A 60,948-nucleotide genomic window follows, 5' to 3' on the forward strand; every position below is an offset into this window, starting at 1 on the left:
CCTTTTTTGAATCACTCCATTTGGAGTTTTGTAACCCCAGATATGGTCCAAAAACCACAGCTGGCCGGATTGGAAAAACTGCAGAATTACCAAATCTACAGTACAATAAACAGTGAGTGTGACTGCCATTTGGGTTAGGTTCTGGTCATAATTTAGGGTAGGTTTCTTCATGAAAGTTGTTTTTCTATGTCTTAACTTGTTGCTGTAAAAATTTCAGGTCAATTGACCATATCTACAGTGAGTTATGACCAAATGAACAGTTACTGTTCATTTGGTCATTTCTGCAGGTGTTGTTGCAGGGTATCCGGATTGGGGCCAACTTTTGGTCCACTTGCTTTGGTCTTTTGGGCATGGTTTCTTCAGCAAAATTGTGCCATTATGAGTCTAGTTTCATGTCCAATTGGCCAAACACAAATTGGACCTACACAGCCAAAGTTATGGCTGTCTAAATGAGCTGGAATCACAGCCTCATTGCTGCTGTCTCTAGGCAGCCTGCACATTTCACTTTGCCATGCATTAGCTCACTTCAAATTATGATTCAAATGGTCACTAATTGACCATTAGAATGTCCTTTAATCATTTCATAAGCCAAATCAAATTTTCACTCCCAAAACCCTAACCCTAATTGACCAAGCCTCCAATTCATGCATCCCACTCCTAATTTGCTATACTAATCATATAATTTATAAGAGGGGCAGCAATATGTCACTTTAAACCAAAGATTTTTCCTAACCCTAACTCATGTCAAGGCTGCCAAAACTTCATGGAATATAACCATGCTTCATTAATTCAATTTTTGTCAAATTTTTAACTTAACTTAGCTCAAATTCAAGATTAGAAAGATGTAAAAGCAAAGGTTATGGCACTAACCTCTTGGATGAATTTTTACCCTTCACTTTCCTTCACTTTCTTCTCTTCTAATGGCTGCCCAAATTTAGCTCTAGTGATAAGGGAAATTTTTTGTGAAGAGAGGGTGAGGTTTTGGTGTAGTTGGCTAGGGAATCAAGCTCATTTGGAGCTTCAATGGTGGTCTTCCTCTTTTTGTTTTCTTTGGTGCGGGAATGAAATGAAGGAGCTGCTGGAATTGTTTCATTTTTATCTCTTGTTATTTCATTTTTTTTTCTTTAGTTAATTAGTTAAATGGTGATTGGTGGATAGGTTCTTAATGACATCATATGATATCATAATTAGGTATTTTCTTTCATTTTCTTTTCTTCTTTTCTCTACTCATTTTCAATTCAATTTTTAGCAATATTTATTCATATTTTAGATCATAATAATTATTTACTTAACTGGACAAGTCGGCCAAAAATCATCTCTGAAGGCGAAATGACCAAAATGCCCTCCGTTTGGCTTAACGGGTCAAAATTGTCTGTACCGATTGAAAAAATTTTCTAAATATTTTCTTGGCATTCTAATGCCATAGGAACCTCAATGACCCTTCTCTGGAGTCCCAAAAATTATTTTATGAATTTTTCCCCGGGTCTAGGGCTCCTCGTTGCGAGAACCGCAACTTCACTCTGGTTACCCATCGCTTGGGCACCGGCTCATTTAACTTGGTTGTATTTTATTTCAAAAATTTTTCCTAAATTTTTCTTATTAATATTTGAGTTAATTATGGTTCCTGACTTTAGTTTAAATATTTTTCCGGACGTTCTAGCTATACGGACCGACACCGGTCACCGAAACAGTAGAATGTACGGAGTTGCTACAGTGAGGGTGTTACACTTGTTCTTTCTTCTTATCGCCAAAATGAGATAAGGACACTATTTATATTCTTCTGACAAGTAACCCTAAAATAGTATGTTTGGGGAAAAGATTTACATGTGAAAATCTTTCTGCCAGCTCACTATGAAGAATTGCACAAGTTGTGCAAGCTTCCTATGCTGATTCTATGCAAATTTGGTGGTTTCAGGTGCTTCCCGTGATGTTACATAAGTTATGCAGGCTGATTGTGTAGATTTTTTAAGCTTTGGAGTCCTCCATGAAACTGCATAAGTTATGCAGCTGGTTGTGCAAATTTTTCAAGCTTTGGAGTCCTCCGTGAAATTGCATAAGTGGACTGCATAAGTTATGCAGCTGGTTATGCTACTTTCGGCAAGTTTGGGTGCTCTTTCTGTGATGCTGCATAAGTGGGAAGTGAAACTGCATAAGTTATGCAACAAGTCATGCAAGTTTTGGCCAAAGCAGTTGTTCTCTCCGTGAAGCTGCATAAGCAGGGCGTGAGACTGCATAAGTTATGCGACAAGTTATGCAAGTTTCCTTGAAGCTGCATAAGTAGGGCGTGAATATGCATAAGTCATGCAGTCTGTTATGTAGGTTTCGGCAGGCTCATAAATTACTTCTTCTCCCTGTGCAGAACTGCACAAGTTGTGCAACAAGTTATGCAGACTTTGACAATTTGCATTCTTCAATTTTCAAGCTTTATTTTGATATTTTTGGCTATGAGAATCACTTATCACTGGCACAATTACTTTTTAGTCCCTCAAAAATACCATTTTAACCCACAAAACAAAGCAAATTATAAATTAATCCAAAATTTGATAATTATGAAAAATTATCTAAATAACTAATAAAATTAGCTAAAAGTGACTAACAAATAAATGAAATGGCCATGAAATTTAACCTAAATGACTATGCAAAATACATGTATCAATTTTAAAAATTTAAAAAATTTCAAATAAAATTTCATAATATTTAATACAATAAAATATTATAATTTTCATATAAAATAATTATTTAAAAATTTAGGGTGTTACATTCTTACTCCTTTACAGAAAATTCGTTCTCCAATTTTATACAAGGCAGAATAAAAGTGCAGGATTACATATTAAACAAATAGGGGTACTTGCTGTACATATCCCTCTCTAACTCCCAGGTGCATTCTTTCACTGACTGACTCCTCCACAGAACCTTAACCATAAGGATCTACTTTGATCGAAGCTGTCTTATCTAGTAGTCCATTATGGCAATAGGCTGCTCCTCAAAGATCAAATTCTCATTTAACTTCACTATATCTAATTGCAGCACATGAGAAGGATCAGGAATATACTTTCTAAGCATGAAAATATGAAACACTGGATGGACATAAGAAAGGCTCGGTGGTAACTCCAACCGATAGGCAACTACTTTCACTCTGTCAGTGATCTCAAAAGGCCCTATGCAATGAGGTGTTAAATTACCTTTCTTCCCGAATCTCATAACCCCTTACATAATCTCTTGTCTGAGATTGTTTACATCTGGCATACATATCCTGGAGCCTTGCATAAGAGCACCATCTATATCAAACCCAAATTCACACTTTTCTCCCCGTTGTACCATTTCTACAAGTCTCATTAATTGCAAGTCTCTGTGTTGTGCAACTCTAATCTTGTCTCGTAAGTCTGGCCTTACTCTAAAATGTGCCAACAGTGCACCCTAATCTAATATGTCTAAAATCAGACCCTGATCTTTTAACTCATATATCTCTTGGATCTATGGTCTCCTTTTTATTGAGATATGTGCCAGGCTGCCAGAAGATTTTTTGCCCAAGGCATCTGCCACCACATTTGCCTTTCCTGGATAGTACTGGATGGTATAATCATAATCCTTTAAAAGCTCCATCCATCTCCTCTACCTTAGATTTAAATATCTCTACTAGAAGATGTACTTCAAACTTTTATGATCAGTGTAGATCTTGCATACTTCACCATACAGATAGTGCCTTTAAATCTTTAATGCGAAAACTATAGCCGCCATCTCTAGATCATGAGTAGGGTAGTTCTACTCGTGTCTCTTTAATTGCCTTAAAGACACACCCCAACCCAACTCTGCAGGCATCATAGCACACTGTTTATCCTTCTCCACTCATTGGTAATGTCAATACAGGAGCTATAGTTAAGCATTCCTTAAGCTTTTGGAAACTTTCCTCACACTTGTCTAACTAGAAGAACGAGACATTCTTTCGAGTTAACCTAGTCAGAGGAGCTGCTATTTTGTAGAAATTCTGCATAAAGTGCCTATAGTAGCTTGCTAAGCCTACAAAACTTTGCACTTTAGGGACTATTGTAGGCCTAAGCTAATCCGTTACTGCTTCAATTTTCTTAGGATCCACCTGAATACCTTCATTAAAAACCACATGTCCCAAGAATGAGATGCTATCTAGCTAGAACTCACACTTTGAAAATTTAGTACATAGTTGATGCTCCCTTAGAGTCTACAACACCATCCTTAGGTGCCAAACATGTTCTTCCTTGGTTCGGCAATACACCAAATGTTATTTATGAACACCCTGATAAAGTGATCTAAGAATAACCTAAACACCCTGTTCATTAAATCCATAAAGGCCGCTAGTGCATTACTAAGTCTAAAAGATATCACCAGGAACTCATAATGACTATACCTAGTCCTGAACGCTGTCTTTGGCACATTCTTACTCTTGATTCTAAATTGGTGATAACCTGATCGTAGGTCTATCTTTAAGAAAAATCTAGCCCCTTTGAGCTGATTAAACAAGTGATCAATCCGAGGAAGCGAATATTTGTTATTAACAGTCACTTTATTCAGCTGTCTATAATCAATACACAATCTTAAAGATCCATCTTTCTTCCTCACAAATAGAACAGGAGCACCCCAAGGTGAAGTACTTGGCCAGATGAAACTCTTGTCTAGAAGCTCTTGTAGCTACTCTTTTAGTTCCTTTAACTCTGCTGGTGCCATCCTATAAGGTGGCATAGAAATGAGGTTTGTATTCGGTACAATGTCTATGTAGAACTCTATCTCCCTATCTGCCAGCAACCCTAGAAGCTCCTCAGAAAATACATCCATAAATTCCCTAACAACAAGTACATATTCCACACTGACACCTTCAACAGTTGTATCCCTCACTAATGCTAAGTAACCCTGACATCCATGCCTGAATATCTTCCTGACGCTAATTGCTGACACTAGATTGTATGCAGCCACACTTCTATTACCATCGAAGCTAAACTCTTCTACTCCAGGTATAAGCAAATATACCTTTTTATTCTTGTAATCTAGGGTGGCATAATGAGTCAACAACCAATCAATACCCAAGATCACATCAAAATCCATCACTGGCAAAGAAACCAAATCTGCCAGGAGGATCCTTCCATCAACTACCACTGGGCTATTTGAAAAAACCATATCTACATTTATATTGTCAATAAGAGGGGTAGCTATAAATAAGGGGCACTCTAAAGCAGTAGGGTTTCTACCCAATCTCAAAGTAAAAAAAGGGAAAACAAATGAGTGTGTAGCACTCGAGTCTAGTAAAATACATGCCTCAAAAGAATAGACAGAAAGAATACCTGCCACCACTGCATTTAAAGCCTGTGCATCCTAGTGTGTCAGAGTAAAAACTCGAGCCTATTCTCTACTTTGAGATGCAGAACCCTGGAAATAGCTCCTACCACCAAATCTACCTCCAAAGCTATGTCCTCCCTGACTACAGCCCTGTTGGCCACTAAACTGGCTGCCTGCCATGGTGGAAGTACTAGGGTGTAACTGGCGGGGTACATTAGCAACATAACCTTGAGACCCCATCTGATACTCACTGAACATGGGGCATTTCCTAGCAAAGTGACCCTGCCAGTCACATCTAAAATATCTACTAGAGCTCATCAAACAAGGCCCTAAGTGGGCTCTCCCACATTGTGTATAAGGCGCCAAAGAAGACCTTAAGCCAGATCCAGAGCTGCTATAGCCTGAACTCTGTTCATTATCGGAACCATAGCCTAACTTGAACCCTCTGGCCCTGTGTTTAAGGCCCGCTTTCTTATTCCCTCCTACTTTTTCACTATGGAGACTCTGGCTGCCACCACCCATGGTACTCATATAGGGCATACCTAATAACCTTTCAGCTTTATTTTTCTTTACTCTGCCTCTATTATCTCCCATATAACTGATTTTTATCTACTTGGCCTGATCAATAACCACATCCAATGGCTGGTCCGACACCATGGCCAAGTTCGCATACCTCCTGTTTAGCCCCTTTAAAAATCTCTTTACCTTCATACGTTCTGTGACCACTGCCATAGGGGCATACCTGCTCAACTCTAAGAACTCAAAAGCATATTCATCCACTGATCTGCCATTCTGTCTTAAGGCCTCAAAGGCCTGCTACTTCTGATATTTGAAGCTCTCTGGTATAAATCAGTTTATGAATAGTTTGATAAACTGGGTCCAAGATAACCCCTCAATCCGAAAAAGCACATAGTTGGTTATCCATTATCTTGGCACAGGTCCCATCACATGTTGCACACACTCTATCAATTACAAGTCTATTAACTGTAGTTCCACTCTCTCATATTATCGACTTGTGTGGTTCTGCTCTATGAACTGGGGGCTGTTGCTATAGAGGGTGAACCATGTGTTGAGCCATAATGTCTACAGTCCTCTGTAGACTTACCAGGGTGGCAACCATGGATCCATAGGACTTTGGGCCATAAAAAACTGTTCCTATACTTCTGGTTACTGCTCTTCCACTTGAGCAGCTCTAGGTCTCCTACCCCATCTTCTTGGGGTGGGTGCTTCATCTTATGCTGATATTTCGTCCGGCACTTTCTGCTCTGGTGCCATGGCAGCTCTCCTACTTCTACGCATTTTCCTAAAATTCAGTAGTATTAGCTCATAAAATCTAAAACAAAATACTGTATATCTACAAACTCATATAGGCATGTAAGGTAGAAACTAGATGCAAAGAGGACAAAGCAAGGATGAATAGGAACCCTATACTGTGCATGTGACCCCCTACCAAGACTCTTTTTAAAATCCTAGACATGCACTTTCCATGAATTTAGAGCCTAAGCTTTGATACCAACTTTTTCATGATCCAAATTATGGGTCGAACCGACACTAGGACTTAGGTCAGCATAAGGCCCCCAAAGCCCGTAGTAAACCTACCTGATTTTAGCCCAACCATAAAGCTCATATCAAGAGCTCATTTTTAAGAAATCAATTAGATAGAGTCTAGTGATAAACTAGACTACCCAATGGGGAGTTTTAGCTTACTCTACCTGTGATCACAAAATATATAAATTTGGGGAGCTCTGCTCACCCTTACAATGCTCAACATAACAATTATATTAAATGGGAGCTCAGCTCCCTCATCCAAAGTATATATTCATCCCATTCAACCACACATGCATAAATATAGGTTTACAATTTCAAAACAAATCATCTTTTATAGTTTCACAGCAAATATAATATTCTTAGCACATACGAAGTTCTAAATTTTAAATCAAGAAAACGAAGTACAAGGAATGGCTGCTGATAAACTTGCGAGAAAGGAAGCAAGTTATTCTGAAAATGAAACCCTCCGATAGCTTAGAAAAATAGGGTGAACAAGAGTGAGCGTTAGACTTATAGAGTAAGATATTGATTTTAAATAAAATTTCTATAATTATCTAGGGCTAACGCATCCCTAAGGATGAAATGCAACATACATCATTAAAGTCAATCAAATTCAGACAATATTCACACAAGGAATAATTTGGAGCACTCACACACCCATGTGTCATATCAATCAAATATATATATATATATATGGGTGTTGATTGTAACACCCCCGTTTGCATAGCCTGGTAGATTTCACTGTTCCGGTGACCGGTGTCGGTCCGGATAATTAAGGGGATTAGAACCATACTTAAGACAACTAGAGAAACCATTAACACAAATAATTAGTGATTGCCAATTAGTTAAGTATAAATAAGAAAAATAGAACATAAAAAGTTAAACGAGCCGAGAGTCACAGCGATGGGTGACCTCCTCGGGAACGACTGCGAAATCATTTTAAACTCAAATTTTGAACCGTAAAATGTGACGCTGCGGTCCTTAGGACCCTTATGAACACAGTGGAAAAGAGAAAATCACAAAAAAGAACTGTTAAGCCAGTCAAATAATTAGGTCAGGGAGCCAGAAGAAATATGAAATTATTTACAAACTGGGATGAACTGGCGAGGGGCAATTTGGTCAATTGACCCCGAGAGTTGACTCCTGACCTAACTGTCAAATAAAATCGGAAAAAAGAAAATTTCGGAATCAAGAATTAAATTAAAGAATTAATAGAAAAATAGAAAAAAAAGAGGAAAATGTAAAAGTAAAAAGGTGATGACATCATGCAAGACCTCATGCATGATGTCATAAAAGAATTAATTAAATTATTTATTAAATTAAATTTTTATGGTCTTCCATAGCAAAATAAATAAAAGAAAAAAAAAAGAAAAAAAAACTAAAATCACTTCTTCTTCCATAAGCTTGCCGCCTCACTTCCTCTCTCAACTCTCCCTCCCCACAAACTCCATTAAAGCTCAATTTTGAGCTTGTATATTATAAGATTTCACCATAGAAAAGTAAGCCACCATAGTTAAAGCTTATCTAGGCAACTTGAGAAGAGGATTGAGCAAGAAAGAAAGAAGGAAAATTTGAAGAAAAGGAGGAAAAAAATTCTGCTCAAGGTTGGTAATACAAATCTCAATTTTTCTTTGTTTAATTAGTGTTTATATGGCATTAAGAGCTTGTAAATAACCTTAAAATGAAATAAAAATATGGGGGAAGGACCATTATTGAATTTTCGGCCAGCTTGAGAGGAGTATGATTTGCATGAAATTGATGGGTTTGAATGAGTTTAGGGACCTCCCTTAAGTTGAATGATTATGGTTGGAAACTTTGAAATTGCTAATGGTAATTAAGTAGTGAGATTAGGGTTTGGAGGCCTAGGGTTTTGAGGTAAATTTTGGAGAAATGCATAAATGATGACTTTGACCTGTTGTGAGGTGAAAAATGGTCAATAATGACCAAAGGAGATGTGTTTGAATTGTTGGAAGTGAAGCCAAATTCGGAGGTTGAATGGTCATGCTGCTGGCAGCATGACCAAACCAACTTTGAAGGACCAAAACTGAAATTTTACAAGTCTAATTGATATGCCACCAATTGGGGATGAAAACAGACATAAAATGGCACAATTTTCATTAAGGAACCATGCCCAAAAACTGACCACAACCTAGTGAACCAATTGACCAAATTTGGTTGAGAGCAGTCTGCCACTGTACAAACTGACCAAATGAACAATGTTTGTTCATTTGGTCATAACTCGAGCTAGGCAGGTCAAATTGACCTAAAATTTTACCAGTGGTTAGATCACATATAGACCTAAAACTTTCATGAAGAAAACAAGTCCAAATTCTGCCAGCAACCAAGCCATTTGGCCACCCCAAGTTGGTGACCCAAATCTGCCAGCATCAAAACTGCCCAGAAAATCTGGGTTATTTTCCATCCGGCAGCCCTGATTCAAAGGGCCATAACTTGAACTACAAAACTCCAATTGGAGTGATCCAAAAATGAGAATAAACTTAAGACATTAAGGAACATTTTTTATGAAGGAAGTTTTGCCAAATTCCAACAATAGATTTACCAATGGAACAGTGCAACTAGGAGCACCAAAACTGAAAATTTGATAATTTGGCCAAAAGGACTTAAGCTTTGAGAAAATGACCAAAACCAACAAATTTAATGACCAAAATGTGGTATGTGGGTGAAGTTGGAGTTCCCATACCTATTAAGCCTTAAAAAGTCAATAATTTAACTTGAATAGTGTAGTGAATAGTAACCCAAAACACAAAAACTTTGAGAACGTCGAAATTAGTACATTAAAGCTAGGTAAAAATGAAGTGAAATATATTTTTGGATTTATGCTAAGTTATGGTACTGAAACACTGTGAAATTGTGTGTTTCAGCTGAAAAAGACTTGGAAATTCGAAGAGACTGAGTCAAGGCTTCAAGGCGACTCAAGTCAGGTTTGTGCACAATAAGAATTGTTTAAATATTTTAATCTCAAAAATTTGACTTCTGTGATTATTTATGTACTGTGTTGCCATTTTATAATCGTAAATGTGACTTTGGAAATTGATCAAATTTCTCATAAATTGTTTGTATAAATTGTTTTGAATTGATTTTATGTTCACACTTAGCATGACAGTATCACATTATTCCTCCTCCATTTATGGGGTTGAGATCGTTTATTTTCCTCCCTCTCTGGCTTGCCAGTTGAGGTTGTAGATCGGATGAGTACTCATTAGCTAGTTAGCCACCTCCCTCATTGATTTCGATTAATGGGGTTGAGATTGCTTTGTCGTGGTGTACAACACGGCATTGATCGGAAATTTTGTGTCATGGCTTAAGTTGTGTATGACTTTGGCAACACTGTGATTACGAAATTGTTTTACTAAATTGTGTTTAATAGATTATTTGACAAAATGATGTTATTATGAACTTTAATATTTGTGAAATGTGATTGAGAAACATTTAAATTGTGTTTGGCAATGAATGATTTATTTATTGCATTTTAAATTTTTATTGTACACCACTGAGTATTTTTATACTCAGCGATAGCTTATTTTGCTGTCGCAGATAAGAGTAAGGAAAAAGCAACAGAATGAGCTGCTACTGAGTTGAAGATCACACCAATCTTTTGTACGGGTATCATTTTATAACCTTGTAGATAATTTTGATGTAAATATAGAAATGTTGTATGTATCAATGAAAGTTGAGCAGTTGTAAATAAATTGTAATAATATTTTTTTTGGATTTCCTTCTGTAAATTAATATTTGTACTTATGAATTTCTTACTTTATGCTTTGTGATTGGAGATATTAAATATTTTGAGATGATAAGTCTTGAATTGTATTGTGAAATTATTTTGAAGTGTGTTGAACTGAGTTGATTGAGTTATTGAAGGTTGGGAGTTGTGAAATATTTTTTGAAGTGCTTTTTTTTAGGTATTTGAAGAACTGTTTTCTCCAATTTCAAACGGAACTCTGTCAAAATTTTTATAAAATTTGCGGCAAAATTAAAATAGACAAAATTTTTACTAGTATTTAAACTTTGATTAAATGATTTTTAATTCTCACTAAAATGCTCACCACTTCCAAAATGTAAGAAAATCGTTTTAAAATCCCTTGTAGGGTACTTAATGAGTCATCGGTAGGTGAAGTTCGGTAGTTCATTAAGTACTCTACGGGATCATGTTATGCCTTACGGAGGGGTAAGGTGTGACATTGATCCCCTATATAGCTCTCTTAATTCCAACATTTGTCAGCGAGATCAACTCGAGCCAGACTTTCTCTTAATAATCCAAATACGGGGGTCAATGAGATCAACTCAGAGCTATAATCTTCCTGACTTATCACAAAAAGAATTGGGCCCCAAGTGAGACTAGCTCAAGCCGATCTGCCCGTCCTACCCATATCCAGTACCACACCTCACACACACCGAAACATGCACACAGCTCCAAATTATCCTAAGGTGATACCCACATCAATTTTATCAAATAATAATGCAACATAAAGCGTGCCTATAATAGCTATATATGTATAATTATAAGTGAATGTATGGGCATGCCTTGTATGTATAATAATATTGAAATTATAAATAAAATCAATATCTACTCACAGTACACCGGGGACTACTGGGGCAGCTGAGTGGAAGAAGATGGCTGTCTTTGCTCACCTAAACAATTATATTAATGAATTTATCAGCTCTAACATAAAATAAGAACTTAGAGAGTAAAAAGACACTCTAATTTATGCGAGAAATACAACAGAGTTATGCCTAGAACATAATCAACTTGTAAAGTGGTTCAAATCACACTTCTAAAATCACAAGTTCCATATCCACATCTCATCAACATCATATAGTCCCTCCTGAGCCCTCCAAACTAGGCAAAATTCACAAGATCAGAAAGTTCAATTATAGCCCCTAAAATTGGCATTCTACAAAAATATTCAAGCTAGCTCTAAAAATTCTAAAATTTTGCTCCACGGTCCTTAACAATGTTATAAAGCTATTGCAAAAGGAATTATAAATTTCTAACTACCCATGAATATTTTATAGATTTTTATTCTAAACCCGGCACTAGGTAAATAAAGGAACTTAGAGTTTGAGTTTACTTATGCAGATTCTAATGCTTAGAACGCATCCAAGGCATATGAAAATGGTGGCAGGGACTATAACTTTGACCCATTTCTGAAGTGACTCCAGCAGCTCATCTATCCGGTCCGAAAATTCAGATCCGGTTGCCGATGAAATTTCTGCAAAATGAAGGTACCTATGTGAAGCCAACAATACTAGGAGTTAGAATATAATTTTTATGAAATTAAATAAGCTCATTTAAGGCTCAAAAAAGTACTGCAAAGTCTTGTGGGACTCATCAAATTTTATATGTCGAAAAATTTTAAAATTTATATCATCGCAAATTTCTCATCGAGTGGAGCACGCCGGTACTCTCGGAATCTTCGTGGGGTTCCCGGTTTGGGAGAAATTTAGCCAAAAAGTCAAAATGGGTTAAAACTTCTCGGACTTAAATTGAACAAATCACTCGACAAAAATTTGTGTTCTTAGTGTCTTTGAAAAGCTCTCGAAATGTAGAAGGTAATTAGGACTGGACCCGATCCAATTGGTGGCCAGATCGGTCAGATTTTAGCTGGTAATTTGAAGCATCGCGTGCGCACGTGAAGGGACTTTTGATGCATTTTTCGGTGTCCTAGGGCGCAGGTCGGTGATAGGGAAGGCTCCAGGGAGTGCGTCAGCGACTGAGGAAGGGAGGGGAGGTGGTGGCCGATGGTGGAGAAGGGAAAGGAGAGAGAAAATGAGAGAGAAAGAGGGAGTGTCAGGCGCTTGGGGGGAAGAAAGAGAAGAAAAAGATGGACCTGTTTGATTCAATTGGTCCAATCTAATTTGGTTCGATTTGATCAGTTCGATTTAAAATACCCAAAATTTAATTTTTACTATGCCCTGTGATCCAAAACGAAGCCCAAAAACTTCAAAAGAATTACAGAAAACTCAAAAAATTTATAGAATCTAAATATATTTTTAGATTTATCATGTGGTATTTAAATTAATTTTTAAAAATAGATAAAATTTATTGCCTCAAGAACAAACTTGATTTTAAAAATTTTAAAAATTTCAGATAAATTTTTATAATATTTAATATAATAAAATATTATAATTTTTATATAAAATAATTATTTAAAAATTTAGGGCGTTTCACCTCTTCTCTAACATTCTCAACTAGAATTATTGTGATAGGTCTTGGGCTTTTTTAATTTTTAGACTTGCTTACTAGGGTTTAGACTCTTTTCTGTATTGGTGATTGTATGGCTAGATTGGGGCCTTAGTTCCTTAGATGGTTTTAATACTTAGGCCCATATTGTATGGCTATTTTCATCTTAAGGCTCCCTCTCTTCTTTTTTCAGTGTTTCTTTATTGACTTATCAGACTTTGAAACAGAGGTATTTGACTTAATAATTCAATATAGAAAAAAATCTAATATGAAAATAATTCAATAATTAAGTGGAGCTTAGCTGAATTTGTTGCTGTCAAGTTGGCACAATTTCTTGGTACCTTCCCTTCTTCTACAGAAGAAAAATGAATAAATGCCCTCAGCAGTCGGCACACCTCAAAACCGACCACTAATCCTGTCTCTTTCTTTGATTTAGCGTGATTTTGAGGTTTTTTTTTCTTTCTAAAGTTATGCACCAAAAGCCTTCAAACATTGAGACTTGAACATTAAGTAATGTACCTAATTTTATTTACACTATGACTTCAAGGATGCTTTCTCATTGACCACAAGTCAACGTCTGCTTTTTTCATTTTTCTTTTTCCCCCCTCTACTTTATATTTCCCAGGAATAATATGGCCAAATTCTTTTTTTTATGTTTCTCCATTGAGAAAACAATTTCGTAGCTCTGGGTTTTCTTCTTCCTTCCATTTGGGTTTTCTTGATTCTTTCTTCCTATCATTTGGGTTTTCTGCTTCCTTTTCTTGTAATGTAAGTGCTCGCTTTCTCTTTTTTGTTTTTCTATTGTTGATGGTCGATCTTTAGCTTTTTAAATATAAAATCAGATTAATCTTTGTTTTTTTCAACTCATTTACTAGCCTATTCTTCTTACTATTTGGGCTTTCTCCTTCTTTTTCTTCTAATGTAAGTTCTGTCTCTCTCTGGGTGTGTGTTTCGTTGTTGAATTTGGGCAGACATACATCAATCCAGAAAGATCGAAGAAAAAATGGACAACAACAGTAACAACAAGGGAAAGATGATCATGGGCAGAGGCTTAGTAGACTTGGTGCTTTCTTGGTCAATTCAGGATGTTCTCAACAAGGATCTTTACAAATCTCAGGTTGGTTGCTAATTATGCGTCTGTTTGATTGTATTAGTGAAACTGTTATAAAAAAATATTTTTGAAATTATATTAACTAAATAATATTAAGAATTAATTTAAAATTATTATTTACACATTTTAATCATAAAAATTTTAAAGTAATAAAGTTATTTTGTTAATAACGTCTAAAATTATTTTTTTCCTGAAAAATGCTTTTTTAATATAAAACGATAATAACATATAAAGCAGTTGGTAATGGCCCACTTGATAATTTTTTTTTTCTTGTAAGCAAGAATTTGTTTAATATATTTTTTATATTTAATTTATAATTAAAATTTTACAACTTTAAAAATGATTTCAATAATATTGAATCGATTGTATTATTTGTTTTTTTTTTATCTCATGAAAGTAATTTTTTAATGAAATCATATGGGATATTTTTCTTTCTTAAGTTTTTAAAATTTAAATAGTAGATCTTGGAATTAAATTTTCAGTAATATAATATATATAAATGGATTAAAAATAGAAACTACCCTTGTTGCCATTGTCCTTGCATGTTAATTTGTTATGGCTTGATCCAGCATGTTAAATATTCAAGCGAAGTGCCGGCCTGATTTGTTTGCATACCAAGGAAGGCTGTGAAGTACTGGCCTGATTTGTTGGTGGGCTGGGGCTTAAGAACATGAGTTCAATCTTATAAAATAAAAGCAAGGATTTGGGCTTATATTTGAATTTTATAAAAGAGAGATGGGCCTAATCTTTAAGATCCGATCAATTTGAGTTGTGGAATCTCGAAGCCAATTATACTATTAAAAAAAAATCAATGTAACAACTTCTTATTATAAAAAAAATTGTCAAAAAAAAACTTATTACTATAAAAAATATATCATAATGATAATAAATTATTAAGAATGTAATTACAAAAATTAAAAAATAATATACTTGTGAAAATTGAAAAATAAAATAAGAATATGATTAAACATAGGAAATTAAGAAAAAAAAAAAAAATTATATATATATATATATATATATATATATATATATATATATATATATATATATATATATTATTTAGTCTTGATTTTAATAAAATTAGTCATTTGATTCTCTTATTTAAAAAAAATATTAGAGTTTGTCTCCAATAGTTTTTTTTTTAATTTTCTGAAAAAATTAGAAAATAGAGTTTTGTTTTCACATGTACTGATTTTTCAAATAGAGAACTGGTGAACCAATTTTCAAATTTTTCAAAATTTTTGGAGTTATTTTCCACAATTTTCCTTTATAAATTTTTTTTCATTTTTTAATTATTTTTCAAATAGAAAATAATGATATTTTTATAATTAAAATTATACTATAATTTTCCATAATTAAAATTTGGTAATTATTTAAAAAATAATTATTTTCAATAATAAATGCTAACCGTATTATTATAAAATAAATTAATAACACATATTAAAGAATTTTAAAAATAAAATAAGTTTTTAAATATATTTTATAATGATTTTTTTAATTATGAAAGATATGAATAATTTTTTTATTTGTTTGAATTAGAAAATTATTGCCTATAATTTGCGGGTGAATACATTTTTCATATTTTTCATAAAAAATTAAAATTAAAATTTTCTTAAGAAATAAAAAATAAAAACCAAAAACTATTTTCTGCAAGTAAACATATCCTTAGATAGTCTATGTATTTTTTACTCCTTTTACTCTTTAGTCCCTCGCATTAATTTGAAATTCATTCATTCGATATAATTTGAAAAACCCAACTGTATAATCCCTTTATTTTTTAAATTTTAAATTAATTAGTTTCCATAATAGTAATTTATCTCTTATTTGAATGCATTAACTAATGTTAAACTTATTTATGCTGAATAGAGGGACTAAGTAATTGATTGAATAAAAAATATAGGACTAACTAATGTATTTTTAGGGGTAATGTCCAAAAAATCACGAATTTTGAGTTTTTAATAATTTTACTTTAAATTTAAAAAAAAATCCTAAATTTTAAACTTTTTTTAACAATCGCACCCTGTCATCTATTCTGCATTTAAAGATAATGGATTTTGCTACATCAACATAAGAAATGTCTAAAAAAAATCCCAACCTTTTTTATAATTGTACTCTAATTTTTTTTAATAAATGTACTCTAAACTTTGAACTACTTCATTAATTGCCCCTTTCAATATTAACAGACGTGTTAGGTCAGCATTTTTAATCCTCAAATTGATACTAATTAAGTCTAATTTATAATAAAAGGCAGAAAAAAAAAGAAAATTCATTTTCAACAAAACTGATACGACTTCCACCATTTCATCATTTCGACAAGTCATCATCTTTGTGATGCTCACCTAAGGCTGTAAATAAGTTGAGCTCAAACTCAATTTTTAGACTCGTTTAATAAATAAATTGAGTTTGATTTTTGCAGTATTTAGCTCAATAAATACTCGCGAGTCGGCTCATTTACAAGCTCATAAGTTGGCTCGTGAGTAGACTCGTGAACATACTCGTTTGTAAAAATATTTATATTAATTATTATATTTCATTATGTTATAAATATTTATTATGTTTATGTAGAAATGTTATAAAAATAATAATTTATTTTAAAATTATGATATAATCAATAGATAAAATTTATTTATTAAACATAGTTTTTTGTAATTTAAATTTAATTTTTATGAAAATGAAGTTATTTTGTATGAGAACTAATCAAAATTAGTTTGAATCTCATAATCATAAATCAAAACTCACTCTGTAAATGAGTCAAGTTATTTAGATTCAGTTTGATAAAAAACTTGATTTGGCTTGACTCGTTTATAACTTGTTTTCTAAACGAGTTAAGCTTGACCTTATAAATATTCGTCTCGAGTTCAACACGAATTAAACTCAAGTTCAGCTCGAGTTCTAAAAAATTTTAACAAATCACGCCTGAATTATTTAAAGCTTGGCTAGACTCAATTTGTCTACACTCCTATGCTCACCTCTGGCCGATCTAACTTTGATTTTATGAAAACTTAGCCTCACTCTCCATTAACATTCATTCTCAATAACTTAATCAGACTCACCTTAATAGATCCTAAACAGAACTAATTTTAATTCATCAATTGTAGTTTATTTGATTGTAAACTAGGTTTACTTAGTTTTAATTTAGGAGATTAGAAGTGCTAACCTGACACTTCTATTAGCATTTAATGGGGCAATTAATGATGGGATTTAATTATAGTAAATTTTAAAGTTCACCGTATATTTATTGAAAAAATATTTTAGGGTCCAATAGTTTAAAAAAAACGGTAAAGTTTAGCTTTTTTTTGGGGGGGGGCATTTTCTACATTACTTTTAATGATAGAATAGACGGCAAAGTTCAATTGTAAAAAAATTTAAAGTTTATGGTAATTTTGGATAAATTTTGATAACTGTCCCTGAATTTATCTAGTTGTAATATTATAGTCTCTTAACTTAAAAATGTAACATAAAACTCCATTAATTTTCAAATTTTGCACAGTAAAATCCATAGACAGTTCCAGCATTGAGCTTAGTCAGTAATAAAATCCCTCTAACCTCCAATTACCAGTTTTTTAGTTAGACGCTGACATAGACAGTTCCAGCATTGAGCTTAGTCAGTAATTCTCTTTTCTCTCTCAAGCCATACATAAATTGAATTATTTTTCTCTCTATGGACAGAATAATTTTTCATGCGTAAAGAGAATAATTTTACACTTTGCATAAGTGAGGAGAGAGAAATATTGATTAAGTGCCATGTGGGAGCTATTTACATCAGTTTCTAACTAAAAAATTAGTAATTGAAAGTTAAGAGGGATTTTATTATGCAAAATTTGAAAATTTAGGAGGTTTTATGTTACATTTTAAAGTTAAAGAACTGTAGTGTTACAACTATATAAGTTCAGGGACAGTTGTTAAAATTTATCTCGGTAATTTTGTTAAAAAATAGTTTGGGTAAAATTGTTAAAAACTTCGAAGAATGTTTTTTTGGCATTATCTCTATTTTTTAAAATAAAAAAAATTTAATAATTAATTTGATTAAATATATGAAATAGATAATAATTTTTTACTTAAACATATGAAACTCCAATAATAAAAAAATCATTCATTGAAACAGTAACTTAAGTGAGTCCTATAAAAAAAAAGTAGGGAGTATATATATATATATATATATATATATATATATATATATAAAAGCTTGCAACTGCAAGTGTGAATTTCAATATTCACACATCTAAAATTTCTGTAAACAGGCGAAGAAGATCCCAGAGACATTCACATCAACAACACACTACATGAAGACATTCATTCCCCCACTTGTTGAGGAAGTTCATGCTGAGTTGGCATCTAGTATGCAATCACTTTCTCGAGCACCCACATCTGAAATATCCTCTTTTAATATATCCCCCAAGGCATATAAACCTCCAAGAGACTGGTTTTACAAAATATCACTCAAAAGAGGAGGGTCAAAGAATGATCCAGGAATATATGAGCCTGAGGTTGGACATGTTATTGCCCTCACAGATAAGAGACCAAAATGCACTGATGATTTGTGCAGATCCAAACAATCCTACCTTATTGCTTATGTTCATGCAGTCAAAGGTGAAGATTCTGGTGCACTCTCAATACTCTCGTCAAAGCCCATCATGATTGAACAAGATATGCAGAAGAAGAAGGAGAAACAAACACTTTTTGCTGTTTATTTGATAAGCTTGACGACAAATATTCGTATATGGAGAGCATTAAACTCAGAGTTGGAAGGGAAGAACGTGAACATTATTAAGGAAGTGCTGCAAAGTAATTCCAGTGTAAGAATTGTGATTAATTTCTTATTTTAATGAACATCTTTGCCAAAATATTCTATCTTCTCTACGATAATTGTCTTACAACCTAAAATATTATATACTTCGTTCCTTGCAGGATTATGAGAAGTGTATCACTTGCTCATCTGGAGAAAATAATGGGGTTTTTTGGTCACGCATGGTGGACATGTGCCGCTCTTTTAACTTAAATGACTCCCAAAAAGATGCTGTTTTGAGCTGTATCGGTGGAAGGGGTTGCTCTCATCAGTATACTGTCAAATTAATATGGGGTCCTCCAGGAACTGGGAAAACAAAGACCGTTGGTTTTCTGATATATGCTCTATTTACAATGAAATGCAGAACACTTACTTGTGCCCCTACTAATATTGCAGTGTTGGAAGTGGCAGCCCGTGTCCTGAGTTCAGTTGTCAAGATCCTTGAATATGACACTTATGGGATGGGAGATATAGTTCTATTTGGAAATCAGGAAAGAATGAAAATTGATAATGAGAGTGAACTTTTCAATGTATTTCTTGATAATCGTGCAGAAATACTTGGCCGTTGTTTTGATCCGAAGTCTGGATGGAATCAGAGTCTGGCATCCATGATAAGTTTACTCGAAAACCCTGAAGAACAGTATTGTCTTTACACAATTGAGAAAGACGAAGAGGATAAAAATGATGAAAAGAAGGAGCAGATAATTAATCGGGGAAAGGAAGATGAGAATTATGATCAAAACTGTGAAGGAAAGAACAAAAAATATGGGAAGAAAGTAATTGTAAAAGAAAACAAAGGTGAGGGAAAACAGATGGCAAGTTTGCATACCCGGAAACATCAGCAGAAATTGAAGGATAAGGAAGAAGAGGTTGGAAATGGCTGCTCTAAGACTAAGAACAAGAAAATACTCGAAAACCCTGAAGAACAGTATTGTCTTTACTTACAGAAAAACACAATTGAGAAAGACGAAGAGGATGAAAAGAAGGAGCAGATAATTAATCGGGGAAAGGAAGATGAGAATTATGATCAAAACTGTGAAGGAAAGAACAAAAAATATGGGAAGAAAGTAATTGTAAAAGAAAACAAAGGTGAGGGAAAACAGATGGCAAGTTTGCATACCCGGAAACATCAGCAGAAATTGAAGGATAAGGAAGAAGAGGTTGGAAATGGCTGCTCTAAGACTAAGAACAAGAAAATACTCGAAAACCCTGAAGAACAGTATTGTCTTTACTTACAGAAAAACACAATTGAGAAAGACGAAGAGGATGAAAAGAAGGAGCAGATAATTAATCGGGGAAAGGAAGATGAGAATTATGATCAAAACTGTGAAGGAAAGAACAAAAAATATGGGAAGAAAGTAATTGTAAAAGAAAACAAAGGTGAGGGAAAACAGATGGCAAGTTTGCATACCCGGAAACATCAGCAGAAATTGAAGGATAAGGAAGAAGAGGTTGGAAATGGCTGCTCTAAGACTAAGAACAAGAAAATTGAACAGGAGGATAAAAAATGCAAGCCTTTGACATTAGAGGAATTTGTACAGGAAAGATTCAAATCCGTTGGAGAACGGTTGAAATTCTGCATTGTAAATTTGTACACGCATTTACCAACTTCTTTCATTCCATTGGAATTGGTGAAAAACATGATAAGAGCTCTTGGTTTGCTGAGATCGCTTGAAACTTTGTTGCTTAGAGTCAACATTGCCAATGAAGGATTAAAGCAGGTTCTCAAGGAACATGAGGATGTAGGAAGCAGAATTGATAACCATATGAAGTTGAGAAACACAATGAAAGAATGTCTCAAGACAATAAAATTACTTCCTCCAAATTTCCCTGTTCCAAATTTTGCCAATACTTATGCGATAAGAGAATTTTGCTTGCAGAATGCATCCCTTCTTTTCTGTACTACATCAAGCTCTGTTAAATTGCACACAGAAGGAATGAAACCTCTGCATTTCCTGGTTATTGATGAAGCTGCACAGCTTAAAGAATGTGAATCAGCCATTCCCTTAAAACTCTCTGGCCTTCACCATGCTATTCTTGTAGGAGATGAAAGGCAATTGTCTGCAATGGTTAATAGCAAGGTTTTGAGTTAAATGACACAATTATATTCCTTTTATCTTTTCATATAATTGAAATGCTTTTACTTTCTCACGTTTTAACAATTTAAATGTACTATTGTTAGATTTCTGAGAAGGCTGGATTTGGAAGAAGTTTGTTTGAGAGGCTTGTAAAGTTGGGATACAAGAAGCACCTCCTCAACATTCAATATAGAATGCATCCATCCATAAGCTTATTCCCAAATAGGGAGTTCTACGGCAATCAGATTTTGGATGCTCCAAATGTCAAAGAAATAAGCCATAAGAGATGCTTCCTTAAGGGAAATATTTATGGTTCCTATTCTTTTATAAATATAATTCATGGGAAAGAGAAATTTGGTGAGTTACAGAGTTTGAAAAATATGGTTGAAGTTGCAGTGATTGCTGACATAGTTGCAAATCTGTTTGAAGGTATCATTTGAACCGAGGCTAGGTAATTCTTTGAGGCATTTTATTATAAGTATTCATTTGGAGAATCTCTGACATTTTTGTTTCTGCACTACAGAATTCATTGGCTCAAAGAAGAAGGTGAGCATAGGTATCATATCACCATATAAGGCTCAGGTTCTTGCAATTCAAGAGAAGATTGTAAAATACAGTTCAAATTCTGACGGGGATTTCTCTGTGAGTGTTCGCTCTATTGATGGCTTTCAAGGGGGTGAGGAGGATGTGATAATTTTCTCCACTGTTAGAAATAACAACAAAGGATCGGTGGGTTTTCTTTCAAGCTGTCAAAGAGCAAATGTGGCATTAACGCGAGCAAGGTACTAATTGAGAATATCAGAACATCAGCAGTTCCAAAATTTTCTTTTCCTCCTCTTTTTCCTGTTGTTAATTTTGAAAATATAAATTTCCGGTTTGGCTGTGCAGACATAGCCTTTGGATATTGGGAAATGAATCAACTTTAAGTAAGAGTGGCTCTATTTGGAGGAAGCTGGTCAGTGATGCCAAGGAAAGGGGATGTTTCTATAATGCTAATGAGGATAAGAGACTGGCTCAGTCTATTATCGCTGCACTGCTAGAGCTTAACAAACTTGATACTTTACTGCAAATGGATTCTGATTTATTCAGAATGGCTAGATGGAAGGTGCAAATTCCTTTTCTTTTTTTTTTTTTTTTTTCCTTTGTTGGTTTTTTATCAGTTTTCCTTTTCTAAGCTTGCAATTTCTAGTTTGTTCTCATGAAATCAATAGAAGTGTTCTTCTTTATATATCTGAAGTTCTGAGTCTCCCCCTAAGCTTTCAGCTCAAAGGATCTAACAACATGAATAAGAGAGCCTGAGGAAGGTGTTCAGTTCAACATGGATTTTATCATAATGCAAATTCAGTGCATAGAATTTGAATTGATTTCCATTAGTTGGATATGTGTTGAAGCATTTGTAAGACAACTATAGTACAGCAGGATAGCTGAACTTCACTTATCCATGAAAATAATATGAAAATTTTAGATGTTCTGATGCATACAACAATGTTTTACAGATATTAAGCATTGATTTTGGTTACTTTCATTTTAATGTAGGTTTTCTTCAGCGACAATTTTCGGAGATCTATGGCAAAACTTGAGGATGTTGAAATTCGTAAGGAGGTGATTTCTCTCTTAGCAAAGCTTTCAAATGGTTGGCGTCAATCTGGGAAGAAGAAAAGAATGAAAAGCCAAGATGGGAGTTCTTCTCAATTGTTAGAGCTATATGGGGTTAATAAGCAGCTAAATGTTGCTTGGAGTGTGGATATTTGGGAAGAGAATTCATTTCAGATTCAAGTCTTGAAGTTTTGGGATGTTTTGCCTTTATCTGATATTCCAATGCTATCAAAGAGTCTTGACAAGTTGTTCAAAAATTATACCAAGGAAAAGATGAACAGCTGCAAATACAAATGCATGGAGAGGTAAACTGCATTCATTTCTTTTATATCTTAACTTTCTGCTAAGTATTCTGTTCATGAAAATCTTTTTTCATTATTATTATTATATAAAAAGCAGGAATTTGGTTGTGCCTATGAGATGGCCAGTGAACTCATCTGGTGTTAAAGGAACTGCTTCTGGAGCTGATCCTTTGCAGCTGACAAAATCACTTGAATCACTCAGTCTAAGAGATGGATCAAGTTCTTCCAGCACAGCTCACAAGTATGTATAAAGGTTGAGGATTAACTGGAAGAAATGGCTATGCACATAAAATACTGATGTACACTCACCTATTTATATATAGCTTATGGACGAATTGGCCAAAGTTAGAACTTAAAATCAATATCTAAATATACTTATTGGTTTTAATTATGAACAACTCGTCTAAATTCCTTACATGTAAAATTAAGGGTAAACTATAATTTAGTCCCTGAAGTTTGGTTAAACCTACAACTTAGTCCCTATAGTTTTAAAACCAAACAATTTAATCCTTTACAATCTTAATAAATACGCAAGTTAGTCCTTGAGTCCCTAAGGTGTGGTTTAACCTATAACTTAATCCATGTAGTTTTAAAACCAAACAATTTAGTTCTTCACATTGAAACTTACAAGTTAGTCCATAACGTTAGAATTATCATTAATTCCCCATTAGATTTCGAAAAATGTCCAAAATGCATTTAACTCTATTTTCAATCCGAGAACAATTAGTCCTTGATGTTTTACTTTATTAACAATTTTCTGTCAAGATTTATATTTTTTTTTCTTATATATAACAATATAATATAATATATGAAAATAATATAAATAGATAAATGTGTGTGTATATATATATATATATATATACATTATTAAAATAATAGTGGCAAATAGAATTTTACAAAATAATAAGGGCTTGTTTGTATATAATTATAATATTTAAAGATCAATTTGTAAAATATGAAGATGATTTTTTAATTAACCAAAATTTTAAAGGACCTTAAAGTAATTAATTTATTTTTTAATAATTATAATTTAAATTAAATTTTTTTGAATTTAATGGGATCTATATTTTAAAAAATATAGAGATTAAATTATTAATAAAACAAAACTTTATAAACTAACTTGTAGGTTTATTAAAATGTCATAGACTAAAGCGCTTAGTTTTGAAATTACTGGAATTAAATTATAGATTTAAACAAATACCAGGGATTAAATTGTACTTCACCCTAAAATTAACACATAAATGAAGAAATTAAACACATGTTTGTATCAATAAAACTTTCTGTAATAACCATATTCATAACTGATTAGACATGTAATTAAACATTAAACAGAGTTGGGTGGCTTGATTATAGATTATGCTTGTGGGTTTGTTGGCAATGCAGGCAGAAGTCAGCAGACTTGTGGGGAGCCTATCAGTAATCACTCAAGAAGTCTTCCTATGAACATTTTTACTGAAGGAAGCTCTCAGTTGGTGTGTATGTATGTATGTATTTGAAATTCCTACAAAACAACATAGAAAAATAATTTATAAAGCTTGAAAGGTAATGGTGAAAAATGAATTATGAATATGAATATATTGCTTTCTTTGTTGCCGGTGTAAAGTAACAGTATTGCAGTTCTTAGTTGCCGGTGTCAATATGAATATATTGCTTTCTTTTTTTTATAAAAGGAAATAGTAACTAATTATATAGGTTTTTAGCATGTCCTAAGCCTGGTGATGCCAAAACGGGGTGGACATTACATTATGTTAGTTTATTTTATGTTGAACCTACAAAAATAGAAACAATAATGTAACCTCAATTACATTACAATTTAGTTGCATACTAAATTACAACCACATATACAAGCATATGCAGAAAGTTGCTTTTTAAAAATTAGGGATAAGCAGTAACAAAAGAAAAAAAATGGATCGCTTGATTCCATTTAAAATTTTTTATTCTGTTTTTTCCTTAAAAAAGAAAATTAAAAGAATGGAATTGAAATAATATAAATAAAAAAGAAAAGTATATAAAAAAATACATAGGCATTGATACATAGAGACCGTGGTTTAATTTTTATCACTTAGATATGTTATTGAACTTTATATCACCAGTAATCGTTGCAGGAGCACTTCCCAGCAACAAAATGATGGAATCTGTTTGAATCCCGTAGGATGATTGACCTTCCTGTAATTTTAGATACAAACTTCATAAAAACATGGCAGTCTCCACAAACCCGAATATTCTTTATAATCCTTATGGGTCCATGACACTTTTTTATCAATCCAAATGCAAGAGCAAGTTTTTCACTGTGATAACAAATGGATTTAAGTTTCTCTTCCTCCCCAACATCATGCAGAACCAATTTAGTATTTGGACTAAACCCAGCTTTCTGCAGTTTCCTTATCAATCCATGGAGTTCTTCATAGATAATTTTTGTATCTGGATGAGTTCGATCATCTGCTACAAATTTGTGGACTTCATTATCGATCTCGATCCAACTGTAGGCAGCAAACTTTTTAACATTCTTAGTTTTCATTAGATATCTCATAGATGCAACATCTTTCCACCTGCCACAACGAGCATACATATTGGACAGCATGATGTAAGGTCCAGCATTCAGGGGGTCCAATTCAAATAGGTGCCTAGCTGCCATCTCTCCATGCTTCATGTCACCCTTCATTGCACTAACAGATAAAACAGTGGACCAAATTAGGGAATTTGGTTCATAGGGCATGCTATTAATCAGGCCCATGGCTTCGTTCACACATCCTGAACGTCCAAGGAGATTGATCATGCATGCAAAATGATCTAAAGTAGGTATGAGTCCATGGAATTTGCTCATTGAATCAAAATATCTCTTTCCTTCTTGAACTAAACCAGCATGGACACAAGCAGAGAGAATTCCCACAAATGTAACGTTATCTGGTCTTATATCTTCTTGCAACATGTTTTCATAAAGGGCTAAGGCCTCTAAATCCTGTCCACTTTGTGCATAACCCCCAATCATGGCATTCCAAGATACCACATTTCGAGCTGGCATTGTACTAAATACAACCCAAGCATCAGCAGTGACTCCACATTTGCAATACATATCGACAAGAGCACTAGCCACAAGCAAACCTTCATTGACTCCCATAACTAATGCTTTCCCATGGACAGCCTGACCATAAAACAAAAAAGCCAATTTGGCACAGGAACTAAGCACACTCGAGACAGTATAACCATCTGGCCTGACATTTGCTAACAACATATCATTGAACAACATCAAAGCATCTTCTTCTTTTCCATTCTGTGCACAACCCACTATCATTGTTGTCCAACAAACCTTATCTCGTTCTTTGATCTCACTAAATATCTTAACTGCTTTGTCAATATATCCACTGTGAAAATATGCACCGAGAATATTTGAAACTGTAACCTGGTCAGGCTTCAAACCTAATGCCCGCATCTCATGAAACAAGTCTATGCATTTTTCAGACTGCCCATTTTTCAAGTATCCAGAAATCATCAAATTCCATGACACAACATTCTTATGTGCCAATCTATCAAACAACCACCTAGCTTTATCAATCTCGCCACACTTGGCATACATATCAGTTAAGGCATTCCAAATAAACACATTGCCACCCAAATTACGAGTAAGGATTTTCCCATGAATCTGCTTTCCTTTCCTCAAATCGAACAACTTCGCACACGCATTTAAAACACTCACATGGGTGTACTCTGAAGGCTTAAGTCCTTCATTTTGCATTCGGACAAAAGCCTCCACTGCCTTGCTTGCACATCCATTCTTTGCAAAACCAGAAATCACTGTGTTATACGATACAGAATCGCGAGAAGGCATGTCATCAAAGAAAGCACGCAAATCCTCAATCAATCCAGCTTTTGCATACAAAGAAAGCATCGCATTCCAGGAAAAAATGTCTCTGTGGAGCATTTTATCGAACAGGTCTCGAGCATTGGAGATATCACCCCTTTTAGCAAACACATGAAGAATTCGATTCTGAAGGAAACTATCACTGGGTTGGTACAAGTGAATGTCCATATGGGATTGTAATCTCTTGGCTTGATCAACATCGTTGGCTCTAAAGCATTCGAGAGCGAGGCGAGTGTAGGATTCATGAGTTGCAGGACCGTAAATGTATAACGAGTCTATGGCTTCGCGAAGCCTGAGCTTGGGTGCCGCCATTTCTTGTAGCTGGGGCTCTGAATTTGAATTTCATTTGATTCTGTTAGCCATTATCATATGAGCAGGTCGCCCGGGACATTGGGTTCGGCCATTGATGAACGGTGAGCCGGTGACAAATTATTTTTGTCAATTGTCTTCAACAGAAATTTTGTTTTTTGTTTTTTTATTTTTTTTTTATTTTGTTTTTATCAATTGTAAATAGATCTCATGAATCATGATATAAAAAACCACACCCTCAATTATTCATAATTTGCTTAATTAGTTAATTTTATAAAAAAATATATATTTATTTTATATAAAAATTCTTGTGTTTTATATTTTTTATTTTTAAAATAATATTTTAAAAAAATAAATACTATTAATAAAAAGTATTAGCTTAAAGAATATATATATATATATATATATATATATATATATATATATATATATATATATATATATATATATATATATATATAGAGGGAGAGAGCAAAGTGTTATTCTTAAGACTATGCCATGTGATTTTTTTTAATTTATAATGTATTATTTTTTATTAATAATTTTTTTATAATAATAATAATTTATTTATTTTTTTAATTATCAATATCATTTATAAATATATCTTAATATTTATTATTTAAATTATTATTTTTTTAAAATTTAATTTTAAAAATTAAAACTTTTTGATTAAATATAATATTTTAAATTTATTTATATTATTATTTTTATAAATTTATTTATATAAAAAATATTATTTAACGTATGTCAATTTTCATAATAATAATAACAATATATAATTTAATAATAATAATAATAATAAAAAATTAATTATGATTGAAAATTAATTATTAATTTGTGACTTTATAATCAATTATTATATATTTAATTAATTTTAAATTATTTTATATTTTTAATAAATATTTTTATTATATTATTATATTTTTTATTATTTTTAATATAAAATTTTTGTTAAAAAATTTAAAGCACAAAAAGTGTAGTTTATATATAAAATTATAACAATAAAATATAGATATTTTACTTATTTAAAATTAGTATGTATTATTTTTTATGTTAATAATTTAAAATTCTTTTTATTTCACTTTTTTTTGTTAATTAATGGTTATTATTATTATTAAATTAAAATAATAAAATAAATTAGAAATATTTTACTATTATAAAAATTAAATTTAAATATTTTTATTATCGTTTTTTAATTAAATAATATTTAATTATTAAATTAAATTTTAATTTTAGTAGCTTCAATTTGTTTGTTCATATATAGTATCTCATATAAGACATTTTATATATATTAATTACCCTCCTTCTATAAGACATTTTCATTTCACATAAGTGTTATTAAATCTTTTTTTTTATTTACTCTATTTTTTTATTTCTTTTAAAAATTATTAATTATCATTCTTAAAATTTATTTATTTAAATATATTTATTTAATATTTATTGAATTACTAATTTTTTTATAAATTTCTTATTTAATATTTCTTAAACTTTTAAATATTTTATTTTATTATAATTATATATTGAATGTAATTATAACTAATATTTTAATTATTCATATTTTATTATAATTAATTTTTAATAAAAATATTTTTAAAATTTAATTAAATATCTATATTTTTATATATAAATTATCTATCAAGTATATTTTATATAGAAGTAGAATTTTAAAAATAAAATACAAATATGATTATATCAAAAATTTAACTACATATAAGTATGATTAAAAAAATAAAATTATAATATTAAAATTATAAAATTTATCTTTTAAAAAATAATATATATTTTTAATTTTTATTATATTAATAAAAAATAATAATATTTTAAAATTTTAATTTTTATGAAATATATTTATCTTATATTATAAATTTATATAAAATGATAACAATTTTTATGAAAAAATTATTTTATAAAAAATATATCATATTAATAAAAAAAATTTACACTTTATAAAAATTTAAAGATATAATATTTTTTGAAAATAATATAATAAAATGTTATTTTTAATTAATAATAATATTATATATTTTCATTATTATTAAAATTAAATAATTCAATTCATTATTAGTAATTTAATAAATTTTTATTTTATTAATAATAAAAATTATATTTATATTTTTTTAAATAACATTATTTTCTTATTGCTCTAATATATTTTCTATAATATTGATATATAAATTATAAGATAAAATATAAAAATTTCATGAAATTGAAATTAATTTTTAAATAAAATAATTGTCACGACCCAACCTATGGGCCGGACCGGCACTAGGACCTGGGCCAGCCTAAAGCCCCCGAGGCCCGTAATAAGCCTAACTGTTCATTAACCCAACTCTAAGGCCCATTTGGGCCCAATATCAAGAAAACAAACGGACAGAGTCCGGCCATAAAATGGACTTTCCAACGGGGAGTTTTCGACTCATCCGACCTGTAAACATAATAAATACTCAATTGGGGAGCCCAGCTCACCCTCCACATACTCATATCCTCATAAAAATAAATGGGAGCTCAGCTCCCTCATCCAATCCATCAAACATGCATATCATTATACGTTTACAGGTCCAACATGATAATGATATTACAGACCATAATCAAATAAATACTTCTAACACATGCGGAAATTCTAGGAGTAAATAAAATTACACAAATATTGATAAACAACCTGCGAAGGAGAAAAGCAGGTTAACCAAAATAAAATCCTCCTGTAACCTGAAAAAAATATTGAACAGGAGTGAGCGTTCGACTCAGAGAGTAAAATATCAATTTTAACCATAATCTCTATAACTATCTAAAACTAATGCACCCTGTAGAGTGAAATGCAACATCAGCAATAAATTCACATCATAGCATCAAAAAGGTAATTTGGAGCACTCACGCACCTGTAGCATCAATCATAACATATGGGGTGATCCCTATCTGACTTTCTTAAATCCAACTGGTGCCGTGAAGAACTCAAGCCGGACTTTCGCTTAATAAACCAAATCGAGGGTCCCAGCGAAGAACTCAAGCCGTGACTACCCCTCGAAGGATCGGGTCCCAGCGAAGAACTCAAGCCGTGACTACCCGTCCTATCCATAGTCCACACCACATCACATGCACGCCAACGCACGCACACTGCATCAAATTACCACAACAACATCATGGCACTTTAACAGTTATCAATGCATCATAAATCGTGCCTAGAGTTTAACTACATAAATATATGCATATAAGTGATGCATGGTCATATAATAATATCGAAATTACAATTAAAATTAATATTTTACTCACAGACTTGACGGTGGTCACTGAGGCGGCTGGGCGGAGGAAGAAGGCTGTCCCGGCTCACCTGACAATTTTATTACAATCATTTAATAAATTTGACTCCATACAAACAAGGAAAAAGACCAAATACGTCCTAAGTCGTGCCGAAAATTCGGCAGAGTCTCCCCTATACCTAGGACCTACCCAACCTGCAAAAAGGGCTTAAAACACACTTCTATATCCACAATCCACATATCCACAACTCAATCACGTCACACACCCCTCCTGGGCCCATCAAATCAATCATCCATCACAATATGTAAAATTTCAATTTAGTCCTTATAATTAATCATTTTTGCAAAAACTGCTCAAATAAGCCCTAAAAATTATAAAACTCTGCCCCGCGTTCCTTAGAAATATTACTAAGCTATTGCAAAAAGAATCGTAATTTTCTAAGCTACCACGAATATTTTATGGATTTTTAATCCTATTTAAACACTAGAAAATTACGAAAAAGCAAGGTTCGGGTTTACCTTTGCCGATTCCGACTTCGGGAACGCGCTCGGGATGCCTGACAATGGTGGGGTAGCCAAAACCTCGATCCAATTCGGAGACTTTTCCAGAGTGGTCTATCCGTAGGAAATTTCTGATCCGGACAACTGTCGAATTTCCGCGAATTGAGGATACCTACACGAAGCCCAATAATAATATATAAAAAAAATCAGGGGTGTTACATTCTTCCCCCCTTACAGAAAATTCGTCCTCGAATTTTACACAAGGCAGAATAAAGTACATGATTACACATTGAACAGATAAGAGTACTTGCTATGCATGTCCCGTTCTGACTCCCAGGTGCACTCTTCCACTGACTGGCTCCTCCACAAAACCTTAACCATAGGGATCTGTTTTGATCTTAGCTGTCTCACTTGGTAGTCCACTATGGCTACAGGTTGCTCCTCAAATGTCAAGTTCTCCTTTAGTTCTATTACATCCGACTGTAGTATATGAGAAGAATCTGGAATGTATTTTCTGAGCATGGAGATGTGAAACACGGGATGAACGTGAGAAAGGTTGGGTGGTAGCTCCAACCGGTAGGCAACTGCTCCAACTCTATCCGTAACCTCAAAAGGTCCAATATAGCGAGGTGCCAACTTGCCCTTCTTTTCAAATCTCGTGACTCCCTTCATCGGAGAAATCTTCAGGAATACATAGTCGCCCACTGCAAACTCCACATCCCTCCGTCTGGGGTCTGCATAACTCTTCTACCTACTGAAAGCTGTTTTCAGTCGTTCCCTGATTAAAGGAACTACCTCTGAAGTGTACTGCACTAGGTCTACATCATGCACCTTCGCTTCCCCCATTTCCGTCCAACACAGAGGAGACCTATACTTTCTTCCATATAGTGCCTCATAGGGTGGCATCCCTATACTGGAGTGATAACTGTTGTTGTAGGCAAACTCCACCAAAGCTAGCTGCTCATCCCATTGACCTCCAAAATCCAAAACACTCATGCGAAGCATGTCTTCCAGTGTTTGGATTGTCCTTTCGGACTGTCCGTCTATCTGAGGGTGGAAAGCCGTACTGAAGTTCAACTGTGTGCCAAGTGCCTCCTGTAACTTTCTCCAAAACCGAGAAGTGAACTGGGGCCCTCTGTCAGATATTATGGAAGCAGGAACTCCATGCAATCTGACTATTTCTCGAATGTAGAGCCGGGCATACTGTGCCACAGAGTATGTAGTCTTCTGAGCAAGAAGTGAGCTGATTTGGTTAGACGGTCTACAATTACCCATATCGAATCATATCCTCGCGTGGTACGAGGCAACCCAGTCACAAAATCCATAGTAATCATTTCCCACTCCCATTCTGGGATAGGGAGCTCTTGCAGCTTCCCTGACGGTCTCTGGTGTTCAAACTTCACCTTCTGACAAGTCAAGCACTTGGACACCAAGTCTGCTATGTCTTTCTTCATTCCATTCCACCAGTAACTATCTTTCACATCATGGTACATTTTGGTGGAACCTGGGTGGACATTGTACAGTGTATAGTGTGCCTCTCGCATGATTTCATTCCTGAGGTTGTCCACATTGGGCACACATATCCTAGAACCTTGCACTAGTGCGCCATCATTGGCAAATCCAAACTCACCACCTTCACCTTGCTGTACTCTTTCTATGATCTTCATTAATTGTTGGTCTCTGCGTTGGGAAACTCTAACTCTATCTCGCAAGTCTGGCCTCACTGAAAAATGAGCCAACAAGACCCCCTCATCTGAAAGATCTAGGATTAAACCTTGATCCATCAACTCATGTACTTCCTGAATCAACGGTCTCTTCTCTGCTGAAATGTGTGCTAAACTGCCAGAAGATTTTCTGCTTAAAGCATCTGCTACTACATTGGCCTTCCCAGGGTGGTACTGGATGGTGCAATCATAGTCTTCCAGAAGCTCCATCCATCTCATCTGTCTTAAGTTTAAATCCCTCTGTTGGAAGATGTACTTCGAACTCTTATAGTCGGTGTATATCTCGCACACTTCACCATACAGGTAGTGTCTCCAGATTTTTAGTGCAAAGACTACAGTCGCCATTTCCAAATCATGGGTGGGATAGTTCTGCTCATGCCTCTTCAGCTGCCTTGAAGCATAAGCCACTACTTTTCCATTCCGCATCAAAACACACCCTAGGCCAACTCTGAAGGCGTCACAGTACACGGTGTATCCTTCACCGCTCATAGGTAGTGTTAACACAGGGGCAGTGGTTAGACACTCCTTATCCTCATCATTATAATTGACTCTATCGAGCTCTCTTCCTGTCCTTTGCATCTTATCCACTTCCCTTTTCCTATTTTTGGTATTGTTGGTATCTTTTCAACCTGCTGTACTTATTCCTTAATTTTAGTCCTATCTCATCCTTACACCTTTTCCTTCAAAGATGTCTATCCCATCATCAACTTTAACTTTCTTTTTATTTCTTAGTCTTATCTTGATTACTAGTTCCATTACTTCGGGGATTCTAACCTTACGATTTTCTCCTACCAGCACATTCTTCACCTTTTGTAACACTTATAATTAACCATAGAAAATTCGTTTTTGTAACCCCTTTCCCAACTTAACTATCAGAACATTATCATTCCCTACCAGCCTAAGTAGGAAATTGCTCATCCTGGATGGATAGGAGCTCCAGAAACTATAAGTTCCATCTGAACTAACACGGCTGTGGGAAATGTGTGTCATGCCTTAATTCTAAATAAAATACTTCACGTGTTTATTCTCCTTAATATAATCACATATACTGCCCACAACTTTCCAAACTTCAACCTCAAATTACCCATTAGCAATAATTTCATCTATTGAAACTCATCCACAATTAGTATTTCCTCCAGCTCATAGTTTAAAACAGTTGCAAGCCTTAGTAGCTAACTCAATTTAACTCCTGTCATTACTCTGTTCGTCCTTTCATACTTAACACTTGGTATGCACTTACTGTCATTCTCATATCAGGAAATTGTATATGAATTGGTGCCTATCAAAATCTCAAATAACTAGGTCTCCTTGCCTCGCCTCGCTCTCCTTATATAACGCTCTGGAATCAAAAACACGAGCTAAACTTGAAAAGAAAGAAAATATCCTCTTATATTCAACTACACCCGATTGTCATATTATAACGTTTCACCTAAGTTTCTTGGTCTTTCTCTCCAAATTTCATCATCTCCTAGCACAATTATGCTCTACCTATAAGGTATCATCTGCATGAACCCTTTACCGTACCATTTTCCTTCTTGACATAATATTTTATAATTTATTAACTTTACTTATACTCGACCTATGATTCATATCTATCATCGTTTTTATTGTGCCCTTAACTTTTGTTGATTCCTGAAAGATTTCTCTCACTAATAAATTCTTCCAACACTAATTCCACCCTTATCTAGGGTCATTAATTTGATCCTTGAACTTTCTAGTGATTTATAACCATCCAGACTTGTCACTTTTCGTTCTACCCCTACTATTGTCCTGTCGTTATTGCTTCACTAAAAAGTGATTCTGTTGATCACACTAAAAATGTTTGCCTGATATTCATAACGAACCTCAAACTACCTTCTCACTATCTCAAAAGTCTAACCTAAAACCTATGTGTCATTATCTATCATTCTTTTCCTCTCATCATACCTATTTGATCCCTTATACTGATTTTTATTCAACTTACTGCTTACTAACTTCTCTTTCTCTACCTATTTAGGTAGTCCGCAATACCATCGCACACCTTCTAACATTTACTCATTATTATTGTATTTCATACCTCCATCACTTTTCTCACTAATGTGGTCCCATTTTGGGTTTTCCATCCTTGTCATTCTCCTTGCCAGGAATAACACTTAGCCTATCCTATATCTTAACTTTGTTCCTTTTATTATACGCTCTTTAGGTTGTCATTTCATTTATTTCCTTTGTCTTACCCAAAATAGAACTTGACTATTCTATCCCTGGTTCCATTCTTCTTCCTAACATAATAGCTGTACTTGCTAACTATATCTTTCAGAGTTTCTATCGCGTTATCATATGTTTGTGCTACTCATATTTGGTCCTTTGACCACTCTAGCTAGTACTTTCACTAGCATTTAGATTATATTGCATCTGCAATCAATTGTCCAAACTTTCATTCTGCACTTTCTTTATCCATTGGCCTTCTGTGATTTATCTTCACTAATTTATTACTCTTAACACTATTATAATTAGATTATACTATTATTTTGAATAATTTGAAATTAGAAAGGAACTCAGCAAATTACAGTCATACTTTTATTGTATGATCTCTATTCTTATCCTTTAGCTTACATAATACCCTTACCACCTCGATAACTGATTCTGTAGTAATTTTATTTATTTGTTATTATTATTATTATCCATGTTTACTCAATTAGCCAAAACTTAAGGTTTCGGGCACCCAAACCCGTCATCCAATTCAAAGGATTTACATCCATCGTGATCTGATTATATATGATTCCTATAATAGAACTTGCATCCTCCGCAGGATACCTGAGCCAACTTCTCTCTACCACACTCTACAGTCCCATCTGGGGCACTATTTTGTTGGTCACCATTATTAGTAATAACTTTCGATCCCTTCTGAAAAGATAGGACTATACCCTAACTTGCTGCAACAAAGATACTACATTTACCACCTTGCCCAAAACCATGTCAAATTAATGACTCTCCTATCATATTATAGCTCTGTGAATCATCAATTCATAGTTCCGACTTTCCCTAGGTAGTAGGGTTGTACTTTATTCCATACTGATACACACAAGGTATACTATTCTCACTCTATAAGTGTCACCTTTACTTTGCAACTAATCCGAAACCTCTGGTCTGATGGCAATTCTTATTGTAACTCTAGCTCATGCTAGGGTAACTGAGTCACTGACTCTAGTTATCACCCCACTGTGACCTCTCAATATTCTAACTCTAGACCCCTAACTAGGAGTTCCCAACTCCTCTGCAGATATAGAACTCTGTTATGGTATTACTGTACCAAAACAGAGACTGCCTGCAACATCCTCATCATAAGCACTACAGGGAAGTACGCAGCTCTACACAATAATCTCATGTCGGTACTATAATCTGCAGCTTACAGAGCAGACATCGAGAACATTGTATAGTTACTACGATACGTCCTGACAGACTAGGTCTCCTAATTTCTTATCTCTCCTAAATCTTCTATTATCACAAACTTATTATGACTGGGTCATCTACTGATGACTGCCAGTAGTGGTATCCTCATCCTTATCTAGGGCAACTGTACTTTTAAGACTCACTTTTATGTACTCGTGCCTTACACGAAATGGGCACACCATTTAAACCCATACTGACAAAAATATAACATTTCTTGGAGTACGTATCCTCATGATAGACCTCACATGTCTACTAACTCTATTTCACATTTCTGTGTACTCCACGAAAATCAAGACACTAACTGAGGTAATCTTATATTTCCCAAGGTATAACGTAGAATCTAGAAACAAAGAATTACAGGAAAAGACGAAACAGAATCCTATACTCCGCATGTGACTCCTAGTAGACTCTTTCCAACACTTAGATAATTTTTCCCTATGAATCTGGAGCCTAAGCTCTGATACCACATTTGTCACGACCCAACCTATGGGCCGGACCCAAGACTAGGACACAGGCCAGCCTAAAGCTCCCGAGGCCCGTAGTAAGCCTAACTGTTCATTAACCCAACTCTAAGGCCCATTTGGGCCCAATATCAAGAAAACAAACGGACAGAGTCCGGCCATAAAATGGACTTTTCAACGGGGAGTTTTCGACTCACCCGACCTGTAAACATAATAAATACTCAATTGGGGAGCCCAGCTCACCCTCCACATACTCATATCCTCATAAAAATAAATGGGAGCTCAGCTCCCTTATCCAATCCATCAAACATGCATATCATTATACGTTTACAGGTCCAACATGATAATGATATTACAGACCATAATCAAATAAATACTTCTAACACATGCGAAAATTCTAGGAGTAAATAAAATTACACAAATATTGATAAACAACCTGCGAAGGAGAAAAGCAGGTTAACCAAAATAAAATCCTCCTGTAACCTGAAAAAAATATTGAACAGGAGTGAGCGTTCGACTCAGAGAGTAAAATATCAAATTTAACCATAATCTCTATAACTATCTAAAACTAATGCACCCTGTAGAGTGAAATGCAACATCAGCAATAAATTCACATCATAGCATCAAAAAGGTAATTTGGAGCACTCACGCACCCTGTAGCATCAATCATAACATATGGGAGCTGATCCCCTATACAGCTCTCTTAAATCCAACCTGGTGCCAGCGAAGAACTCAAGCCGGACTTTCGCTTAATAAACCAAATCGAGGGTCCTAGTGAAGAACTCAAGCCGTGACTACCCCTCGAAGGATCGGGTCCCAGCGAAGAACTCAAGCAGTGACTACCCGTCCTATCCATAGTCCACACCACATCACACGCACGCCAACGCACGCACACTGCATCAAATTACCACAACAACATCATGGCACTTTAACAGTTATCAATGCATCATAAATCGTGCCTAGAGTTTAACTACATAAATATATGCATATAAGTGATGCATGGGCAGGCTGAACATATAATAATATCGAAATTACAATTAAAATTAATATTTTACTCACAGACTTGACGGTGGTCACTGAGGCGGCTGGGCGGAGGAAGAAGGCTGTCCCGGCTCACCTGACAATTTTATTACAATCATTTAATAAATTTGACTCCATACAAACAAGGAAAAAGACCAAATACGTCCTAAGTCGTGCCGAAAATTCGGCAAAGTCTCCCCTATACCTAGGACCTACCCAACCTGCAAAAAGGGCTTAAAACACACTTCTATATCCACAATCCACATATCCACAACTCAATCACGTCACACACCCCTCCTGGGCCCATCAAATCAATCATCCATCACAATATGTAAAATTTCAATTTAGTCCTTATAATTAATCATTTTTGCAAAAACTGCTCAAATAAACCCTAAAAATTATAAAACTCTGCCCCACGTTCCTTAGAAATATTACTAAACTATTGCAAAACGAATCGTAATTTTCTAAGCTACCACGAATATTTTATGGATTTTTAATCCTATTTAAACACTAGAAAATTACGAAAAAGCAAGGTTCGGGTTTACCTTTGCTGATTCCGACTTCGGGAACGCGCTCGGGATGCCTGACAATGGTGGGGTAGCCAAAACCTCGATCCAATTCGGAGACTTTTCGGTGGTAGTGCATGCGTAGGAAATTCACAGATCCGGACAACTGTCGAATTTCCGCGAATTGAGGATACCTACACGAAGCCCAATAATAATATATAAAAAAATCAGGGGTGTTACAATAATTTTATTACATTTTAACCTAAGTAATTATAGAAACTACTATTAATATATGATAAAAAAAAATTAAATAAGTATTTTAATTAATTATACTAAAAATTAATTAAAAATTTATTATTATTATTATAATAGATAAAAAAATTTAAATTAAATTAAATAAAAGAGAACTTTTAATTAAAATTTAATTTAATAGTAATAATTTATATTATTTAGAATGTAATTATAAATTAAATTAAAAAATAAAAATTATAAATTATTCATAGTATGGGTAATATACTTAGTATATATATAAAATATAGTGATATTTTCAAAAAAAATATCACTTGACATTTTCCTTAAAAAGTTTGTTACTCGTCACCTTTCATTAATAACTCACTTTTATATATTTTTATAATAATAATAATAATAATAATTATTATTATTATTATTATTTAATTATTTTTTATTTCTCTTTTAATTATTAATATTATTTATAATTCTACTTTAACATTTATGATTTGAATTATTATTTTCTTTAAAATTTAAATTTTAAAAAATTTGTGGTTAAATATAATATTTAAAAATTATTTATATTATTATTTTTATAAATTTATTCATACAAAAATATTATTTACTACATGTCACTTTCTATAATAATAATAATAATTTAAAATAAAAGATAATCTACCAAAAACAATAATAATAATAATAATAATAATAATAATAATAATAATAATAATAATAATAAGGTTAGTGATTACCATTAACTTAAAAAAATTGATTATTAATTTATAATCTTATAATCAATTATCGTATAATTTAACCGTCCTTAAATTATTTTATATATTTAGTAAATATTTTTATTATGTTATTATATTTTTTTATTATTTTTATTATAAAATCTTTATTTAAAATTTGAGATAAAAAGTGTAGTATATATAAAAAGTCATAAAAATAAAATATAGAAATTTAACTTATTTTATAATTGCTATGTATTAATTTTTATATTAATAATTTAATATTCTTTTTATTTTACTTTCTATAATTAATTAATACTTATTATTATTATTATTATTATTATTATTATTATTATTATTATTAACTTATAGCCATTGAATTGAAATAGCTAAATAAATGAGAAATATTTTATAGTTATAAAAATTAAATTTAAATACTTTTATTATCTTTTTCAATTAAATAATATTTAATCATAAAATTAAATTTTTATTTAAATGATTTCTATTTGTTTGTCCACATATAGTATATCATATGAGACATTTATACATGTTAATTATTCTGCTCTCATCAAATATTTTCATTTCACCTAAATGCTCTCAATTTTTTTAAACTTACTCTATTTTTTATTATTTTTTTCAAAAGTTATTAGGTATAATTCTAAAAAAATTATTTATTTAAATATATTTAATTAATATTTATTTAATTAGTAATTTTTTTTTATAAATTTTTATTTAATATTTCTTGAACTTTTTAATATTTTAGTTCATTATAATTATATATCGAATGTAACTATAAATAATATTTTGATTATTTATATTTTATTATCATTATTTTTTAATAGAAATATTTTTAAATTTTAATTAAATATTTAATTTTTTATGTATAAAATAATTTTCAGATATATTTTTATATAAAAGTAGAATTTCAAAAATAAAATACAAATATGATTTACATTGAAAGTTTAGAGATGATTAAAAAAATTGAAATTACAATATTAAAATTATAAAATCTGTATTTTGAAAAATAATATATATTTTTAATATTTATTATATTAATAAAAAATAATATTATTTTAAAATTTTAATTTTATGAAATATATTTATCTTATAACATAAATTTATGTAAAATGGTAATATTTTTATAAAAAAATTATCTTATAAAAAATATATCAGATTAATAAAAAAAAATTTACACTTCATAAAATTTTAAAGATATCATATTTTTAAAAGATAATATAATAAAATATTATTTTTGACTAATAATATATATTATTATTAGTATTATTATTATTAAAACTAAATAATTCAATTCATTATTAGTAATAATAAAAAAAATTATATATATATATATATATATTTTAAATAACATTATTTTCTCATTGATCTAATATATTTTCTGTAATATCAATACATAAATTATGAGATAAAATATAAAAACTTCATGAAATTTAAATTATTTTTTGAATAAAATATTTTTATTACATTTTAATCAAAGTAATTATATAAATTATTATTAATATATGTATAAAAAAATTAAATATGTATTTTAATTAATTATACCATAAATTAATTAAAATTTATTAATATAACAGATATTTTTTTAAAATTAAATTAAATAAAAAAAATTTTAATTAAAAATTAATTTAATAATAATAATTTATCTTATTTATAAATTAATTAAAAATTAAATTAAAAAAATAAAAATTAGACGTTATATTAGTGTTATTAAAGGGTAAACCTATGCACTGATGTTTGCATTTAATCAATTTATTTAAATTAAAATTATAGTAGGTTACATTTTTATTGATTGGGTATATACCTTGAACATAAGTGAGAAATTTTTGATATCAAAGTCTCTGTGATACATCAATTCAGTGGGTTACTTTCTTTAGAAAACCTCCTTCTCCATAAATATAATATTTTTAAGAATCCATACATTATCTCCAAAGCTCTCTCCCAAATATGAATAAATAACTACCTTAATTGAAAATTAATAATAAATATATTTGTTGGTAATATAAAATATTTATTTTTAAAATATGAACATTAATTTTTCTTATGATTATCTATAAAGATATATTAATCTTTTATAAAAGTAAAATTTCAAATGACATCTTTTGTTATCAATATTAAAAATATCAGATTATATTTAGTTTTATGTATTATTTATATTTTTATTTTAACTTATTAAATGGATTAAAAATGTTATCAATTAATAGATTTATTTAAAATTAATACTAATAACTAATTAAAAAATACAAAATACAAAATTTCTTTTTGTCCTTTTTTTTTTTTTTTTTGAACTGGGAGCAAGTATATACTAATCATAATTAAGAAGCCATTGGTGCATCAGCATACAAAGGTGATTGGAGAAGAGGTTGATTGGAGAAGAGATAGGGTTGAGCACCAAACTACAACATATTTACAGAACTTTTAACATGCCTAATCTGGAAATTACCATACGTTATTGTTAAAAACGCTCCAGATGGCCATGGCCACCTCGACTTCCCATGGAACCTCTTCATTGTTGTTGAGAATGCTCTCTATTGAGATCTCCAGATCAAATTCAAAGATAGCCTCCTGAATACCAAGACAGAGAGGTTTCTCCTTGAAATTAAGCACCTTTTGATCCACACTTGACCACCAAAATGATTTCTACGCAAACCAGCAAGGCTAGCTTCCTTTGATTGACCAATAAATCTAAACACACCATGAGAAGATGCAGACAAAGAAGAACTACTTGCAGGGGCTGATGTATACAGAGTGATATTCTGCTGTTCCAGAGACGGCAAATGTTTCAATTCACGAAAATCAACCTCTACTTCATGTTTGGTGAGAACAGGTAGGCTGCGGGGGGAGAGCTCCCAGATTTCCATTTGTGCCAGCAAGTTAAAACTATTTCAATGATGGCATCAGATTCATCACCATTTTCCATAAGGTTAGAAGTAAACTCTAATTGTCCACCATATCAAGAAAGATTCAAAACCTATTATTGAAGGGATGTAACCCATCTCAGATATGAATCATGTTGTCTTTGAGTGTTCGCAGAAGAAAAACATGTGCTCAAGAGAGCTTTGTTTTGAGTTCCGTAAACCTGACAGATTTTAGACCTTTTAATCTGTCTTTTGAACAATTTGTCCATTGTTGCTAAAGTGTTTCTGCATGCCCTACATGGGAAATCATTCATATTTGATTGTATGGGAGGTAAGCATAGCATTTTTTTCTTTAATTATTGCATATGCAAGGGAAGGGATGTGGAAACTTGACCTTCTAAATTTTAACATATATGCAATTGTCACTCGGAATGTTACCTAACATTACTTACCATTCCTTCTAAATAAGTTGGCTAATGTTTTACTTGATAGAAAGACCAAAAAAATTTATAAAATGTAGTGATGTTTTTTTTTTTGAATTTAAAAAAAATAAAAATTAAATAATTAATTATGATAAAGTATAAAAACCCCATGGTAATTTATTTATTTATTTAAAATTATTAATTTAAATATATATAATGCATTAAAAATATATATAATAAATGAATAAATTTAAATATAAATATGTAATTTAATATTATTAAATTCTAATATAAAATCAATTTTACAATAGTTCTCCTTATAGAATTTTCTCTTTTGATAAATTAAAGAGATTAAAAAATAAATAAAATAAAAATATTATGATTAATTAATATATTTTTATAATAAAAAAATTAAATAATTAATTTTATTAAAATAAAGAGATTATATAATAAAATTTCTCTTTTATCGTTACAAACTTGGCAGAGGAAGGATCTGGACCTGGACTATTTCCCAAAGATTATCAATTAGCTCCCAAGGATCCAGACCTGGACTGCACTAAAACGGCAGCGTTTTTCCAGTGCTTTGTGATGTTCGTAAGAGCTGCTTTTTTTTTTTTTTCTTTTTTTTAATTATTGTTTTTTGTCTTTTCCCCTGAAAATATGAAATTGTAATTATGTCCGTGGAGTGATGGAGAATCTTCTATCCGCTCGGTGGCTTTAATAAGCTCCTTCGCACTAGAGAAGCTCATCAGCTCAGTCACTTTCCCTAGTTTTTCGTCTACATCGGCTCTCATTCGCTTCTCAAATGGCTAATTCCAAAACCCACAAGAGTGTTCTGCTAATTTGCGGTGATTACATGGAGGAGTATGAGGTTAGATTCCCTTAATTTCTCGATTGCTTATGGCTAATTGTTTATTTTTCCTTAATATGTTGTTTGTTGTCGCAGGCGATGGTTCCTTTCCAAGCACTGCAGGCTTATGGAATCGATGTTGATGCTGCCTGCCCTGGGAAGAAAGCCGGCGAGTTTTGCCGTACTGCCGTTCACGAGCCTGCTGGTTATCAGGTCTTCTCTTTGTCCTTTTATAGAAGGCGAGAATTTTCCCTTTTGTTTTTACATTTTTTTTTTGAAGTTGAATGCTTTTTTATTTCTTAATGTTGATTGTTAGTAATATAGTGCTAGTTTTATTTTTACTCTCTATTGCTTTGGTGTTTCTTAGTTGTAATAGATGCTGGTTCATTAAGTGGGAATGCAACTGTTAATAGGTTTCTATTTTATTGATTACCCTTCTTGCAGTATCTGATAGAGGTGGATTTGGATATTGATTTTTATTACTAAAATTATTCTTCATCACAAAAGACGTATGGTGTTATAATCTGATCAGCCTTCTGGTAATGGTGGAAGTACTGCTGGTGGTAATTTGAATCATGAAGTGTGCAAGTGGTTTGCTATACTGAATGTGCATAATATATTAAGTGGTGGACGGAAAACGTTTATCTAACACATTTAAAATGATTAAATATTGGAGTTTAAATTCTCAACTCTGAACTGGGTCTTCCAACATGCCTTTTCTCTTCATAGAGAAGACTTGTGTAAATTTAATAGTTCTGTGGTAGATGAAAAGGTTAAGACTTGGTTGAAAGAGCCTTTTTCCTTTTTGTCTTTTCTCCATACACTGGCCTAGGCTTTGTTCTTTTGTTCTTCCTTCTATCTCCATGATTCTGTTCCTCCTATTTTTGTATTAGTTTTTTTGTCATCATTACCTCCATCGTGAGAATAACTCAAAAGTGAGCTGCTCATGAGCTGATTTTGGGTTAACTGATGAAAATTTTTCATTTCATTCTTGTAGGTGTATATCTACTGATTGAATGAAGTAAAAACATAATATATTGAATTCATTTCCTTGTTTTTGATGCTAGACATATACCGAGTCACCTGGGCACAACTTTTCTCTCAATGCAACGTTTGATGAAATTGATTTTGGCAAATATGATGGGTTGGTGATACCGGGAGGAAGGGCTCCAGAATATCTTGCCATGAATGAATCTGTGTTAGATTGTGTCAGGAAATTTGCAGATGCTGGAAAGCCAATTGCCTCTATTTGCCATGGACAAATAATCTTGGCAGCTGCAGGCTGTGTAAAAGGTCGGAAGTGTACTGCTTACTCTCCTGTGAAACCCTTACTTATCGCTGCTGGTGCTCATTGGATTGAAGACCAAACCATGGCAACTTGTGTTGCTGATGGCAATATAATTACTGGGGCTACATATGTTGGGCATCCTGAGTTTATTCGGCTTCTTGTGAAGGCTTTAGGAGGTACCATAACTGGTTCAAATAAAAGGATTCTATTTCTCTGTGGGGTAAGTTGTAATTACTTGCCTGATTTGAGTAGATAAAGAGGCTGATCACTGGATTTCTTCTTCTTCTTCTTCTTCTTTTAATATTTCTGTAACATTCCTGAGATATTGAATTAACATAAATATTTAAAAATAGCAGACAACATAAAAATCATTAAGAGTTAATGGACAATCATTTAAAATAGCAGAGACACCATACAAGATACATAATCTGGAAAAGTGTTAAAATTCTAGCCTTTTTCCTATTCATGCCTAAGAAGACTTCTGATAATTCTAGTTTGAATGTGCCATGCCAGAGTTGAAAAATGAAATTGCTTTTCACTCTTTTTGGAACAATTCCTTTGATAAAGTTCAATTTAGATGGATTTACAATAGAGCCATGTGTTCAGAATAAATGTTAAGGTAATAGAATTTATTTGAACTCTATTGTTTGGAATATTTGAAAAGTGAAATTAACGTATTTGTTTTCCAAATTACCCCATTTATAAATGGACAACTAAACGTTAAATAAGGGGTATCACGAGGTTTTAAATAGTGAATTTCATTAAATGAATTGAACTTTTGCGAAATCAGTACATTTTGGCTTTATTTTTTTACTTTTTCAAAATGGCTTCTTTTTTAATTTGAATTCTGGAAACCATATGATTTTCAAACATAAGAATTAGCCAAATAAAACACAGTTGTGTTAGATTCTGACTTATGACACATTTTATTCACTTTCTCCTTAGTTTATAAAAGACAACCCATTTGAGGAGTCTTAGGCATTGGAATCACCTGGAAATGCACATTTTCACTTTATGCTGTTATGAGTGTGAATAGCCATGTAGCATTTTGGTGATAAACCTCCATCATGTGCAAAAGCTGGATGGTTATGCAGTCTCTTGCTTGTAAGTAATTTGTAACACCTTCAGGCCATCCATACTAGCTACCCCATGTTGTAGATTAGGGGGCCAAGTTACCCAAGTTTGTCTGGTTCTACTGGATTGGCTCTAAACAGTTACTATATGAGTGACTCTAATGGTGGGTCCATCTAATGCATGGGAGGTGTGACTGTAATAATGTCGCATGGAGCTAATAAATTCCTCCTGTGTTTGAATACCTGGTAGTCATTTGATTTTAAAACTCTGGACTAGGATCAAGGATTTACTAAGTTTGATTGCCGAATGGTCAAGGAGAAACAGATTTTTTTTTTTTTTTGATAAATAGCAGATTCCTTATTATTCTTGTAATTTTGAGTTAATAATGGATGATATTTAATTATCTATGCCACATTTGCCTTTGATTATGGTCCAGCTTGATGGAACCACATGCTTTCTAATGGTTGTTGAGAACTATTTCTTCTTTATTTCTTATTTGCAGGATTACATGGAAGATTACGAGGTAACTGTTCCTTTTCAGTCTCTTCAAGCTCTTGGGTGTGATGTTGATGCAGTTTGTCCCAAGAAAAAGGCTGGTGATTTCTGTCCAACTGCTGTCCATGATTTTGTAGGGGACCAGACTTACAGTGAGAAGCCAGGGCATCGTTTCACTTTAACAGCATCCTATGACGAGTTAGATGCCTCAAGTTATGATGCTCTTGTCATTCCTGGAGGCCGAGCACCAGAATATTTGGCACTGGATGAGACGGTGCTTGCCTTGGTGAAAAAATTCATGGAATCTAGGAAACCAGTGGCATCCATTTGCCATGGACAGCAAATTTTAGCTGCTGCTGATGTTCTGAAGGTAGTTTCATTGATGGTGTTATCAACTGAGGATTTTTTTTTATGTGGTCATGCACACATACTGGCATGTGCGCGCACACACACTGGCATGTGCGCGCACACACTTGCATGTCGTCACAAAATCTTGATGTTTTCATTTGAAACATAGTTTTCTTCGCTACTTTTTTTTTTTTTTTTTTAAAGGATGTTGTTAACCTTTTAGATGAATGAACTTGTAGGGAAAAAAATGCACTGCATATCCTGCTGTGAAGATTAACGTAGTCTTGGCTGGGGCAACATGGCTTGAGCCTGATCCAATAGATCGTTGCTACACTGACGAAAATTTAGTTACTGGAGCTGCATGGCCAGGGCACCCAGAGTTCATCTCTCAATTGATGGCATTGCTCGGCATCCGGGTCTCATTCTAGTTGCTATTACGCATGTAGCCTTTATGTATATATGCTTGCATCAAATAAAACGTTGATATCTGGTATATCAACCTCTGACGGATGTAAACCATGGATCTCGAGTGCAAAACCCCATGTCGCTTTCTTTGTTGTAGAATAAGTATCTTGGTTTCTAGGGAAAGTTTTGAACTTTGTTATTTTGGAAGGTTAGCTGCGCGTCACTGTCAGTGGATGGATGAACCTTAAAGCAGAGTTATTGTTATATAGTATGGTATGAGGTTTTCCTACTTTGTGGTTGGCCCATGACTTCAGAAATTGTTTCAAATCTTTTCTTCATATAAAAGGCACTTGCGGCCTTGAAGGAGGAGATATTATGTGGTGCATCAATATTTGATATGGAATAGCAAATTAATTATGAAGTAAAATAATAGTTTTCATTTGAAAAGAAAAAATATTTTTCACACGTGAATAAAATTAAATTTTGTAAAATTTATTATAACATAATTGTTTTATAATTGGCATATCATTTCACATAAAATTACTGTTATATAATATAATTTTACTTTGAAGAACGCAATGGAGAACTTTTATTTATGATTTTTAAATATATTCTATTGAAAAAATTAAAATTAAGCGATTATGAACCTTAATAAAAAGTGAATTCATAATAATATATGGGATTCATTTGGTGGGGATTCATGCCTAATTTATAAATTTAAGCAGTATACTATCATGCTCAATTTATAATATGTTAAATTATAATTTAATTTATTTTAATTTAAATGTATATAATTGATTAAATTATTTTATATATCAAAATGATTAAATAAATCAATATATACAAATCTGACTATTTATATTTATCTTTTTATATTTATATTTTTTTAATATGAGATTTATAATTCTAAGCTATGTATATATAATATTCGAAGTTATTATAAATATGTCATAAATACTGGGTTATGCCCATATAGAGCTTATAATTTAAATTTTAATCGAAATCTAATAAAAAAATAAAGTATTTCTCTTAAAAATAAATATTTGGATAGGTGAGTTTATAGTATATGTTTGAAATGGAAATAATCAAACAACTAAATACTGCAATTTGTATGCGTATTATGATTGTCGTGAAAAAGCCTCAACAAGTTGACGGACAATGGCAAAAGGTGACCGCACTCTTTTATCTTTCATTATAAAATCTAAAGATGTTGTGCCGTGTGAGTGTGACTCAACTTCTTTATAATCAATCAATCCACTATCAATTTTTTTTTATTCAATAATCAAGAGGAGCCAGTTGATTCTGTCACCACTTCTTATGGAGCCAGTATCACTATTTTCTTATTTAATTTAAAATAATATTAAAAATTTTATATTAAAAAAATATAAAATAAAAAATAATATATAAGTGATTGAATTATAATATTAAATTAATTAATTAATTATTTTGATATATAAAATAATTTAATTAATTATTTAAATTTAAATTAAATAAATTTAAATATAATTTAATTAATAATTTTTTTAAATTTAAAAAATAATATTTAAAATAATATATATATATATATATATATTTTTTTTTCAATAATAGTTGAAACGGCAGTATTCAATCAGATTGGAGTTACAGTTGTGACGGCTACAGAATTCTGTGGTCTGGCAACTGGCAATGGCATATTCTTTTTCAGTCGTTTTTGTCGGCACCTGAAATTAGGCAACTGGCTATGGCATCGACCAAGGTCCAAGGGCTGTTTTGGAAAAACGTATAAAGTGGGGCCCACCTAAAACCTCGTCGTGGTAGATTTGGCTTTGCTTTTTCTTTTTTTGCGCAATGGCCGATGGGTGGCTTTGGCCTTTTCGTGCCATTCAATGGACATCCACATCCTCTAGGCGTTGAGTTGACCATTAGGCCTGTTGGTTTGGATTTCGATTTCAAAACCGATGAATTTGATTAAAGATTCAGCGACCATAATCAGATCGTAGATTCCTTAATTTATGTTTAATTTCAGTTTAATTAATCTAATTTTAATTTTAATTTAATTGATCCAATTTTAATTTAATTTAAATAAAAAATTAAATTATAATCGAATCTATTTAAATGTAAATCAACTGAGCTTTGAAGACCTGATTTTCATAATATTCTTAAATATATTAAGAAAGTTGATATTAGAACTTAATTCAAAACTAAATTTAACATATTTAAATAAAACAACTAAATAGCGCTTTTAGTAATATTTAAAATGATATTAACGTTTTTGTTGGGGAAAATATTTTTTATATTTATTAAATTTTGAAATACTTAATAAATAAGTTAAAATAAAAATATGAAAATATTTATACATAAATAATATAAATATATATAAAATATTTTTATAGAAAATATTTTTTATAAAATAAATTTCATATTTAAGTTATTTTTTTGAAATAAACAAGCTTAATTTTTTTTAACCTATCAACCTCATTTATAGTGATTTTATTTTGTCTTTAATTTGTTTATTAAGTTTATGAGCTTAATTATATATCAAAATTCATAAATTTAACTTATATTAAATTTATTTGTTATACTTGAGAGCTTAATTTTTTATTTATTAAATTTGGTTAGCCAAATTATTAATTATATTTTATAATTTATTAATTATTTAAAAACTTTATTTAATGATAGGTTCAATTAATTATGATAATTAAATTAATAAATATATTAACACTTTTAATTAAATTATAAATCATATATAATTATATAAATTAATTATACTAATAATTTTATAATTATGTTATTTCTAATTTAATTATCTTACAATTAAATAATATTAATATATAATTGAGCTTATTCATAAACTATAATTAATCCACCCATAAATTTATCAATTGATTTGATTATAAATAAATATATATTATAATAATAAAATTATATTATGAGAATCTGTCCCGAATTTCCTCATCAAAGATACTAGACTTTGCCCAAGAAACCGGATATTCCACGTGGACCTTAAGGCAAAAAAAAAGTTCACGGGATCACGGCTTTGTACTATGAAATACCGAAAGTAGCCCTCCCGTGTCCAGTCCTGTCCATGAAAGATTTTACCTATTAATGACAGACGGAGATGAAGTTGCTGGGACTGGGAGCTTGTGCTATTCTATAGCTTTCTCGGAAAGTGCGAGAAAGAGAGGCAGGAATTTTGCTGCTCTGCATAATCTATGCAACCGTGGATCGAGCTCAACGCTTCGATTTCAAAATTATTGTTCATTAACACCAAAAATTATTATGAACTGGTTTGATAAGCTTCGTTCTTCTTCCAATCTCAGCCGCTTCATTGCCGGCCTTTTAATCTTTATTCTCTACCATTCTTTCCAGTTAATTTCTAATTTCTTGATTCCTATACACCCTTAATTTCAATTTCAATCTTCCCAATTTTCATCGTCACACCCACATCAACGCTATCAATCAATCAATCGATCAAGCAAGCAAGCAAGCAATTTCTTCTTCTGTTCCTTTTTAATCGATTTCAATTTCTCTGCATCTTCTCTCTCTCTCTCTCTCTCTCTCTCTCTCTCTCTCTCTCTATCAAATGGATGCAAACATCTCGTCTCTACACAATCTGTTGCTCGACGGTTAGTATGCCATTCTTCCAGGCTCCTTGTTCATTTTTTTTCTTGCCTTTCTTTTATTTTCTTTTTTTAACCTTAGCGGACTAGTTCTAACAGGAAATAGAATTGGGGAACAGTGAATCATTGTGTAAATTTGAATGTTGAGTTTTTTTTTTTTTTTAATATCTGATACAGTGGATGCTGGCCCCTTTTGGTTTTTTTTTATATTTTTTTATATTTTTATTTTGTCTATTGTTTGTCTTGTACTAGCAGTAGCAGAGCAAATAACGTTTCTCCCAATCCAATCACAAGCCAAGCTGCCCATTGGGTCCATTTATTGAATAGCAACCTTTATTATTTACCATATTTCTTGTAGTTTGAGAATTATGTAGGATTCAAACAGTTAAGTGTGCTTGTGGTTATATACTCTATTAGATCTCTTATAGTCTCTTTGAGAATAGTGTATGGAATTTTTTTTTAAAATGAGATAAGGCAATTAGAGGTAGACATCAAAACCTTAATAAGAGTTGAATAAGTAGGATTTTGAAGATTTTAACTTGAACTTTCCTAAAAAAAAACACTGCTCTCGAACAAGTTAAATGTTAATTTAAAAATGGTATCTTACCTTAAAAAATTTCCAGACATGGCCTTAAAGAATGTTCCAATAGTTGCGTCTCATGGCTATGTTGATATGTTTTTGATTTGTCGTCTTGATCTATCTTCCATTAATTCTGGTATACTACGCTGAGAAAGATGAATGCTTGTTAATATTTTTCTACGACTATCTATGGCTAATTGAGTTGAGTTTATCTATGGCTAATTGGTTAGTTAAAAAAAAAAAAGAATAGGGAAATTTAGTTTGGATCATGGTTGCTTCAACTCTTTAAAATAAAACACCTGTTTGAGGTAAGAATATGCTACTGGGAAACATTAAAAGAATATGTGAAAACTGAAAATTTTGAAATGCTGTCAACTTCAAATTTCGGACATATATTCTCACAATTAATACTCATACCTGGGGAAAAGTAAATTTTCAGAGTTAAGAGCTGGATAAATTTTACTGTTGTCTTACATAAGCAAAACCGACTCTCTCTTCGTTTTCTGTTTTTGTTAAAGCACATTTATTTCAGTTTGGAAGTGCTGAATCTTTGCTGGTTTGTTTGACCTTGGTGACTAGGCACTTTTGCTTCACACATTGAGAGGAAAAACAGTTCAATACCTACTGTCATTGTGATTGGTGGTGGTATTTCCGGGCTTGCTGCTGCACGAATCCTCCATGATGCATCTTTCAAGGTCAGCTTAGTGTAGCATGTAAATAATATGCAAGTTGTGGATGAGGATGTTTTACGTGTGTGTCAGCATCCAAATATACACATGTGCATGCGTACATCTGCATGAATTAATGACAAATTGTTGTTTTTTCTTAAGGTAATCTTGCTAGAGTCACGGGATAGACTTGGTGGCCGTATTCATACTGACTATTCATTTGGTTATCCAGTGGATTTGGGAGCATCATGGTAACATCTCCCTTCTTACCCCCTCCTTTCTCTCTCTTTCTCTCTCAATTTCACTGCATCCCTTGCTTATGATTGAGTTTATGCATACAAAAGAACAATTCCTTTATGATGTGTTAAGTTAGCATACTCGTATTTTTTTTCATACCCCCATTTATTTGATCTCTTGTTGGCCAAAGTCTCATAAACCTGCACTTTTCTATTTGCATTTGTTGCTTCATACCATTGGAAATAATATATGCACCAGATGCCATGAAGAGAGAGGAAAAAGAGCAAGGAGCTTATTTGAAATCTTGGGTCTTGATCCTCTGTTATTTTTTGTAAACTTGAACTAAATCATCAAAAATTTTTTAGGGGTTGCTTAATCGTTTTGGATTGTTTTGGATCTATGATAATATCAAAGGGTTATATGTTTTGAAAGGTCATGGAGGAGTATGATTTTCTTTAATCTCAACTTAATCTTAGTCTTGATTGAGTTTAGAACTTTCGATAGGTTAATGGATCCTTTTCTCCATTCTATTCTGTTTTGGGCCAACTGGATTGGGAGCTACCGTAAAGCGAAAACAAAATTTTGTCTATATTGTTCTTGTCAATTTTTTCTCTAATCTCAACTTAATCTTAGTCTTGATTGAGTTTAGAACTTTAGATAGGTTAATGGATCCTTTTCTCCATTCTATTCTGTTTTGGGCCAACTGGATTGGGAGCTACGGTAAAGCGAAAACAAAATTTTGTCTATATTTTTCTTGTCATTTTTTTATGCATCTTCTTGGTTCCTACTTCCTACTGCTTAAATTCAATCAGATATTAGCAGTGGCGCATCTCCTATCTATTAGGTATTCTCAAATGATCTTCTCCCAACTTATCCTCAATGGGTTTCATATCTGCCCATGAATACAATTATATTTGTTGTAGTTCTTTTTCCCCCCCCAAATTCTTATACTATTTCAGAATCACCTTAATGCATCTGATTCGTAATAGGATCTGCTATATTGAGTGGTTGTATATTAAGTTTGACAACATATTTCCTCAAATATTACATGGTCTTCTTTGTTTCCCTTTTTGAGTGCTTTTCTTGGATGCTTTAGCATGGTCTGCTTTTGACCGATGTGCTAGATGTATCAAGTGTTCTTCTCAAGTGCACAAGTGACAAGTGTAGTTCTAGTGGTTTGCATATAAGAGGGAGTAATTGTGCCACAAATAAGATTTCCTGCCTTAAACTGCTAGTTAACTATGATCCAAGTCGAGGACTATTAATAAACATTAATAAATTTTGTAAATAGCTTTTGTTTCCTGTGCTTATTTGGATATGTCGATGCATGAATTTCCCAATATTGAAATTAGTGATAAATTTGAAATTCAATGGTTGGCTGGATAACCTTTACCTGTACCGAAATGTGCACATTTATGGTTGCCTAAAGGAATCCAATATTAACTTCTTGATGCATTATATACAGGAAATTAATAAATTTGTTAACTGAATTGTGCTCTGTGATGAGTTCCTTTTTGACCCACATAATCCATTTTAATGATGCCATGATGAAGTGAATATTTCTACTATATGTCAACAAAGTCTGTGCAGCTTCACTCATTTCGGCAAGTTAATCCCCAAAATTCCTACTTCGATTTCATTGATTTCTTTATTTATTGGAGATTTATTCGATCACTATATTTCCTCAATGCGGATAGAAGATAAGCACTATCATTAACAAAAGTATATTCATTTGTGATGGATTCTCTTAAGTCTTATATAAACTCTTGCAACCTTATTCAGAAAATAATTTATTCAACTAAGCTGACAGAGGAACAGTTGGTATCCATTATTTCCAAATTTTACAAGGGACCTCATTGTGACAATCACTTGTGCCTTGGAAGCCTAATGGATTTATCATGCAGATTAAGAAAGGATTCCTATTTCTTGTTTGTGTTTCATGTTGAATCTTTAAGCCTTTTTTTCTTTCTTTCTTTTTCCCTTGCTTGTAATTCCTGTTCACTGGGTTTGCCTTCATTTTTTTGTTGTTTATAATATTTAATAGATGCCTTACTGCTTACCATTGTGAAGTAACTCTTCCGTCGATGAAGTATAACGCAACATGTACTATGGTTGCCATTCAGGCTACATGGCGTCTGCAATGAGAATCCTTTGGCTCCATTCATACGCTCTTTGGGGCTCACACTATACAGGACAAGTGGTGATGACTCAGTATTGTATGACCATGATCTAGAAAGGTAATTTATTTACTGCTTTTATGTCTGTATTTCCTATAATACATGTGAGAATCTATGTATAAAATGGACTTCCACAATTATTTTTGCAGTTTAATAGTTTTTTCAGCTCAAGTCTTAAATGCAATGGCCCAATTATGCAATGTTGTTGCTTCCATGAAATGAGGAAAAATGAATAGGATATGAATAAACTCTTTTAGATGGAATCATTAATCATTAATTGATCAAGTAGAACTTGGATATGTTGCTGCTTGGATCAAATATATATCATTTGTATTTGGTTATAGTATTTTCTTATTTATTTAGTTTGAACTTGTTTTGGTGAGTCAGTTATACTCTTTTTGATATGGATGGACATCAAGTTCCACAAAGGCTGGTCAAAGAAGTTGGAGATATATTCAAGAAGATTCTCAAAGAGGTATCTATTTTATGTTAAATTATGGGATGGAAATTTAGTCATAAATTCTGCTCAGTTGCGATCAGCGAGCAAAGTTCTTATGTTGATTCCTTTAGACAGAGAGAGTAAGAGATGAACACGCATATGACATGTCGATTCTCCAAGCAATTGAGTTTGTGTTAGATAGGCATCCAGAATTAAGGTACAGGAAACGAAGAAATTTTGCTACACAAGTTTCTGAAATCTGCTTTCAAGTATGGGATTCTTCAGTTTTGCTTACGTGACTTCTGGTATTGCAGGCAAGAAGGACTTGCATGTGAAGTGTTGCAATGGTACATATGTAGAATGGAAGCTTGGTTTGCAGTAGATGCAGATATGATATCGCTGAAAACATGGGATCAGGCTAGTGAAGTTTTTGAATTTCCGTATTCAATTTACCATAACATTGGTAGCACCTGTTTCGATAATAGACCATAAAATCAAAGGGTCCACCTTGGATCAAACTTGAAAATAACTGAGAAATGTCCAGAGCATTTCCTGAGAAATAAAATAAAAATGAACTGTTCCAGTTCTACTGTTTTCCTTTTTGGAATTCTCTACAAATTTGGGATAACTTCTCATATGATCACCTAACTTATCATTAAATTTCAATGTTGGAACTTCACTTTAATTTACACCATAAAATCACTCAACTTTATTATGTATTTCAATAAGGGCACCATTTCTAGATATAGAGATCTGGTCAGATGCTTTATATTAAGAAGGTCTATAATCCATCTGTAATTATAAAGTTAGATTTAAAAGGTTTACTTAGCTAACACGTTAGAAATTCTTTTGAAATTCCACCAAAATCTAACGACAGTGTTCTTATTGAAATACAAGTTAAAGTTTACTGATTTTTATGCTACAAATTGAAATTATCTTTGCTTTAATTTATTTATTACTTTAGTGATTTTGTGTAAAATTAAGCCTACAATTCTAGAAGGCATGGCAAAAAAATCGGTTAAGTTTTGGAATTATTTATACATTAAAGAATTTCCTTGACTGTCTCTATGGGGACACCCCAGTGTTATAGGCTTGAAATTTTCATCAAGGGATCTCGGCTTTAATTTTGCTGGAATTAGGTGGCAAGGGGTATGGCAAAGGAGAGCACTCATTCTAGTTGTGTAGTTCAATCAATGTACCAAGAAAAAAAAAACCTCCAAGGCTTTTCTAACATAATTTAAGTTCTTGTTATTATCTCAACCGTAAATTTTATGTCATTAAAATATAAGAAGTGAAATGAAAATTTTAGACGCTGGAAATTGTAATGTTTGCTTAATGTAGATTTATGGATTTTTTACCTTTTTGAGAAATTGAGCTTCAATATGAAGCTTTTCTAGGTTAGGTCACTTCGGATTTGCCTTGACGCATAGTTACATAGTTAAGATTGTTCCTTGTGGAACAGGAGCATGTTCTTTCTGGTGGTCATGGACTTATGGTACAAGGTTATGATCCTATAATAAAGGCTCTTGCAAAAGACATTGACATACGCTTGAATCACAGGTATGGCTCTTATTTCAGTAACGATTTCAGTTGCATTGTGACTCGACATTTAGAAATGATCTGTGTAAAAGGAAATGAAAAAAAAATAAAGGAAGGCAGAGGGTAGGAGTTTTATTATGATGATACGTGTAAGCTTCCTTCTTCACATGTTGCTTTCATATCTTTTATTTTTTCCTCCATTGTAACTATAGATTCTGGTTCATATCTTGTGTGAAGTCATGTGGTCTCTATTTTAGTATTGGGTGTGAGTCCTGATGCCTAATTCTTTATTCTAAAGGACAATTGCTCAAATTAACTGTGGAATTTTAAAATGAGGTTGTACATTTCTCTAGCAGCTTAGAACTAGAGTAAGTTGTTTAGTATTAATGCTTATTTGACCAAGTGGTTTAGTATGTTGTTTTGCAACACATCAAGAGCAAAAATTGTCTTGAATTTTTTTTATTCAGATTGGATAAGACCTGCCGATTTCGAGAGGTGATGTTTTCACTTTCTAACTCAACCCAAAATTTTTTCAAAGCAATTGCTTGTTTATAATTTCTTCGGCACATTGAGGTATGCTTGTGATTTAATATGTGAAGAAGCACATGTAAGATAATTTTATAAACCAAATATTGTCTGAACTGCTTTCCTGGTTTTGTTTGTTGGGCTGCTTGTGTGGGTAAGCAGTGGACAAATGGGATGACAGACAGAGATACACCCATGTCCATGCATCATTTACATGAATGCTTTCTGAATTGTCCCAGTAACATTAGTTTCAGAACTTGAGAATTGAAATTTTTAGTATGTAAATGGATGTGGAGACAATTATCGAGAAACTTATATTGTAACTATTTAAAAAAAAATGTTATAATGAAAAGGCTTGAGTAATTGCATGTAAATTTTGCGTGGGATTTATTTATTTATTTTTATGAATTCATGGATATATGGCTGTCACTTGATTTTCTCTCGCTTCCATGTGCTTGCAATTGTTTATACAAATAATAATGTTTCATTCTTTTCTGAATCTTGATACGTAGAGTTACAAAAATATGCTATGGGCCTAATAAGGCAATGGTCGTAGTTGAGGGCGGAAGGAACTTTATAGCTGATGCTGCTATAGTTACAGTACCACTTGGGATTCTTAAAGCCAATTTAATTCAGTTTGAACCCAAGTTGCCAGAATGGAAGGTTGCTTCAATTTCAGATATTGGTGTTGGCAGTGAAAATAAGGTTGCATTACAATTTGATAAAGTATTTTGGCCAAATGTGGAATTCTTGGGCATTGTTGCACCCACATCTTATGCTTGTGGTTATTTTCTCAATCTTCACAAGGCAACTGGCCATCCTGTACTTGTCTATATGGCCGCTGGTAGGTTTGCATGTGATCTTGAGAAGCTATCTGACGAGTCTTCTGCAAATTTTGTGATGTTACAGCTGAAGAAAATGTTTCCTGATGCAACAGAGCCTGTAAGTCATTTTTTTCCGCTCTTTTATGATTTAGTTTCAAGAGAATTCATATGCTATATCTACTTGAGGCTATCCACTTGAAATATGTAGCTTTTAAGTAATAAAAGTGATGGCGTATCAGTGAACCTATCGTGTGTTGTTGGGTACTATGCTGTAAAAAGGGAATTGTGTAGGTGTAGTTCATCTGGATATAGAATAGATGATTTTTAAAGTCGTCCTTTATTTCTTTATGCAGTGCCTATGACATGCATTTTTCTGCAAATCATTTGTTCTGGATTTTAAACAAACTAGTTTTGATGCTTTATATCAACTTCATGACTTGCCATTTGGTTGGTGTGCTGGAGTAGGTTCGATATCTCGTATCGCGATGGGGAACAGATCCAAACTCACTTGGTTGTTATGCATACGATGTGGTCGGAAAGCCAGAAGATGTCTATGAGAGGCTTCGTGCACCCTTGGGAAATCTTTTCTTTGGAGGGGAAGCCGTTAGCATGGAGCACCAGGGTTCTGTCCATGGAGCTTACTCAGCTGGTGTCATGGCCGCTGAGAACTGTCAGAGGCATGTATTAGAGGGACTTGGTAACCTAGAGAAACTCCAGCTAGTCCCTTTAAGGTGTGAAATTCATGAATCTGCATTTCCCCTCCAAATCTCGAGGATGTAATTTTTTTCATTCAGTGAAGTATGAATTGGATTTTTATGGACTTTTCTTAATTTCTGAAATTCAAGTTTCCCTTAAAAAGTTAATTTTATTTATTTGATTCCTTTTGTTTTTCTTTTCAGTTTCAAGATTCCTGTAGGAGGTAATTTTTTAATACAATTGACTTGAATTAGAACTCAAATTTAATATCTTACAGTTTGAAGATGATAAAATTTAGGACTTAATTCAAAATATCTTGATTATAAATTTCATTTGTATGGAATAATGATTTCTTGCTGAATAATATAAGGTCAACTTAAAAAAAAAAAAAAAAACAAAAAATTGAAGACTCTAGAGATGAAGTGCTTCCCAATTGAATATAAAAAAGACTGTTTGTGTTGTAGAATGTGGCTTTCAGAGTTTTGACTGCTTAATTTTCAATAATTTAAATATCAATCAAGGAGATTGAATTTGCTGTCATTGTTTGTTCTTCAGTTAAAAGAGAAGAAATCTCTTTAATTTTTTAATATTACAATACAAATATTCAGTTCTTTCAACACACACAAACATTAAAAATTGATATCAATTAAACAACATAAGAAAGCAACAGATTTTGTAAGTTTGAATATAATTTTTGCATAAGGGTCTCATTCAAGTGGTATAATTTTAAATTTTATTTAAAAGTTGACCAGTTAATCTATCTGTATAAAATAATTATTTTTCCTAAATAATAAAAAAATTGTTCATGATGTCCTTTGCAGCTAATTAATAATGAGAAATTAATAAATTTATTTCTTCATATTGATTTTGAAGATTATTATAAGAAAATCCTATCATCTGTGGTCAAGCTGTTTTTCTATTACATTATATTCAGATGGTATGTATATTATGTAACACTCTTCATCTGTTTATAGTGTAGTCGAGGAAGGCATACCACACAGAGTGCCGAAGCACCTGATCTCATCTTATTTCATTTCAGTTTTTTTTTTATATATATTTCAAAAATGGTTTAGGCACTAACATTATTAATTAAAGTCTACTAATGTGGTAAATACCATATATTCTCCATATTCATAATTTCAATCTCTTTCATTTTCAGAATTAACTCATACATCAAAATGTTCAATTCCTTTAAGTAACATAATTTGTCAACTAATTATATAAATTCACAGTCTACATATTATACAAATTAATTACATCACAAACTTACTCAATGTAATTTCTTAATTTGAATTACAACATAAGAAATAATTAAAATATACAAAATACATTATATGCTTAATGTGAGCCCTATCTACATGCATTACTGAGGAGGTGACAACCTTGAACTCTTCTGATACTTCTGCAGATCTGGACTTCAAAAATCTCAGTCAACTGTCTACTGGTTTTACCTTCAGTACCTGCACGAGGAAACAATTCCATCGCGCTAAGCATTTCTGCTTAATAGTGCAATAATACACCAATGAAATAATATATATAAATAAAGAAAGAAATAAATCATAATTTGGATATTTATGAATCAATTTAATTTGGTATGGTATTTTTAGTATTAACTATCTTATATACTAGTTTGTTTCTATTTGGAAGTGCTGAGTTCATAACCTTTCAGTAATAATACCTAGTATACAAATTATTCTAACTGTATTGTATTTTAAGTCTCTACGGTTCTACAAATTATATTTTTATTATATTTCTATAGCTAATCTCTTTTACTCATTTCATTCAATACTTAATTTAATTGTACTGAAATTTCATTATACTTAACTTAATTTAACTGCCTAAATTAAATGATATTTTAATTGACTGCCCGTGTAGCCTATACAACTGACCAGACTAGATAAAATAGCACTGGGTACCTAGTACCTCTGGCCGTCACACCATCGATCACAAAGTACCTCCCGATGTGCAAACAGTATGGCTAAGAAGCCATATAATAAATCAGGCAATAAGCATAGCCTAATAGCATAATTTGTATAGCCATAGACTATTAAAAATCACAGTGTGGAGTAAAGTCATTTACAGTACAGCTGTCAGAACCCTATTGGCATGCCAACCTATCCAAAGTAGTCAACTAGGTAAGACTAGGGCATTTACAAGCTTAAATATTTAATTCTTTATTTTTAGGGTTTATAGGTCATTATGCCTTTCACTGGTCAACAAAAATGTTGACCTTTTTATGTATCATGGATAGGTTGATTCTAGTATCAATATGCCACAATTTGCATTTCAATATGTTGCTAATATAGTACATTTTACAATTCTCACAAGTTGGCATTTATTGCCAATTTTATTTCTAAAACTTATTGCATGATAATATCAAATTTTCAATTTTGGTATGCTAGATTGATCTAGCTAGATGTCCTATTTTTCTTAGTTTTTAGATTCTGGTCAAAGAAGTAATTTTATATGTCTATGTCTTATTGAATTTTTGCCACTGATTTCATGTCATTCTGAATTGCATAGACCAAGATATGGTCAATTTACTAAAGCTGGACAGATTGCATTTTTTATGCAAAGTTAAGTCATTTTTAGGTCAAACTCAATTCTAACAGATTTGGTATCCTAATTTGGGCAAGTAAATTGACTTGGTTCTAGTCATTTCTGGGCTTTGGTGTCTTTATAAGAGTTGTAGCTCTATGTCTAAGCTTTCCATTGATATAAATTTGAGGTCATTTGGACTTGTTTACAGTGAGTTATGGCTAAATGAGTGACTACTACTCATATGGTCAAATTCTGAGTTGCAATGGTTCTGGACAGTTTTGATATCTCAATTTGTGCAAGCAATTTGACTTAGTAAATTGCATTTTCTGGATTCTATAATCTTTACCAAAGTTGTAGCCCTTTATCTAAGCTTTCTATAGGTATAAATTTCAGGTCATTTGGACCTGTCTACAAGGAGT

General features: G+C 32.4%; 4 protein-coding genes across 5 annotated transcripts; 3 read left to right on the plus strand and 1 right to left on the minus strand.

The window, feature by feature from the left end:
* Window positions 1-13,590: 13,590 nt before the first annotated feature.
* Window positions 13,591-24,553, plus strand: LOC110640303 (uncharacterized). Of its 2 annotated transcripts, none has more exons than XM_021791560.2 (10): window positions 13,591-13,825; window positions 14,029-14,174; window positions 18,410-18,964; window positions 19,077-21,035; window positions 21,137-21,461; window positions 21,556-21,814; window positions 21,921-22,137; window positions 22,569-22,933; window positions 23,028-23,183; window positions 24,314-24,553. In XM_021791560.2, the coding sequence occupies exons 2-9, from the start codon at window positions 14,061-14,063 to the stop codon at window positions 23,179-23,181; spliced, it is 3,948 nt and encodes a 1,315-aa protein (XP_021647252.2). In that variant the 5' UTR covers window positions 13,591-13,825; window positions 14,029-14,060; the 3' UTR covers window positions 23,182-23,183; window positions 24,314-24,553. The 2 variants fall into 2 exon arrangements, with proteins under 2 accessions (XP_021647252.2, XP_021647251.2); XM_021791559.2 differs by having other exon boundaries at window positions 13,592-13,825; window positions 23,028-23,171.
* Window positions 24,554-24,893: 340 nt separating this feature from the next.
* LOC110640304 (pentatricopeptide repeat-containing protein At5g48910) lies at window positions 24,894-27,317 on the minus strand. The gene has a single exon (XM_021791561.2). It carries the CDS (start codon window positions 27,099-27,101, stop codon window positions 25,017-25,019), a length of 2,085 nt encoding a protein of 694 aa, XP_021647253.1. The 5' UTR covers window positions 27,102-27,317; the 3' UTR covers window positions 24,894-25,016.
* Window positions 27,318-42,931: 15,614 nt separating this feature from the next.
* Window positions 42,932-46,993, plus strand: LOC110638958 (protein DJ-1 homolog D). Its single transcript, XM_021789707.2, has 5 exons — window positions 42,932-43,115; window positions 43,191-43,307; window positions 44,162-44,602; window positions 45,959-46,321; window positions 46,539-46,993. Exons 1-5 carry the CDS (start codon window positions 43,050-43,052, stop codon window positions 46,725-46,727), a joined length of 1,176 nt encoding a protein of 391 aa, XP_021645399.2. The 5' UTR covers window positions 42,932-43,049; the 3' UTR covers window positions 46,728-46,993.
* Window positions 46,994-49,783: 2,790 nt separating this feature from the next.
* LOC110638926 (probable polyamine oxidase 4) lies at window positions 49,784-58,164 on the plus strand. The gene is made up of 10 exons (XM_021789666.2): window positions 49,784-50,309; window positions 51,463-51,578; window positions 51,714-51,802; window positions 53,912-54,025; window positions 54,353-54,440; window positions 54,536-54,621; window positions 54,719-54,821; window positions 55,867-55,964; window positions 56,981-57,410; window positions 57,758-58,164. Exons 1-10 carry the CDS (start codon window positions 50,267-50,269, stop codon window positions 58,070-58,072), a joined length of 1,482 nt encoding a protein of 493 aa, XP_021645358.2. The 5' UTR covers window positions 49,784-50,266; the 3' UTR covers window positions 58,073-58,164.
* The last annotated feature ends 2,784 nt before the right edge of the window (window positions 58,165-60,948 follow it).

This window comes from Hevea brasiliensis, chromosome 9 (genome assembly GCF_030052815.1).
Source record: "Hevea brasiliensis isolate MT/VB/25A 57/8 chromosome 9, ASM3005281v1, whole genome shotgun sequence".
Lineage (NCBI taxonomy): Eukaryota > Viridiplantae > Streptophyta > Magnoliopsida > Malpighiales > Euphorbiaceae > Hevea > Hevea brasiliensis.

Coding starts and splice junctions, on each gene's coding strand:
- LOC110640303 (XM_021791559.2), top strand. CDS start 14,061: ATGGACAACAACAGTAACAACAAGGGAAAGATGATCATGGGCAGAGGC. Junction 21,815..21,920: donor GTGGCATTAACGCGAGCAAG/GTACTAATTGAG, acceptor TTGGCTGTGCAG/ACATAGCCTTTGGATATTGG. Junction 22,934..23,027: donor AAATACAAATGCATGGAGAG/GTAAACTGCATT, acceptor TATAAAAAGCAG/GAATTTGGTTGTGCCTATGA.
- LOC110640304 (XM_021791561.2), bottom strand. CDS start 27,101: ATGGCGGCACCCAAGCTCAGGCTTCGCGAAGCCATAGACTCGTTATAC.
- LOC110638958 (XM_021789707.2), top strand. CDS start 43,050: ATGGCTAATTCCAAAACCCACAAGAGTGTTCTGCTAATTTGCGGTGAT. Junction 44,603..45,958: donor GGATTCTATTTCTCTGTGGG/GTAAGTTGTAAT, acceptor TCTTATTTGCAG/GATTACATGGAAGATTACGA. Junction 46,322..46,538: donor CTGCTGCTGATGTTCTGAAG/GTAGTTTCATTG, acceptor ATGAACTTGTAG/GGAAAAAAATGCACTGCATA.
- LOC110638926 (XM_021789666.2), top strand. CDS start 50,267: ATGGATGCAAACATCTCGTCTCTACACAATCTGTTGCTCGACG. Junction 55,965..56,980: donor GACATACGCTTGAATCACAG/GTATGGCTCTTA, acceptor CTTGATACGTAG/AGTTACAAAAATATGCTATG. Junction 57,411..57,757: donor TTCCTGATGCAACAGAGCCT/GTAAGTCATTTT, acceptor GTGCTGGAGTAG/GTTCGATATCTCGTATCGCG.